Here is a 71,452-nt window from a genome sequence, read left to right on the forward strand (position 1 = left end):
TTGGAGGGACAAAAATCTGACAGTAATAAAATAAAATCTTCTACATATATTAAGAGAGAGCAAGAATGGGAACCACTAAATTATGCCGAACCTATGAGTGATCCACTTATATTGGATCTGGCACAGCCCAAAGAAATGATCGATGCTTCCRTGGGTCCTGTCTGCACTCGTAAAACAAAAAGCAAGGTGAAGAGCGAGCCAAGCCAGGAGATTTCGATGTTCTCCATTCCCTGATATGAACCTGGCTCTGAATGTAGCTTAAAGGCTGCATCTATATTCATAAATAAAACAGGTCAGGGTCTTTTGGTGGTCCTGAGGCCAAATGGCACAGCACAGCCTACATCCATAGAGCTGCTCTTTTACTCACCTAAAACAGAGTATCTTCATATACTGCATATAAGGAGCAGTACTTGGCCTGTGTGAACCTCAAAATAGGCAGCACAGTCATTTTCTGAAAGAATGCTAATTGGCCTGGGACAAGGACAAAAAAAATTAACAGTATGGATGATAGAATTCCGGCATTGCGGAAGTTCCTTGATACTCTTAACATTAGTCTAGATGTAAATAAAACCTCCATATTATTAGTTTGGAAGGAGGGATGATTTCTGGTTTTGTTTTTTTTCTAAGTTTTAAATGTTTCTATAAGGTTAAGTTTGTTTTCTTGGCCATTTGATTAGTTTTGCCAAATATATCTCTCATAACAAGTATAATGCTTCAGGACTCTATAGAAACTACTTATGGAGCTCATTTGCTGCTGATATGACCATACCAGAAGCCTGCTTTGAAACATACTATATCCTCCGATATTCTACACTGACCTGAAGGATGACACCACTCTTGAGGAGTGACCATGGCTGAGGGAGAAGAGTGAGGGACCTGCTGGGAGGCATGGAGGGAGCAGCAATTCTGAAGGAACCCACCTGGGAGCATCCAGAGGAGTGAAAACTCCTTCAGTTTTCCTAGGGGACATCCTGGGAAAAGCCAGTCAGAGTAAGGAGGACTCTTACTGTTGTTAGGGGAAGTCCAAATCAGAGAAGATGTAAAAATGTAGGTACATAGATAGAGTGTACTGGTACATACACACTCATGCTTTTGAGGATACCTCCTGGTTATAGGCCAGGCTGGTGGGGTTTGGGGTTCTGACTCATGATTTTTGAGCTCTTAGATTTGGCAACACTGGACATCCTAAACCGGCCTCTAACAGGTGGTGATGAAGGGGGCTGRGAAATGATTCAGCAAGAACATACTATTTATGACTAGAAAGGCAAACTGACTTCTGGGAAGCCAGAGAATGTGAGATATTTTTAGAAAAGGAGAGACAATGAGGTCTTGTCTACACTGTGAATTTTCCCCAGAACTCAGGCTGGCCCGGAAGCTGTCTGAAATCACTGTGCAAACAAATCCCCAGGTGCCAGAATCAATGCTACTGGCCCTTTAGTTTTAACTGGATTTCAGAGCGTTTCTTTGGTTGCCAACAGAACTTCGTGGGCAGCAGTTCTCTTGGCAACTTGTAGGTTGACCATTACTGCATCCCTGAGTGGTAATGCGTTGTTCCTCACAAACACCCTCATGAAACAAGGCAGAATTCTTCCCTCCCCTTCTGCAGAGCGGGTGGCCACAGTGCAGAGAGGATAAATGAATTATTTAAGGCCAAATATGAAGTACGTGGTAGAACATGGTCACGGTCCCAAGATTTGAACTAACCCTCTAACCATTGCACTACCTTGTTCTAGCAATAGTTCAGACCTTTTAAAACCCACTTGGAAAGACAGAAAATTTGCATAAATAAGATGTTATTTGTCTCCACACACAAGAAGACTGAATAGATTTCAAGTCAACTTTTAAATCAATTGTTCTTTTTCTATACATTAATGTTCCTTATGTTGGAAGAACAAGGCCTGGAAACATGGAGTAAGAGATTTTGAGGAGCCCTGAAAGCAGCAAGTCCCAGGAAATGAGGGTGCCACCAAATAAATAGTTTTTGAAGTTATCTAAGCCAGTCTCGTGACTTCTAGGTTGAACATGGCACATATTGTGTGTCCAAGATCACCYTTCTTCTCAGAGTTAATCTAGTTCCACCCCCCAGCCCCAATATTGAATCAGCTCCACCTAAATCACCCATGATTTCTATCTAACCTGTTCTTAAAATCCTAAAGTGAAGGAGGTTTCAATACCTCATTACCCTCACCATTACCTCACAGAGATTACTTTGCTTTATTTAGTGGTATTTTAGGGTTTTGAAAACGATTCCTACGCTTTCCCTTGGCCTTTTCTTTTCTAGTGTTTAAAAAAAAAAGTTTTATTTTCCTTGGTAGGCTATTATTTCCGTACCTCTGATACTTCTCCTCACCTCCTCACCTTTGGCTGGACTACTTAGACCTACTTAGACTCCAAATGGAGTGTATGACATATCAGGCTTCCCAGATAGTCATAGTAATGTTTTCTTTTCTGAGTTGCAGGATTCATTAAACTCTTGCCCATTATTTTCCATATTTTCCACTCTTTTACAAGAAAGGAGTTGCATTCAGCCACTCCTTTCCTATTCACAAATGTGTSAATGTTGAAATTTGTTTGTGAAACTGTGTTTAAGTAGAGCTGAAGTAGAAGAACCAAATAAAATAGGAGTTTAATTTTCTCCAGATTTTCTTTAATCCCTCTTAGCTATTAACTTCCTGCACCTCTGAAATGCTTCTCTTAAATCCTTCTCTGAAAGTCCTCAAAGATTGAACTGTTGCTTATATGCTCAGTAAATAGAATCAAATGGACTCATTTTTCTGTTTGTCTCTTTTCAGTACATAACAGAATAAAATATGCAGTTTGGTGAATTTGTCTTGAAAGATTTGGCAACATCTTGAGATTTTCTTGGCCAGTGGGGCAATCTGATTTGGCAAACTAGCTAAGAAGTTGTTGAAAGAATTAAACTTTATTACTGGATCAGATGTGATATGGCTGTTTTGCTAGAACAATGTTTTGGCGGTCTCATTTCCACTAGTGGGTATTTTTTCAAATTATACAAGCTAAGTGGCTTTCTTTTATGTGTGTAGTGTAAAAGGCCCTTAGAACCCCCACAGAATGGATTTGTTTGTCTGAAATGAACAGAAAAAGAATATTTTTCAAGCATTCATTTTTTTTCAGACTTCACATTCAATATCTAAGTCACTAGATGTATAAGTCATTAGACCTAAATCTTATCATAAAGTTACAGTTTATTTTATGCGTTAAAATCCCAAAAGACAGAAGATCAGTGCTTACATAAGTAGTATGTCCTTTGTTCTTGMCAGTTCTTGTGCTGGGTTGAATTTTTCATGTCTGCAAAGGGGAATGATTGCTGTCTGAAAGGCTCAAATCAGATACTTTACTTACCCCTTCATCTGCAGTCAGGAAATTGCTCCCCCCCTTGAAGACTTTCAAATCTGTTTAAGGCTTGCAAGAGTCTTAACTAAAACAAAACAAAACAAAAAAAACCAACAAACCTCACTCCATGGGGAATGTAGGGCATCGGTTATATGTCAAAGCTTTGTATTGGACTACAAGGTCGCACAAAGACTTTTGCTGGAAGCAGGGGGCAATGGCTTCTTGAAGAAAACCTGAAATTCATCTTTTGAAAGCCCTGTCCGGTTACTTCAGGTTAATCCTGTTGTTTTTGGTAAATGTAGGAACTCTTATGCACCAGCTAAAATGATCAGGTCAGTTTTCTCAAATAATAGTAACCTTCTGTTAAGTCAAGTATAAAAAAGCTACCTTTTATTCCAGCATGGTTCCACCACATTCAGCCTTGGCTTCTATTCAGTCCTTGAGCTAATGCTTCATCTTTAATTAACATTTAGGTTTCATACTTGCCAGAATTATGTAAGAACATATGTTCCTGGAAATCCTGTGTTACTATCTTTTGCTGGGCAACCCCATTTAATTATATTTACCCTGAAAAGTATATAAAACCCACATGAGGTAGACAGGTATTAACTCAGAAGTGTCAGCAATCCAAGGTCCTCCATTTACAGTCTCCTGGTTATACTTCCTGGCAAATTTACCTCTTTTTGTCTGAATTATGCAGCCCACATTCAGTTTCCTCGGAAACAGTTTATAACTTGACCCACTGTTTCATGCCTCTGGAAACGAGAGCAGTGAAATGTGGCCCACCCTAGAAAAGATCTGGATGGAAATTTTAAATGAAATTGAATATCCTTCCTTACGTCCAGGTTCTGTTTTATGTGGTGTTCCTATCAGAATAAATCTTATGGGCATCAGAAGTTAGCTGTTGTGTGGATCTCGCTGGGCTTTGGATGCAGGCCAGTTCTTGGACACAAAACTGAGTGAAAATTGGGAATTAGGCGTAGGATATTTCTCTGAAGGAAGGAAAAGAAGAAAGGGAAAGCAGGACAGTTGGTTTATGCTTGGCAGATTTTTGCAGCATGACCATGTCTCTGACAGGCAGTGGGGAACCTTAACAGAGCTGAGGCAGCAAGACTCATGTCGTGCTGTTCTGTGGGAAACGGTGTGACTGCACAGGGTGCTGTACAAAAGCAAAGGCTTTGTCCCAAAGACCCGGGGAACACCATACCTCATGGACCAACAAAAGAAAAGACAACASCCCCTTCTCCACCACTATTTAGAGCCTTCCATCATCTACAACTTCCATCAACAGTCACTGACACTGTTAGCATTCACTGTGTCCACACCAAGAGCTCAACCAGACCAAGACACGGGACAAGCATTGCTTTAATACCATCTATGTTGTTAAATTGTTAGCCCAGCCTCTAGCGTGGTTTTGGCCCAGGTCAAATAATATTTTCCAAAACAATTCCTGGGCATTATTCAGGAGTTATCACAAGCCAGGAGTCTTTCCAAATGGGCAATTTGGATGCAGCCAGATTGTTTCAGATTTCAGCTGTATGGATGTGAGCCCTGGTAGGACAGATGGCTGATGGGCCAGGAAACGGGTGTCATTTATTTGCCAGCACAAGGGTATCTCCTGAGTGCCACGAGAACAGGATTTGTGGCTGGAGCTGACAAGTGTCTACGCCAGATTGGACTGTGCCTTGTTATGTTATGGCCATGTAGTTGGGCTGAGAGTCAAATTGTTGGACGTGTGCATYCCTACTTCTACCATTACCACATATCTATGTTTTCCTTTTTCTGCCTGAGACGTTTTCTGCAGGTATTTCAGGCTGCTTACTATCTCCTTCCTTGAATCACTTGACTYCTTTGCCCTTTCCCAGCTGTCTGGTCTAGTGCATACTGTTGCTTTTGAAGATAAAGCTGCAGCTTGGTCTCCTCTAGTTCTGAATTTCTTTTTCTTTCCCTACTGCTGTCCAGCTCTGCATGAGATTCTGCTTTACCCAACTCCCAGAAAGCTTCTGTCTTACCTTCTCCACTATATAGACCTCATAAAGGAGCCACACTAAGACAACTGGGATGCCAAGCAAGGTTCAGAGGTGGGATCCTCAACAGCATGAACAAAGAGCAAATGTAACTGTTTAGCCGAATCCAAAAGCCTGCTTATTTCCCCCTCCTCTGTCACATCACACCTAAACCTGACCAAACCGGAACCCCTGAGCTCTGCCACCCAGTCTCRTCTCACACTCTCCCTCAGAAAACTAGGAACAGTCCCGTGCTCCTCAACCACTCACCAGCTCCCCAGTCCCATGAAACCAAAGTCCTATGCCTCCCCATGCCAAATCCACTTTGGGCAGCTCCCCTCCAGCATTTCCAGGCCTGCAGTCCAGCAGGCACAGCCACCACAAGTTGCTGTTTTACACAAAAACAACTTGTTACGGGGGGAAGCTTGGATCTTTGAGGACCCCCAGAATTAGAGGGCCCCAGACAGCAGTTTGTGCCTAAAGCAAGTTCTGCTCCAGGTCCTGTTGATTCAYGGAACCTGCTCTGGAAGTGAGCTGGTTTTCAGGTTGTACTTCAACACTACACTTCTCCCTTTGGGAATCCACATTCACAGCCCCCCCATCCAGCTCATTTCTTCACAGCCTGCTGTTAAAACAGCCCAGCACGGGCTGGTAAGGACTGTTSCAGCAAAGAGGTCAGCTCACCTCTGTCCCTGTGGTAGCCATGCTGGCTTTTGCCTGTTCATCCCTCTCCTGCCCCTTGGAGTTTGCAGGTGATGCAGCCTGAAGCCTACTTCTCTATCAGGCTACTGATCCTGCTCAGTGAAGATGGGACTTCAGAGGGACATCAGAGTGTGCACCTAGAGATGTGAGAGAACTGGGCTAGGGATCCAGGTCTGATATGGGTGACAAGGCTGCAAGGCTCTTGGTGTTTACCACAAAATCTCTGGATGCCACTTGCAGAGACAGCACCTAAAGATCATTCCTTTGGACTCTTTCCCTCAACCTTGTGTCTGCAGAGTAGCAACAAACAGCCACAGATCTGTGCTATATTTCCAAACACATCTGAGAGAGCAATCTTGGAGGGAAAAAAAAGGACTGGGGCATTCAAAGCCTTGCCCAATTTGTGCACAGGGCAAAGATGGTCCCATGAAGCACCCTCAAGGGGAGATATTGAGGGACTCAAGGGCTGGTATTCCTCAGGCTGGCTGATGGCATGTGCTCCCCAGGACAGAGCTTTCCTGATGTCACTGCTATGAATAACATCTCACTGGTACTGCTCCTCAGCCACATGCCACCTGGTGGGTCAACTTAGCTCAGCTCTCCATACTTCTGACTGAGAGAGAAAATGAAAAGGGGAAATGTGTGTTAAGCCCTTTCATTAATAACCAGAAATGCACAACACAAGTGACCCTCAGTGTATGCTCCACCCCATCCATGTATCTGCTGTCCCCAAAGACTCTCCYGGACGGCACATTCCAGCCAGGATGGGACCTGCGCCCTACACAGCAGTTCTGTGCTTCTCCCAGCTTGGTAACTCATCGGACAGAAAGCCACAGAAATTAAATGATTAGCCTCTATTTCTATACACATGGGGCATTGATCCCAGGGTCTGTTTTATGGGCTGGGGAGGGGGCAAATGGGATGGGGACAGGGTGGAGGAAGAGTGTGAGTGTGTTTCGTTTATAAAGTCAAGCCCTGTTCTAGTGAAAATCTAAGTTCCTGTTTCTTTCCCTCTGTATTAGACTCCCTGTCCACTCACAGGAAGTCTTAATAAAGTCTCCAGGGATGTTTAAAATGAATTAAAAAAAAATCATRATCCCCATTGRCATCGGTAAGATACACCACTGTGTRATAGCATGGAGCCAGGGAATATTTGAAGGTCTGTAAAATAAACTCATTAAACYGGTATTCTGAATGCACTGCCTATGGAGGAAACCCCCTCTAAGCTACTTCCTATCTCTTGAGYGGAGAAAAAGATTTGACTGGGATCCGTAGCTGAGCAGTTCTGAGGGTGGGATGGGGGGAGAGCAGTGCTTCACTGTGTAAAAGGGACAAGGAGCAGGAGACAGACCCTCGCTGCAAAATACAGGGCTGGCTTTCTGCTTTCAGAGGTTTTGTTTCAAAACCATCCCTCATAATAATGAGGAACAAGCTGTACAGATMTTTTGGGGTCAGCCACAGACAGGCTTTCCAAGTCCAAGGAGCTGGCAAGAGGTCTTTGAGTGATAGAAATAGCATCAGTTAAAGACCACCACAAAGGGCCTCCATTCTTGAGAGACTGAGCCAGGACCAGCAACCAAAGTGGTTGGAAATGATGGCCCTGAATGGCTGTGGACCCCCGCCAGCAAGCAGGACACACTACAGCGGACCATAAGAACAGGCTGTCTATCCGAAGGCCATCAAAATCCAGCATCTGTCCAGTGTGAGACTATCCAAGGGTTCCTACAGCTCAGCCTCCTCTCTGGGGTGACAGCACACCAAATGCCCAGGGAAGACAATAAGATCAGACCAGACACATAATGATGCTTTTCWATAGGGCTCTCCCCATCTCCAGGTAAAGGGAGACTTTCTCTTCCCCCAAATCAGACTCCAGAAAGCAGTAAGTACAAGCCCAAGGAAAAGCAAATTACAAAAATCTCTTTCTGTCTTCTTTCTTTTTCCCCCTCACTCTCCTTAAAGCAAAGAGTTCCTCCAGGACACTGTATCACCTCTTCAGTTTCTCAGCAGCAGATTTGAAAAGTGAACATGCATTTCTATTGTGTCTTAGAGGGGAGAATTTCTATTGTATACTATGTTTTGACAGGCAGTTTTACAGTAAGAGAAGACAGGGAAGTTCAGGGAGGCTTCATCACTATTATTATAGATCAAATCCCTGGAGCATCTTAAGAAGGAAATGTGCACAAAGCACTGTTTCACAAGATGAGTGCTCAGGTCCCATCCATTGTCCCAGATTTTGCTTGTGACATTAAGCAGATTGCTTTTTGTGTCCCATTTACCCTGGATGACACTTCTCAGTCTGTAGGAGTCCAGACTAAGGGACTCAGTGCATCAGGGACTCAGCAAAGGAAAGAGATGTATTTTATTTAGCTAGAAAAGATTAGGATCATAAGAGTTTCTCAGTTCTGTGTGCAGAAATGTGGGGAGTGCCATGTGAAATGTCATATGAAACTAGAAACAGTAGAGAGTCAGAGTTATTTCACTGTCTGATGCATCTCTGACTCACCTTAGTGCTTTTGGTGTTATAATTCAGGKGGGTGTGCTTAGCTTGTTGGTGTATTTGCATCAAAATGACCTATGATGGTGAAGAACTCCATCTCTGGTCCCTGAAAAATTTTTGGGGTTGTTCCATTTTTATTTTCGGTCACTGGAAGGGCAAACCCGTGATCTGAACATCTCTGCTTTGCTATGGTCCACCTCCRGTTTGGGACTCCACATGTTCCCTGTTTGGAAGGGGGAATCTCCTTTTCTCCCATTCCCAGGGTAGGTCTCATTTGCTCTTCAAGGGTCTAATGAGGCAACATAGATGATCCAATTGCTTTCCTTGCTACATGTCAAAAAGGAGCTGGACACAGTGAGTTTATGTTCTGAGGACAGAGACAAAACACTGTTCATATTAGATCTGTATTATGGAAGCAATAAGAAACCCYAGTTCTAGTCCAGAGTCCCACTGTGTAAGAAAGCATAAAAACAGAACAAAAAGGCCATCTTTTTGCTCAAGAGCCTCTGGTGCTGCTGTAGTTACTCCAGAGAGCTTCATCCTTCAAAGAAAGCTGGAATTTAATGGTGAAAAAATATCATAACATTTCCTAGCAACAGATGCACCTTGTGTGTAGTATCTCCTGGCAGATCAGTGCAAAACTTATCCTATTTTTTTCACTGCTTTTTATTAATATTAAAAGCAAAGCCACTGAGGAAAAGAGAGGGGGATAAATATGCCTGCAGCTTGTCCACAGGCTCCAAAAGAACCAGAAATGAAACCCAATGTCTCCAGCCCCTCCTGTCAGCCTGCTCATCCAGATTCATGATCCTCACAGCAACCCCTTGGGTACATCTAACTCGGCCAACTTAAGCTTTATCCACCAAAGCCAATGACTATTTTCCTGATGGTTCTTGCATCAGTGCTGCCCTTGGGATATTTAAGGTACTGTCAACTGCACTCTTACCTCTATTAACCAGTGGAAGCATAGTATGGGAGAAGGGTGACAGCTCAGGCGGCCAACTGATACCACCAGAGTCTTCTTTAGACTGAAGAAGAATAGATATAACCAAAGCCAAGCTTCATTTAACACCATGAATAAGACAAAACCTCCCAGCAGGGACTACCTTTAAAACCAGYTTCAGATATTACAGAGGAAGAACAGGGTCCCCTCTAGTGGAAAACTATGGAATATATCAGTCAGGAGATCCTGACAGTCCTTCCTCATCCTGATGCTGTAGTATCTGAATTTGTTTCCTGCAATCATCCTTCCCACACACGCACTGCCAAGCYGATCTAATGAAAGAGGAGATATGTCATTACTACCTGGATGCCTGAGCTTYGGGTCTTAAATCCTGCTCTTGGCATCCGAGATTTGTTGTTCCACTTAAGTTTGCTGAGAATTCAGCACATCTCCAGTTGTGTCATTAATGATTCATTTTGCAAAACCTCAGCTGTGGATGTAGTTTTTCCAATGCAATTTCTCCATCTGGTGGGTGTAAGGAGCAGCTCCTGAGCTGCTGCTGGTCAGCGTGCAACACTACAGCAGCAGTGCTTTACACCCACTGGGATCTGGCATTCGGGTTCCACCTGATCACTGTAATATGGCGGAAGCATAGGGAAAACAGCACAACAGTTTTAGAGCCATGCCTACAAATTTAGTTCTCTCCATGCCCACTTCAGTGAGAGGCATTACAACAAGTTTTGTTAGCTAGGATGTTTTCCCGAAAGTCTGCAACYGCCAGTAATGCATTCCCATCATTCYGCCCACACTCCAGTCACTCCAGYGAGTAAGAGACAAGTTCATTTATACCCTCAGGTGTCCCCGGTTTGATCCTTATCAAAGTAGAAACATTTCTTTCAAAATTAACACAATGTTTGTTTCGATGGCTAAGAATGCAAATTAATGTGACACACTGTGTAAGACTTTGAATGTATTTTGTGTCTGATCTTGGCAGAAATGGATTCAAATTTATTGCAAAGGCTTCAGCAGTCCCAGATGAAGCTTTTATTTTATTTTATTTTATTTTATTTTATTTTGGCAGAGAGTCTTTGGGGAAGAAGGTTGAGGAAAAAGCTGTCTTACTCTGTGATTAATGAATCTCTTCTTAATGAAGAAGTGAAGGGACAGATTTTCATCACTGGAGCTTTCAGATCATGTGCCTGTCTGGCCCTCTTCCATCTTACCAAATAGGTACAGATTGAGAAGAGTCAGCATCCATATTCTGTAGATCATAAGTAACATTAGCAGAAGGATAACAGCATCACACCATGCAATATCTTTCCAGTCACAGGACCTGGAAGCAGTCCTTCCTGGCCACATCACAGCTGGATCCCACCCTACAGAAGTTTCACCCATRAAGTGGACTTTACAAGACATAAGCACCCAATCAAACCCTCAAAATATGTGGTGTGCCAGACAGCGAGCTTGTGCAAGCTTGTGCACTTCCAGGGGAGCAGCATCTGTGCACACAGGCAAAGAGTATGGCCTGGTCTGAATGCAATTCTTTTTTTCATTTCTTTTCTTTCTGATGCCCTGCAAAAGAAATAAATTAAACAGGGAGCCAACAGAAGAAAGCATGTAACTGAAATATAGTGACTGACCCATTATGCTTTTTTATATTGGAATCAATGTGCTTTGATCAGCTCTGGCACTAGGAGTCTCTGCAGCTCTCTAAAGTGAAGATGTGTCCATGTGCACTGACACCTCATCAGGTTTGCTCTAAGGCTTTTGCATCACTCTTCTGTGGGTGCTCCTCCGTGCCAGACTTCCCTTTTTATCAGATGAAGCGAAAGCAACATTTGAGAGCAAGAACCTAAAGTGTACAGACTAGGGTGGTGGGACAGCAAGGACCTGAGTGCAGGTGTCAGATGAGGTACAGGGTGATGGAGACAAAGTCAGGGAGCATTGCTCAGAGAGGGATGCTCCTCAGGTCTGGAGTTCAAGAGATTTGGGCTGAAGTCCTGGTTCTGATGCTGATTTATGGTGTGACTCCAGTTAAGTTGCTTAGTCTCTCTTGTTCATGTCAGGTTAAAAGCTCTTTGTTTTCCAGGGTCTGTGTGTTGCAAAGAAGGTGAGATGGGAGTGTGCTGCTTCCGTTGCTCTGCCTTCTCCCAGTCTGAAGAACATAAGGGGCAATTGCAGGAGCTATGAGCCTCTGCACCTGAAAACAGGTCTTGCACTCCTGTCTGGAAGGTGTAATCCCCACTCATCTAATCCACTTTCATCCATTGAAAAATTAGGTGTGGGACTGTGATTCAGGCATTTAAATGTAGGTGTTTACAATGTGCATACTCACATGCATCTTGGGTATCACTGTAGCTGATGGAGATTTAAATCATTTGTCTGCACAAATCACTTGTCTGCACATAGAGTCAGAATTTCTCACCTAGCAGCATCCCTGACTTCTCCAAACTCCTCTAGCATGGCAAATCATCCTTGGAAGCAGTGAACTGCCACCATTCACTCTCTTGGTAAATATTTCTGTGGATTGTGAACATCTCTCCCATCCTTGCTCCCCAAGTCCTTTCACCAGCTCTGGTGCTTTTTGGATGGTCTCATTAACACAGCAGCAAACTCTTTTGGTTTTGCTGGGTTCATTTTCTGCCAGGATGGGATAGGTAGGAGAGGAGAGAGGAAAAAGGCAAGTTGGGCTGAATGAGACCTGTCTTTGCAGTAATCAACTCACTGCACGAGTTGAAACCACAGGGACAGAAAACAGTTGGGTTAACATAAATCTGATTCGTAGGGTAAGCCTCATAGCCTCTACTTGAGATAACTCCCTCTTGACCTCATGGTACAAAGCTGCAGCAGGGCAGGTGCTCAGAGACAGTAAATCCGATGGAGATGACAGAGCTTTAGTCATTATGATAGCTTGCCAATTATTTCCACTTAGCTTGCACGTTTTGCAATTGCCAGCCTAAATACCCGATGTCTGCTGATCTCCAGGCATAAACTGCTGAGGTATTTACAAAACACATTAGCAGAAAAGCTGCTCATGTTAAAGCTACTCTCAAGAATTCTCCAGGAGGTGAGAGAAACAGGAGCTGCACTGAAGTGCGGTAAAAGCTGTGGTTTCAAGACCGCTCGGGAAGAGCAAGTGAGCAAGCACTCGGCCCGGCTCCCCTGAGATGCGGAGTTTCTGCTGGAACAGGCTGAGCATCTTCACATCCCTTTCCTCCCCATGGACTCTCATCATCTGTGGACTTCACTGAAGTGATGATGAAGTGAAGACAGCTACTGTCTGCAGCAGCACAACTGCGATCTACTTTTTTATTCTGTGTGCCTCCTCTTACAGCCTGATTTGTATGTCTTTCATCGGAAAAGAGAAAAGGTGGATAAATCTTCTGGGAAATGCACAGTTCTTTGTCTAAGGAAGGATTTTCCTTCAGCAGTTCAGCGAAAGAGGCAGAAGAGAAAAAAGGAAAGCTTTCTCCCATGTGTCCAAGCCATCGCTCAGAAACCACATTACCTACGACTTAGAAATGCTTTGAGTTCTTCATTCATTGGGCTGTAGCATCCAGAAATTACTTAATGCCTAAAATTATCCATGTGCAAGTCCTATTTAGGAGGAGACGAGTGCTAATTAGTGTTTATCGAAAGCCATGAGGTCCTTAAGAAGAACATATTTTAAATGAACCATGTCCTCTCATTAGTTTAGGTCTTCGTCTCTGTGCGATACAATACTTATCAAAAGTCCTGGTTCTCACTCCAGGCTTCAGTTCGGTTCCAGTTGTTGTTATAACACACAGTAAATTTTATTTACAAGGTTCAGTATAGCCAGGTTTTCCTTTGGTGAAGGGAAAAAAAAACCAAAAACAGTGATACGGTCTTTAAAAGATAATAAATCTGTACATCCAGTGGCACTCAACAGCCTGAATATATGGAGGGAGCATGTCCTATCTGTTCCCTGTGCTTTACCCACAGCAATTTGACAGTGACCTCCCCCACCCCAAGTCAGGTGAAGACTGTCAGCACTGCCTTGTAGCAGGGTCACTTCTTCTTTCCCGGATTTTTGGCATTCCCACCAGCTTTGCCGTTAGTTTTGGCGCTTCCTCCTGACTTTTCTGCTTCAGCTTCTTTTTCACCTTTCTTGCCACCACCTTGTTTCTTGTCACCAGAGCCCTTTTCTCCTTCTTTCTTCTTGGCCCCATCCTTCCCTTCTTTCTTGGATTCTTCTTTCTGGTCCTTTTCACTTTCCTTCTTCTTGGAGTCTTTGGAGCCATCTTTCTTGCCCTGCGCCTTGTCTACTTTTCCAGATACAGTGGGAACTTCTTCTTTTTTTTCTTCTGCCACCTGAGCTGTATGTGAGATGGAAAAAGAAAACAGGAAGGTAATTAACTTAAGGTGATATTAGCCAAGGAGGGAACAAAACTCCTGCTCCCCCCATGCAAATCTTGGACAAAGGAAAAACACTTTTACTGGGACTTTCTCCATACAGAACTTTTGCTCACTGACCAGCAGCTTTTCATAACTTTGTTTTGAGAAGAAAGACTAATGAGATAAAACAGAAATAGTAATTTCAAGAGCTAAGTTGTGGCTCTATAGAGGAAATTGCTTCTATTGGTAGGAGCTGGTTCATGAAGATTATGAGTGTAGTCCATAAGCATTTCCCCAAAATGACATACAGTGTGGAGCTGTCTCCCAGGAGAAGGTACAGAAACATCTCTCATGTAATTCAATACAACCCTGGCCTGTTCTTTTGTTCTTTTTTTGTTCCTTTTTTTTTTTTTTTTTCTGCATGGGGGTGTGTCTCCTCCAGATAAGAGTGGACAGTTGGGATTTTCCTGGGAATCTTTGCTCACAGACAAGCAGAAGATGACTTGCCCTGCAGAGGGCTACAGTATCGGCTCTGCTCATGTCCTGCCCCAGACCTAGATCCTGCTACTGTAATTAATGGCAGCAACATACCACAGGCCTATAGCAACCCGAGTGCAGATTTGGTTCTGTTTTGTTGTGTTTTAACACACAAGCCATAATAGATACAGGACTCTTATAAYGTCTTTACTTAACCCTTCTTGGTTTTCTTGGTGAGAAGAATCACCTTAAAAGTATCACACTGGCTCGGGTGGTAACTTGATAAGGTGTGATCCCTTGGTAAGATGTCTCAACCCTCACCTGGAGCCTCTGCCATCTAATTTGCTTTAGTAGTCCTGTATCTCCCACTCCTATATATTGTTGTAGTGACACTTTCAGATTGCATCAGTGTATTACAGGGGGGGAATCAAACCTGAATTTCTTATGTTTGCCTAAAATATTCCCACAGCCTGCACACTAATATAAAATATCATCCTTTGGTCTTGGAAGCTGGAAATTCATCTGAACATACAAATGGAAGGGCGATAATGCAGACTCTTCCTAACAACTGCAGGGGAAATCCTGACATCTCATATGAGACAAGGAGAAAAAAAAAAAAAAGATTGTATGCTTCCTGGAGAAAAGCAGTAGGAACCGTGTGAACTCCCAGAAAAGTCAGCTGAGGCTGCCTGAGTCCAGAATACACAAAGATCTCCCAGGCCATAGTCCTGGTACTTCTCCACTTAGAGCAGGAGCCAAGTCCTGCTTGTATTTCTCACGCAAAATGGGAGACAGAAATGCATGAAGGAAATTGTACATAATATTTTATACACTGAACCCTAAAATCCATTTTATTTGTGTTCAGAAAAAGGGGTTGCTGTATATGACACTCAAAAAAGCACATGGAGAGCCATTTGGCAGTTGGAATATTCCGTCACAGTTAATGTGGGATAGAGTCAGAAAATGCCAAGAAATGAAAGTATTTAACCATTATAATGTGTTCATCATTAATAGCATTCGACTCAGAAATCTTTAAAGCATTTAATAGTCATTCCGTAACTGAAATTGTTTGTGTCATCTCTCTGGCCTTGACTGCGACTACCAGGGTTTGTCATGGTATAAATATATAAATAGTCAACTGATACATACATYTTATTTCATTAATATGTAAGTCAAGGTGGGTTGCTAAATGCCAGTGGAGTGACATGGCAGATCGTTACACTCTGCACATCTGCAAACAGTAGGACAGAGAAGAGACCCCAAAGTTTGTATACTTTCCGTTGTAAATGCCTGATTCACGAAGTGAAACCCTTTTGAGTACAGCATTCAGACTAATCTCAGAAGGAGGCCAAACCAGTGAGCTTGATCACACAAAGCTTTTGCATCTAACGTTTAGGGGTTAAGGGTCTTCTTTAGAGTCACTGGAGATAAACAAGCACTTTTAAGGCACAATTTACCTATTATAGTTTAGCATCCCCCCTTACCATGAAAGGAGCCACATCCTTGAGAACCTTTTTCTTTTCACTGTGGATAAAAGCAGTCTAGAGAACTAGCTCTGATGCAGATATCTCCATCTATGCATATAGTGTGCTTGTGGATAGATGAATCCTACCCCAGGTATTGGTTCCTTCAGGGTGGCTTGGGAAGACTCTTGTTCTGAGATTTACTTCTCTTTCACAAAGAACTAGGTAGCTTCAGATCACATGTATTCACGAGCCATTAGTCCACATCAGCAGCCACTCAGCAACCTGTTATCCACCAGGCTCCTTCCCTGCAGCATGCCAGACCCATAATTTAAGGTCTCTTGCAAGATCAAAGAGAGTCAGCTACTCAACCCATGCATTTCACGGGGTGGGAGCTTAGGTAGTCTTTATGGTGCAGCTGACTTCTCAAAAACTGCTGTGCTATGGTAGCTTGTTCACGAGTCCGCAATGAAATATTTTACCATTGTCCAATTAAATCCACACCAAAACAGGCAGTTTTTGGATGCAGCCTGTGGGCATATTTGTGGGATGTGAAGGCTGCTTACAGGGGTTCAAAATGTATTAGCCTTCTGGGGCAAAACTACCATCCTCCTTGCCAATTACCTTTTCTGCATCTTTGGGATATTTTCATCATTATTTTATGGTCTTTCCATATGTAATGGCTATGCATGAAGAGGACACAGCAGTAAATGGTTTAATTTGGCTTTCTGCTGTCTACAGGCATGAGCCAGACCTTCACACTCCCTGGAATCCACTGATAGCTGGTCCTTACGGAGGCTGATATTTCATCTTTTGGGCAGGAAATTGAAGGATACAGTACTAAACACTTCCATGTGTGATTGCTCGTACAAGTAAGAGTGTATTAACTAGACCTTTGGATGACTTTTGACTTTGACTTTAAAGTTTAATTTCAACTACTGACTTCCATGGAAGAATTGGAAACGGGACTTGCCCCAGTGTTTTGCACATCTTTAAGGTCTGAACTCAACAAAGCACATTAACATGAGGTTAACCTTAAACCTGTCCAGAGGATCAGCTTGGGGTAAAGTAACTTCTAACAGCTCCAATGACTGCAATAGGTATATGCAAATTATGATCACAAGCTATTCAAGCGACTTAGCAAAAGTTCATTCGAAAGGCTCAGGTTTTGTGGCCCGTCTCTTCAAAGACTCTGTCTGTGTCAGTAATTTAAATAATACCAACTACTAAATGGTACTACTCTAGTGTAAGTACTAGATTGCCTACACTACTGAACTGCGAGAAAGATCTCTGACATGGTATTGGGCTAGGCCAAGTACTACTCTCCCAGGCACAGTTTAAGAGTAGCATGAGTCAGGGATGATTTCCAGCAGGCCATTTGGATACCTACGCTCTGCTTTGTAGGTGAACACAATTTAATAGTATGGGCAAAAGCTTATTCTTGCCATTTGGGTTCAGTTCCTGAGAATGGTCTGGCCATCCTCAGTTTACAGTATAGGTATAGTTAGGTGGCTAGACACCTCTGAAATATTGAGCTATGTGTAAGTGCCTACTGTCAAGCACATATTTCTGTATTTTGCTGGTGAAGGTCTAAATTTTACCAATTATGTTATCTGCCTCTTTCCCCAGTTGCATGACTATAGCATCACTGAGTTAGTGAAAATCCAAGCTGCTATGAAGCTGTAGACCACGGGTCTTTCAGAGCCACAGGAAACAGGAAAAAAAGAGAGAGAGAGAGAGAGATCTTGGTAAAAAGGAATTGAGAAAACAGAGGTGAAGCACAGAAAGGGAACTGAGAAGCAGTGAGTCCAAGGTGTGATGGATCTTGTTGGAAGCCACAGAAAGGAGAAGCCAAAGAGACAGACAGACAGGAAGGCAGTCCCCCTAATTTCCTTGCAGGGCCATTTCATCTTCTTCTTTCACCACAGGCAGAGAGTTGAGAGGTCTGGACTGGACATGACCAGAGAGAGTTGGGAGACTTTCAGTAGAGCCTAGGGTACAGAATCAGGAAAGATGAGTGAGAGGAGAGGAGACCAGTCACAGAAATACTCTTGGTCGTCCCATTAGGCAAGCCATTTATGGGTAATGTGAAACTCTAACAAACCTTTTTCTTCCTACTGACATTCCCCCCAGGAACTGGTGCTTAACATAAATCAGATTCTCAGGAAATTTTAAACATGAGCTTCAAAGGAGTGACCCTGATTTGTGCCGGTGGAAAAACTAGCTCTTTTATTTAAATGACCATGCCTGCTGCCACAAATTTTCCAGGTTCAGAACAGTGCATGAAAATGGGAGGAGTTTACTGAATCTGTCCCATGGCAAAATCTTCATGATTGTGCCAAGGGAGCCATTGTGATTTATAACTAAGGGAAGACCTAGCTCTTTGCATTCATGCATATGTAAAGCAACCCCAAAGAGGAGATGTTTTTTATGTGTAGGTGTGAACACGGGATGTACCTCCAGGGATCTCTGTCAGCTCGTTGAGTGGTGGCACGGTTTCCAGTTTGTCTGCGTACGTCTTGGCTGCTTGCCGTTGAGCGTATCGTGCCTCTATTTCTTTCTTTGTCCGGGGAATCCGGCACTTGAAGATACAGCACAGGGTGATAACTGGGAAAGCAGAGAGAAAAACAAGGGCACTCAGTGTAGATCAGCAGAGCTCTGTTTAGCGCAGGCTGGCCCCATCAATTTCAGTGAAGTTTCCTCAAGTGGGAGCTGTTTACATTAGTGGAAGTAGCTGGCTGAGCGATATGGTCACACAGCTTGAAGCAACTGCGTTACCCAAAGATAAAGAAATATTGTTCTTCAGCTGAGCTGTGGTGATGGACTGGGCATGTGCTCCCCACCAAATACGATGTAAAATGTTCACTTAAAACCATACACACCACTACTGCACCTAAGTACAACGCAGTCATTAGTTTTATTTTCATGACCACCCTGTAGATTTGTGAAGTATCATCCTACTTTACAAGGTGGGGGAAAGGGTATAAAAGCGCTAAGAGCATAAATTCACTATCACTTTGGAAATGACAGCAGCAACTGAGATGTTACTATCATCCTTCAGCAGTGTGTTATCACTGTTACCAGCTGGAGGTTCCTGAAACCACATTTTAGCCATCCATTTTTGTGTCAGGTAGGCCGTGGGGTTGTGGACCTCCACCTGACAAAAGTGATGAGGAACTGGGGACGGTAGTGTTGTCAACCCCTCAAATTAGATCTAGAACAACAGCTCAGTCTATGCCTTAATTGACTTTCATCCAAATCCATTTTGGGCATGCCAAGAATTGAATCCAGAGCTCCTAAATCCCAACTTCATGTTCTCACTGTTCCATCATGCTTCTTTCCAAGCTCTATGCTTCTTTTCACGACTTAAGGATGCAGCTCATGCCTTTACACCTAGTAAAATATATTTTCCCTTCATGTTTAAACCCATACATTTCTTCAGAATTTCCATCTGTAAATCTAATCATGATTTAGACAATTCATCATAATGAATTAGCTATTGATTGGTTGCTTAGATTATATGAATTCACAGGCTTGATCAGATCACTGGTTCATCCACCTACCACCACCGACAACAACAAAGCTGCAGCTTCAGGGAAAAGGGCAATGAAGCTGTGAAATGGATAATCATAAAATTAGCTGGTCCATAGGTTACTAACACATGTCAGGAAGCATGAGATCTCATAATTTTTATGAACTTTTGAGTTGCTTTTTCCTCCTTCAATCCTTTTTCTCTTGCATCCTTAAAAAATTTAGGGGATTCTTCTAAATAAAAGCATAGCTTTCAAATCTAGTTAAGTTCTTAGCCTCATTTATATACCTTGTGGAAATGGGTTCTGCATGAAGATATGTCATATGACCAGTTTTCCATGTTCTGTCTTTTATTTTAACTGGCGGTCCCCCACCCTGTATCAACGCTATGAGAAAGGAGCATGTGTCCAATTTTCTCTACACCTCATCAGTTGAGTCAGCTCCCCTGGCTTTATATCACCATGAGTGACGTATCAGACCTTTGAGACTAATTCAAGGAAAAGAGAGAAATAATCTGTACATTTGTTTCCAAGAGTGAGCATTTCTCATTAACTAGGAGTAAAAGCACTTTTGCAGAGGACCTGCACAACACCGGCACCTAGATCTTTTGGTGGTGTAAATATTCTTCCCTAAACCAGTTTGTTTTTTATCCATCCAGCCTCTCCTAAGAAAAGGGGGATCGTGTTAGCCAGGAGCAAGCTCTGCATGACCCCTTCATACCCTGCCTCCCCAAAGAAAAGGAAAGTAGAACTTTTCTTAGTGTTTTAATCAAAATTGGTGTAGTGTTACCAAACAAAACGTAGCAGCTCCTCTATCCCTTTGCTGAGTTTTGCTGCCAAAATATATTTCTCTCCTTAAGCAGTTTGCTGCAGAGGTGTGGTAGTGGAATCACACACAAGGCAGCCTAAAAGTCACAACAGGACGAGACACTTGAAGCTGAAGTGAATTGCCTAAAACAGGATGAAATTGTAACAACTTGTAATTGGGGAAGCAATCAAGATGCTTTTATCCTTGCTGTTCTACGAGGATCAGCAACAAGCTGGGGGTAATGGAGCTTTTACTTGTCTCGCTAAAGGAAAGTGAAATGTCCATATGGCACTACTGGCAGCACAATATTGGCAGCTGGTAGGTGGGTAATGTGCCACATCTGGAAAGCGCATGGCTGGCTCTGCCCTGCTGTTCGGTGCAGCAGTATTTCACTGTGCACCTGCCCACAAAACCTGCTACATCGCAGACAGATAGCAGAGACCTCTTCAGCCTGGGAGGAAAAAATAATAATAAAAAAAATCCAGCAGCTGGACTTGGAATCAAGCTAAGGTCAGAATAGAAATAAGTATACATTTTTAATGGAGAAAATAAGCAGAGAAATGACTTATCTGGGGAATGAGGTACGTGTTTTATCTCTAACCACTTTTAAATCAAGTTCTATTGTTTTTTCTAAAAGCACTCTGGAACTCAGCTAAGCAGGGAAATCCTCTGCTTATATGGGAGAAAAAATCAGGAAAATTAGCACCACCTTTCCTGTGGATTGATAAATGATGAAACTGTCAGCTTTCAAGCAAAACGGGGTTAATCAATGTCCTTGAAAGTCAAGGAGAAGATGCCCTCTAATATCACAGTAGTTGGCTTAGCCCTGGGGGAGGGAGCAGGGGCTGTTGTATCTCTTGCACCTATATTTCTTTTCTACTACTAAAGACAAAAATGGTAGTTGCTACATGAACTCATAAGCTGGGCTCTCTGTTTAACTTTTGAATAGAGATGAAGTGGTGCACTGCGGTACTGGGGACTTATGTTGTCTTTGGATGTGAAATGATTCATAATCAGCCCCTGGAGCAAGAGGATTATGTGAAAATAATAGAGTACCATTCCTATTTCCAACCCTACTGCAAGCTATGTTTAGTGCATAGCTTGATCCACGAAGAGAGCTAAGTATTAGACCAAGTGCTATTACCTTGTAAAAGAATAGGCAAGTGAATGAGATTTTGGTGCAGGAGCTTTAGGCCACTGAAACCGGTGAAAGGAACGATCATATCATTGCTAGTGGGGAGCTGCTGGCTGCTGGATTCCTTTGCTTTTCAGACCATTTCATATGCAGGAGACAGTGTGGGTGGAATTCATCTGCACGGCTTTCTGTGTTGAATAGTTAGAGATTAGAGTCTCAGCCATTCTCTCCCAGCTCCCTTTACCACTGACAGAGAGAATGAGGCATCTCTACAGGGTGATTAATCTCATTTTAAGACAGACATTTAAGATAGGTCAGATAAATCATTCGCTGCAGCTGCGTTTCTTCCCATTAGCTACAAAGAGTGCCTAAAATGACCAGCCTGACACATGTGGGAGAGCCATGATCCCCTGCAGCAAGAGCCAGAGGCTGGACAATGTATTGTGGGGCTGCCCAAATGTCCCTAGATATCTATATTTAGGCATGCAGATTGTTCCCTTAGTTAGAACAGGTGAATCTCCTCTATTGGAAGTTGAGAATGAAATGTTTGTTGCCTGTTAGAAGATGTTTGGATCTGTCCTGCCAGCATTTATGTTGTGCCCTGCTTCAGAGCACTGAGATGTTATGTTTGCTCTACTGATAATTTATCCATCAAGCGAACCAGAGAGCAAAGCAAGGTAACCCATGTTGCTTCCTAGGCCTTTGTTAATGCCAGCCTTAACATTACCTTCCACTGGAAGAGTAGAGCTTTTTCCATTTTGAAGACAACCTGGGAAATTTAAAGTATTTGTTAAGGGCCCTGAGCACATCTTCACCATCACCACCCTTACAGGGGTTTGGCTACCTGGGCTCAGGGCCACATTAGAGATGACGTAGCTGGTGGCCTTCAAAGAGTTAGAAGAAGCTTCAGCGGAGGCTCCCCGCTCCATCACTTGGGAACGACTTTAAGCTGGTGCTATCGTGTTTGGTGCCCACCTGAGCCACACTGCAGTGGTGTTGCAGCTGTGCCCGTGCCTGGCCCCATATCTGGTTGTTGCACACCCTGACGCATGGACGTGACTTCACGGCTGGGCCTGCCTCGTCACTATGGACTTGCCTGGCAATCCCTGGGATGCATTTGACCCCAGTTTCTGTCTCTACACCTGAGCCTGACCCTGACTTGCCAACCTGATTACCTGGCTTTACCTCAGACCTGCCTCATCACCGTGGACTTGTCTGGTGATCTTGGCTGAACCTGGCTACAGTCACTGGAACTGTTCTGTCTGCTTTTGCCCTTGTTGAGGACACGGCCTCTGCCATCCTTGCCACCATGCTCGGGTCCCGGCTCCCCTTCCCWTAGGGAGCAGCCTGCCCTTGCTGCCCCCTGACAGGGTTAATGCAATGCATTTCCTTCCCTGGAGAAACGATGCTGCCATTTTTCAGGGATGCAGACTACGGATCCAAAGGTCCGCACTTAGCCTTCATGTGAGGATTGTTATTTAAAAATATCCATTCCCATATAAGAACAGATCTAGAATTGGACCATACTGTCTTCTCTGAGAGTTAAACATCAAATCAACCCCCTTCCACAAGTTTAGGACACTACCAGTTATCAGCTGAGCCATGTTAACTGATGGGCCCATGTTCTCAGGCTAGCAGAATTATGAAATAAAACCAGACAGTTAAAACATTCATGGGGGTTATATATACAATGAAAGTAGTTTAAACCAAAAGTTTTTGTTTGAGGTACAATCGTGTACAGGAATATTAACTACAACTCAGTCAAGTGGTGACGAACTGATCATTTTTGATTCTGGGTCCATAGGATGAAGTATTTGTGGGACCAGTTTGCTTGGATGTTACTTTAGAATTAGCTGTTATGCCTCTCTTCTGGCAGAGAGATGACCTGACTTCAAGTCTTGAATATTTATTTTATATTAAATATTCACCAGATCTCTTATTCCCTGGTGAGTGCTTTAATCTTGCTGTTATCAAACAATATTTAGTCTCATTCTCTCATGCTGTGGCTCTCCTTTTCCTTTCCAGTATTTCAACTTTCGTTTTGATCATTGAGAAGGCTTCTAAAATGCAGCCTAAACTATTACCTTAATGCTTGTCTGACACTGCAGGGAGCTTAAAGCAATCTCCCTAAGATGCATCACTGCCCCATTAGCACCATGGAAGAGCCATAAAGATAAGCAATATCGAGAACTGAAATGGTGACATTATTCTTGGTTTCTCTGCTCATCAAACTACATAAGGCAGAAGAAGAAACTTCCTGGGCTAGAAAATGTAGTGGGATTATTTGCATTTCTCTCCTTTTTTCTCACCTCCTCTGTATTAAGAATATATGGCCTTGTGATACTGTGATAACAAGCATCTTCCATTAAATGCACAACTAAAATCTAAGTCTTGTCTTTTTTATTAACATGCTGTGGATTGTTTTGCTGTTTAGCTTCTCAAAATCACTTTCTCACCTTTTTTCCTTTTCAATTCCCTGACTTACAAGGTTGAGCTCAGCCATCTATTCTGAAGGAACATTTATATTTTAAATTAAAAGTCAGGCCTGATGCTACACATGGTGTTCTCTTTCCACACTGAAGAGTCAAAGTTACAAGATGGCAAATCATTTTTCATTGCTTCTGCCAGGCCGATCATTTGAAATGTAATTTTTCAACTAGGAAACAAATAATTTGTGAACCTTTATGAAATGGGATTTTGAAAGCAGTCAACTTTTTGCCATCTATGGTGACAAAAGAAATATTATAATTGATACGTTTATCTTCCTTCAGCAAATACTAAAAAATTCTGACTTGAGAAATAATAAGGAACTTGGAGACTTGTTCCTTTCTGGATTTTTAACATGTTTTTGTTATTTTTATATCTTCCTAATATCCATATGCAATATTGCAAATGGTTGAGGACCTGAGAAATGGCACCATAAAAACTGTAATTTGAAAACATCACCTGAAGTACAGGCTTGGAACAAAAGTTAAATACATAATTGCCACCAAAACCAATTAGATGCCTATGACTAAATAAGGACTGTATGTATGTATACTCTAGCTAGCTTAAACTAAAATATTTTGTTTTTTAATTGGGGAGAGCTAAGAGCATACACATAAGACTGTGAGTAGCTATACTGGCTTAAACCAAATATACATGTGGCCAAGTTACCCTGTTCATGGTCTCTATTCTCTTCTCACTAAAGCCAATTTAGCTCATCAGCTGTAACACAGTTGCTTCTGATTTAACTGGAGAGTAAATTTAAAAAGCAGAAGGACTTGGCTCTCTTAGGAGCTGGGAAAGATATAAATGAAACATCTTCTCCAGGGTCTGTTTGGTCTAATTCAGCAGTGCTATGATTGAGAACTGAACAGTTCCATAAACTGAATGGAAATTGGTTGCAATACACAGTAGGTTTGCTTCCTTTGAAGCTGAAAAAAACCACAGTCTGGCAATGAAGCATTTAATTAACATTTAGCAAAGTAGCCTGTGCTCCTCTGAGTTAATTAGGCAGCCATTCCATTGTTAATAATGCAAGCAATTAATGCAGATGTATTCAATGGCAAGTTAACTGCAGCACTTGTGTGTAAATGCTCTTTGAGAAGCCTGGAGAGCTTCTTGCTGTATGAGTAGGAAGTTGTTTTTAAGGAATGGGTTAGCGTATTTTAGGCAGTCCAAACAACTCACAGTGGTGTTAACAATAGATTAGTCATGATAGCGCAAAGTTCAATAAGAACTATTAAAGTCTTAAATAAAACTAGTCAGTGCTTGGGTGGCTGCTTGTCGGACTGGTCCATCCTGAGCGCTCAGCTGCTGTGACCGTGCTGCTACGAGTGCCTGAACCATCCCACTTAAAGATGCCACAGCAGCTACCAAAGCTCCTGCTGAGCTCCATGTGTCTCGGAGAGGGTCCCTGAACCCATGGTCCAGTAGAGTGAGGCTTTCCCTCTAAAGGGTATGCAATGCTTCGACGTGGTGACCCAGTTTGGGGTTCAGATGACAGAAAGGGAGACTCAGGAACTGCTTTCTTCTAGAAAAGAGAGTGAGGCACAGATGGTGAAAACATCAGTTTTTTAAAATCCAGGTAGGAGATGGATTAGATGCCCTCTCAAGATCTTCTTCAGCCCTGTGTCTTTTTCCACTCTGTTACATACAGCTCTTTCAAGGAAAATCTACTGCTTTGATTAGGTACTAATTTCCCAGCAAGCAAAACTAGAAGCCAAAGAACAAGGACTTTTACATTGCAGTTACAATATGACTTCAAGCAAAACATGTTTTTAAACATGTGCACCTTTGCAAAACGCCCTGAGGATATTCTGAAAGGACTGCTGCAAGGGGCCAAGGCTGCTCTAATATTTGCTCAGCCGTCAAGCTTAACTACACCGCTACATGTGATATTTTCCTGGTGTCTGGAAATGAATGCTTGTCTGCACCATTAGATCACATCATCTGACCTCCTTGCACATCACAAGTTACTATGTTTAATTAGGGCCTCAGTGAAATAACTTGTGTTGGATTGAATCCTGCATTACTCTGGGGAAAGGTGGAGAATGTGGCAGTGCTAAATCACTCTCCCTGCCACATTTATTTCTCAAATTCTCATTTGAATTGACCTGATTTTGATTTCCAGACTCTGCTTTTATATCTACCCATTAGCCTGAAGAGACCTTTAGTATTTTTTTTTTCCTTCTAAAGTCCTTCAACGCTGCAATCAAGTGGCCTTTTGATCTTCTTTCTGACAAGCTAAACAGACTGCGTTCAGGGAGAGGCCTGCTGGAAGACCTTCAGTGCCTCCAGGCATTGAATAGAGGTGAAGGTTTTTTTGACTTTTTTTTCTACAAGCCCTGAATTTTTCAGCATTTGTTTTAATACATAGGCACAAGCATCTCACCAGGACAGCAGACAGAGGTGAAAAGACCTTCCTCTGTCTCACCTACCCTGGTAATACATCCAAATAGCTCTTTGTTGCAGCATCACCCTGAATGGGTTTGTTTAACTGTTTGTCCACTGTGCTCTGAAGATATTTTTCAGGCACTGAAAGTCCATTTATTCTGTATTCCTTGCTTCCACCTGTATTCACTGTATTCTTGTTTCAGTAGACTCAGCTAACTCTCCCCGTCTGGCTCCTTCCAACCCTCTTCCCACCCTCCTGTCTACTGGCAAGGAGGAGGACAGCTTTAACAGCAGCCTTTTTGTATTTATTTTGAGCTCACTGGTGAAAATGGGTAGAAATGGGTAGTCACTGGGGGCTCCCTGTCCCATCTGTGTAGATCCAGTCAGGGTAGTCAGTGTGCTTGAGGGCACAGTTCATCTCATCCTAAAGTAAACATCTAAAACAGATTAATTTTCCCAATTTTTCTTTCCACTGGTCGCTAGAGATGTCTAACCCGAAGGTGTCTTAGATGGTTGAGAGGAATCCTGGTGACAACGTCAACATTAGACACTGTTGCTGGTGATCTGAGCTATTAATTAACAAAAGCCCTTAATTAACAAAGCTGCTGATATCTTAAACTTTCTGTCTCTTTCTTGGGGGTCCTTTACACCCGGCAGAGTAACTTCAGAAGTTAAGTGGAGAGCTCTCTCTAACCTTCTTGCAGGGATGGCATTTACCATCCCAGGGTGTAAGAGATGTGGGACTGAATCTTCTCCATTGTGTCCATGCAAGGAGAGGATCTGTCACAAATAGGAGCCAATACTGCAACCGTGTGAGGCAGGATCTAAGAATGATTCTTTTGTCTAACAAGGAAAGATGCCTGTTGTCAGGCATTTATTCAAAACATAGTCAACAAGCCGAGCCTGTCTTTTCTGTCAAACTAGAGCTAGGAACAAAACCCAGGATCCCTACACCTGCAGCTCACCTAGTGACTTGGGTAGATTAGAACCAGACTGGGATCCAATCTCTGCAGTTCAGACCTGTCTCCTCACTCTCACACACATGCACAAACTTTGTGTAGTCCTACATTTACACGCAGATCCTAACTCATAATTAATTGCAAAGAATATATGTCTGCTACCTACATTAATTTTCATCAGCTGAGGAGCAGGTTATTGGATGTTATTTACCCCGTCTCAAGAATTAGCAAAATCCTTACGTTCTTTAGGTTTATGTTAATTGGATTTTGCATGAGATAGTGGCTTTTTACTGATTCTCCACACCAGATAGAGATAATGCCCAGGTGAGTCCAAGCATGAAATTGCACATGAAAGGCGAATGAGACTAAAATTTATGAGGGTCTATTGAAATGATAACAAGTGCAATAGTAAATCAGAACTTGAACAGTTAATCAAGTGGTGAATGGAGTTTGTCCAGGAAGGCTGCAAATCTGACTTCACTTTCAGATCCATGAAGCCATTCCCTGCAAGACATTCATTGTCCCATGCAGCTCTCAAGCCTGTACACATGCACCTCATGCACTGCAATACGGTAAGGCAACCTTTCCTCACAACCCCCATCTGTGACTCCACAGTCTGCATGTGCACAAATCTGGATCCCTATTGCCTTGGGCACATATGGTCACTGAGCAAGAGGGAGGATGAGGCAACAGGCCAGGCTTCCAGCTGGTGGGGAAACCCACACGAAGGAGCTGTGCTGAAGACATCTGCCCCTGCTATAGTCCAATATACCTGTCCTTCCCCTTGCAGGCTCCAGACACAGCCCTCTCCATGTAACTGGAAAGCTGCCACATTCAAGAGAAGACACTGCTGGCCAGCGGCGTCTCCAATTCTTTTTAGCTGTTGGAGGTCACAGCAGCAAATTTTGTAGTTGACCTGAGTGTGTTTACATGTGGGTGGGTGTGTTGATGTGCATAACAGTGGAAGCTACAGATAACATTATTGTATAAAACGAGAACAGCATAGGCTATTTATTATCAAGATAATAAGACAAGACTATTTAGTTGTTACTCATCAGAATACAAAAAAATGGCCATTGCTTTGTAAAGGACCTTGTCACTTTCTCCTAAACATCCCTTTTTGTTCTCAGCTTGAGGTGCATATGCTGGTGGCTACAAGTTTGGGAACTTGGGCTATTATCCAGGCATGCAAATGCACAACAACTCTGAAAGACATTCAAACATTAATAGAAAAGGCCCTAAGAAAACTTATTGCATTTGGTAACAAGATTTTGTGTGGCACCTTGGTCTCAGGACAAAATGGGGCTTAAGCTGTTTTCCCCATGATAAGAACCACCCCTTGTCTCATGACTTATCCATTTGGACAAGGGACAGTACCTCCTCCCCTTGTGTTCATATCTGCATGTACTATTCTGTGCACCCTGATGAGTGTTTCTCATATGCTAGGCAAGATGTCATCTTCTTTGCTGCTGGTGATGCAGCATTTGAAGATATATAACCAAAGCCTCTGTCAGAATCAGCATGTGAAGCACCCCTGAGCCAGTCTCCATCACCTGCATTTCACTGGAAATTCTGCACATTAGTGGAAACATCTGTCTAGTTTTGCCATCCAAAAAGTAATGGTTATTTAATGATGTAAGTCTTCTGCTTGGTATTTGCACTTCAACACCAGCATCAAGAAGGTAAACAAAACCTCTAACACTTCAGATTAAACAAGTTGAATGCAATTAACAGAATGCAGTTCAACAGCTTTGCTGATGCCTGTTAAATAATACTTGTTTCCTAGGAACCTGTTTGTTCAATGTGAGCCTCACCTGTGCCCTCACACTATTTTATACTCCTCTTGAACCAGGTTCATGGGAAGGACTCAGTTTACACGGGGAAACATGCAAAAGTCTTGCTTCTGTCAGTCCTAAGCATTGCTCCTCAGGGCAGACCTGGTTCTTCAAGCTTTCGTGCCTCAGGCTATGTATCAGAAAAGAATCACTGCTGCTCTTGGTTGGGGCTCCGTGTTACCATTTGACTGGCATGGGTGAGAATGGGAAAGTGTCTCTAGTAAGTCTTGCAGAAGGACACAAATGCAGTAAAAAAGAGATCGGAACTGGGCCTCCTACTTTTGCAATAAGCTTCTGCTTTAGCTCACTGTCCTGTCACTGCTCGTCCAGGTAAGCCCTAGTCCCCGGTAGCACTAAGCCTGCTGAAGACTACATGCCCTTGTGAGCAAACCTATTTCCATGGTCCCAGAGCTGTTCTGATGACAGTGATGCCACTAAAACACCAACCCTGAATAATACTGATGAATTAAAGGTCCCTCACCCATGGAGATAAGGTGATCTAGTGCACACCCTAAACTTAGAAAGCTCAGCGGTTCTTTGGCATGATAATCAGGTACCTTTCACAGCCAGCTCAGACTTCAGCTTGAGCAGAGCACAAAGCATGAATCCACACTTGGAGAGCTGCAATGGTATGTGATAACAGCTCTGCTGCCACCCCACCCCTCAGAGAAGGTTCCTGCCAGAAGTCCCTTAGACCATCCTAACTTCTCCCTCACACTGTCTCTTCAACTGTGTAAGGATTCAAAGCCAGATGATAAGAGGTCTCTCCCTGCCCATGGTACCTGAAATACAGCTGGTTGAAGGTCTACATCTGGCTGGCACAATACAGGTGAAGGTGGACTTTGGGAAGGAGCTGAAGGGCACTACTTCCTATTCGTAGCACTGTCCCTGCTTCCAGGTTCCTCTTCATGCCCTCTCCCTTCTACTTATGCCTTTCACTCCAAAGGGATGTACCAGCATGGAAATTGAGGCCTTTTGCCCTGTGTCCTGACCTATTTGTTGGACCATTCCTGCAGAAACCAGTGCTCAAAGAGGTGCTCCCAGATTTGGGAGGCATGTGCAGCGCTGCCTACTTCTCTCCCTGGTGTGCTGCTGCCAACCCCAGACCTGGGAGTGATGGGAACATGGAAACCAGCAGGCTTCGGACCTTGAAACCAAAGTAAAACCCAGTAAGGAAAATAAACAGCCCACAGGCCTGCTTAAAAATGTTGATGGTGGTTGTGATAGCTCTGGGGAAGGAAAGAGGGAGTCAGTAGAGAGCACACTAGTCAAGTCTTGGTCCCAGGTGCTGGCTCTCCCAAAGACTGATCTGGGCCACCCTCTCCTCCATCACAGCACTGTAGTTTTCAAAGGATAATTGCTTTTGTGCAAAACTCTTGAGCTCTGTGGATGAAAGAGGCTATGCAAGATTCAGGGACTCTGTCCCATCCCCTCAGAGCGACACTGTTGGGCCTCAGTCTCTCATTCAGAGGTTCTACAAAAAAAAAAAAAAAAAAAAGCAGGCGCAGCAAGAAGATAGCAGTTCTCCTGAGCAAATCAAATCCTCCTGACAGCTAATCTCATCTCGGGTGTCCCGCTGTTGTCTTATCGCAACCTTTCCTAGGAAGAGAGCCAGATGCCACAGCTGTCACTGCTAGATGCTCCTGCATCCTGGGGGTCTCTTGTCTTATCAGCCGGTACTCAAATAAGCAATCCAGTGTGGCTGAATTACGCTAGATGCTGAGAGGCAGCCTGACAAGGATTTAAAGGCACACTGTCATGACGCTTGCCAGGCATTAGGCCTGTCTTGCTCTACCTGATTAAAATGTCTAAAAGGAAAAGTTTCCTTTAACCAAGGGCAAATGACTGTGTAAAAATCTTGTGGGCAGAAGAGCAGCAGTGACTTGACTTGCTCTGTGCAGCACCTGAAAAAAATTGCTTTTCTTCCTTCCTTTCATTCCAAGTTTTCCATTTAGAGGGTCTTCTTGCTTTGAAAATGAGCTCTAATGTGGCCTTCTCTGACTGGAGCAAAAAACTTAGCATTCCTGATTTTTTCAGTAGATGAATAAGAATCATGTCATGATCGAGCAGCATGTCCATGACAGTTATACCTCCAGCACCACCTGAATGCTCTGTGTGTGTTCTGTGAAACCACATTTCCTCCAATGGGCTGCCACATGCCTGAAGTTTTATTTGTGGCATGACTTTTATCCTGTCACAGATCAGAAGCAAAGGAAAAAGATGGAGAGGGATGGGTTGTTGGACAGAAGGAGGCTGGAAGATGCCTTCGTATGGCATCTGAGAAAGCTGGCCATCAGCTGCTCCAGGAGGAGCAGCAAAACTTTCTACTAACAGGTGTGCAAACATTTCAGCTCTTCTTCTGGTCTCTGGTGGTGAAGAGTCATGAAGCATCCTGTTTGGCTTGTAAACTGCCCAAAAACCTTGTTGTGGATCAGAAGACCTCCACAGAGACTTGTCATTCATTTCAGTGACATGTATTAACAACATAAGTCTTTATGTGTTCTTTTTCTTTTTTCCCCCCTCTTCATTAAATAAGGAAATGTAACAGGGTTTGGAATTTGACCATTTCCCCACCATTTGTTATGTGATGATGCCATCTTGTGGAAGTTGCTAAGAGCAGTTTGAAACTACACCTAAATCACGTCTACGTTTGCAAGTCCTGCGGTGCAGCAGGAGTGGGTTTGTGAGGTGAAAGCACAGGGGACCTGCCATCCTTGCTTGGTGCACTTCACTGGAGTAACTCTAACCCGGTCCTGCTGGTGTGGGTGCTGTTAGCAATTATAACAATGCCAACTGGTGCATAGTGGGACCACGTCTTTCTGGAGCATATCTTCTACTTCCATTTCATCCAAAAGGAATACAGTTTGAGTGTCCCACGTCCACTCTGATGAGAATCAGTGTGAGGTAGGAAGGGACATTCGCTTCAAATCCATACTCCTCATCTGAATTCAAATGACAAAGCAGACACACCTTGAAGGCCTTAAAGCCCTGATAAGGAGCTGAGCTTGTAAGCCAATGGGATCAGGCCTAGGCCCTGGGAAGGATGCCTCTGGTTGTGCCAGCTCCTGCTTTGGCTGGGAGGGTGATGGTGCTCCTGGAACCAGAGAGAGGAACCACACAAAAGCTCTTCTCCAGCTGCGGTCACCTTGGAAAAGCTAAGTGTTATCCTGTGTTCTAGGCTGATATCAAGACAACTTCCAAGACCCTGCTCACACGGAAAACCTGTGTCTGCTGCTGGGAGGTGAAACTTTGCTGGGAAAACCTGGGGAACCACCAGTGCTTTGGGGAATGCAAAGGAGAGGAGGAGGGAGATGTGGCTGGAGCAAAAGGCGAGAAATGGGTGAGAACTGACTGCAAAATCCAGTTAAACACATGTTGTTAGGTTCAAGCCTATCACATTTTGACTTGGATGGCTGATGTGGTTATTTTGGGGTAATAATTGTTTCCTTGTATAATATGTTGTTTTCATAAAGCTGGTTGACTATATAGCTCAAGCTGGTACAGGTGCTTTCAAATTCACTCTGTCCTTTGAAGGAAACAGTTTCTTCAAACAAAAAGACTGTATCAGAGAAGCAGAGCCTTAAACTGGCTCTTTTCCCTGTTGTGACATACTGAATCTATCTATCTCTCTGATGAGAGCTGAGACTTAGCAAGCTGAAAACCTGCAGTTTCCTAGAAAATACCACTCCTGGTAATATATAACCTAAACCATCCAAGTGTGTCAGTGGGAATTTGAACCTTAAAGCAGATGGTACTTTATAGTTGAATGGCACATATCCCATTTGTTAGTCTGGCTAAATTCAGATCCTCAAAATAATATAGCTTCTCACTATTTGCCATTTTCATTGTTTCAAGTACCTGGGCTGTAACTTTCTTTTTATGCTTTCTGTAGTAAGTTTTGTTACTGGGATGTCATCAGAATGATGAACAGTCATGAATGTTTGCTTCTTGCTATTGAGATTTTTTTAGGTAACTGAAGAAAATTTAGCTTCTTTCCTTCAAATGGAACATCTTGGTGTGAAATCTGATGTGTTAGTTTGCCAGCACGGGAGATTTTTCTTGCTTGCATTAATCCTAAACAAGTTGGTAATGCCAAAGCCATTTTCTAACCAAAAAACAAGATAATCAGACTTACTGGGGGTGGGGGAGGGGAACTGTTTACAGTATGATGCCTCCAAACCAAAGACAACCAACCAAATAAACCCCTTCACAAGACTACTTGTATTTTAAATGTGCCAGTGTTAATTTTGATCTCTGCTCCCTGCATTCTAGGGAGTCCATAGGGTTAAATATTTGGCTGTGTTTACTTTACAGAGTTTTTTGCAATTGTTTGCAAAGGGTGTTGTGGCATGTGACGAATTAACATATGCCTCACTGATTGAGAACAGTTAAAAACCCCTAAGAGCACTTATTCTGGAGGCTTTGTTGGATGTAGGGTGTGTTATCTGCCCAGAAAGGGCAATGAGGAGGGAAAAAAAAAAAAACAGAGGAAAAGGCTTGTATTTGCTTTGAAAAGGTGAATGTTTCTGATTTAAAAAGAGCATGGGAACATAACAGGAAAGATATTGGGGACGGACTGATAGAGATTATTTACAGCAGCCAAAGTGGAGACTCTGGTAACAACAGGTGGCTTTTTTCACCCATATCAGCAGAGAAAACAACACAGCCTGTTAAGTTCTTTGAGTAAACTAGGGCTACATCTAGATACTGCATCAGCTGCAGTTTTAGCAGTAAATTTAAAAAGCAGCAAGGAACCTTAGAAATCAGTTGTCGACACTAGGGTGTTGTGGAGTGTGTCCAGCAAACTCATGCTCTCCCAAACAACAACTGCCCGTAGGTCAGCATTGGCATGGCCCGGGATCATTTTCCACCAGCGGTTTGCATGTAACCACCCTGTTTTGGAGAGTAAGAGGGTTTAAAGATTATGGACGTGGCTATTTCATGCCTGCCGGACTCCACACCAGGAAATGTCCTGCACAACTTTAACTTTCTAGTATGGAAGGAGCCATTTTTCTCAGGGGGAAGCCTATCCTATTTTTTTCTCCTGACTTTCAGCAGGAAACATGCTTAAAAATGAACAGGGGGAACGACTATTAATAGACAAAGTTCACTGCTCAAAGCAAAGAAAGAAGAGCAAGTGAGAATGCACGCAAAAGAGAAGGACAGAGTGAAGGAGAAGACATGGGAAAAAGAGCTGTTCATGAGGGTGTCTCTAAGAAAGGTGGAAAAATATAAGAGAGCAGGAAAGCTGGCAGGGGATGATATTACTCTGTACTTGTTGAAAGGAAGTCTGGGGACCAGAATGAGAGACCATTAGAGCCTCAGCAGGAGTCTTTCCTGAGCAGAGAAGTCAAGAAGTAATCATGGGAAAATGAGAATAAGGATGTGTAACAAAGGATGAGGGAAAAAGGAATAGCCGGAGCAGAGCAGTAAAAACTGGGAGGGCTCAGGTATGAGTGGAATTACAGTTAGCCAAACTGGCCAAGGCAACAGGAAAGAAGAGACCCGTTACTTAATGATGAACAAGAGCAGAAAAAGTGATGCAGAAAACTAAGGCACTCAAGGCCTTCTTTCCTTTAGTCATCTTAAAATGGTTTGTTGTTCTGTGTATGAAATTAATTTTAACAAGCAATTAGGACTACAAGCCAGAATCAGAAGAAGGTTAAAAAATGTCTAGGAGATTCAGGTGTGTCTAAAGCCATAAGGCAGGATGAAAGCCTTCCTAGAATGGGTAAGGATTTGTGGCAATCTCTGAGCTGATAGTAATTGCCTTCAAGGTCTGGAGACAAGCTCTGTGTCTGTGCAACAGGAAAAAGAGAACAATCAAGGGAGTTACTGGCAAGTCAGTGTAACATCATTTCCTGGAAAGATGCTGGAAGCAATGTATTTATTAAACACTTTGCAGATGCCTAGAGAGTAACACGAAGATGGGAAGCGGGAAACAGCTTATCAAGTGCAGCTTGTATCAAATGGATCTAGTTTCTTAGTATGACAGTATAACTGGCTCAAGGAGAAAGCAGGAAATCTCATCTTCCTTGTAAGGTCTCTTCTCATAAGGTCTTGACAGTGTCCTGTGTGACATTCCCAAAAGCAAGCCAGTGAAAGTAGTGTGCATTGAGTAGTGCAGCTGGATTAAATACTGTTCCCAGAGTGACCTGCAAGGGGGTGAAGCTGGATGAAGACTTTGTGGTGGGGAATCAGTCATACCCAGACAGATCCTCAAAGCCTGCTGGGGGAGTGCCTGATCCTATCCCACTGTAGTCACCAGGTCTGAGCCAGTGGTTTCCTAATGCCTGGATCCAAAAAAGAGATTTAGGTCATGAAACACCTAGAACAGAGGCGAGGTGCCTAAATGCCAGATCTGGTCCAGGCTGCAGACCTCTTGAGGTTTCTTTGCTTTGGCATGTGGGACAACCCCACAAGAGATCACACATAACCTACAGGGCTGTGTGAGAGGGTGGGACTCCTGCCAAATTGTGTGACAGGGCAGGACCATGGCTGTCATGTGCATCTTGGGCTGCATGTGGTACTGCATCTGGCAAAGCAATCCCAGGTGCAGCACAGCCATACAGCCTCTCCTCTGCTCTGAGATGCCACCAGCTGGGACCCACTGATTCATGCATTACCAGACGAAGCCATGGTGGCCAACTTACAGGTCCTTCAAAGATCCCATCCTGCCTGCAGCAACCCCTCATGTGTAGCCCTGTGACTCCAGAGACCAAAGAGCCCCAGCCATGGCCATGTGGTCTGTAGTCCTCCTTGGGTCAGGAACAGGTCCTACTTGGGGAGGTGCTTAGTTGGTGCAAGGCAGAGAATTGTGACTTACTGACTGCCAGGACAAAGATGGCAAAGATTCCAATCACCTGCCAGAGACGCAGCCCCCAGATCACCACTGTCTCTGAAGTCACGGGGTCCGGCTTCTTTTTTGGGGGTTCTGTGGTGGCCTGGAAAAGAGGGGGAAAAAGAGAAATGTGGTTTAAGAACTGGGTCACTGTAAAGCGGCACAGTAGTACAGAAACTAGCAGCCTCAGTTCTCTGGGCCTCCAACAATTTGGAGCCTTCAGGGAACAGGGCTTTCAACAAAGAGCTTGTATTTACAGTTTTTGCTGATTTAAAGAGTGTCTGAAGTGTTGCCAGTTTTCATGATTATAAAGCAATTCTTTTTGCCTTTATTTCTTAAAATCCCAGCTTTTTCTAAAGACTCAGGCTCCTGAAGTCTTTCATATTTTGTATACATACTTCATATTTTGCAGACATATATCTAGAACTTGATTTTTAAGACTTGGCTTTGGTGTGGGGAGGGGGGTGGAGTGGGGTAATGACAGCCAGAGTAAACAGAGAGCCCAGATGGCTGGACAAGTTTGTGGTGATGAGGCAGGTCTGTGGGTCAGGGCCCACAGCCAGGCACAGGCAGAGCTGCGCTCTCTCCAAGCTAACACGGAGCCCTGGCGGCCAGACCTCTGGGAAGGAGGCAGGATGCTCCTGGGACCCTGGAAGTAACTTGCTGCATGACTGAGCCTTGGAGAAACACAGCAGAAGGACTGCTAGATCAAATAGGACAGAAGGAATTGTGTATGAGATAGCAATTGATGCTGACCCCCAAGTTGGACCATTCTTTCTTGTTCTCATCATGCGCTTATTGTAAGAGCTGCTAGCAGAAGAGGGAAGCCTGCTTTCCTGACTCTGGCCTTGGTTTTGGTGTTGAAATCTATTGGGTCTGGTTCACTTCTTGCTATGCATTCCTGTCTTGACCATAAGCCAATTTCTTTTCCTATGTCCAGACTTCAGGGGGAACCTGAGAGAGGGCTAGGACATGGCATACCCTTAGTTCTTCCTTTGCTCACCTTCTTCATCCTCACGGCGGCGCCAGTAGGCTGCAGCTACCCTGCTGCCTGCATCTCAGAAGCAGTATAGGAAGGAGCTGGGTGGTTTGCCTGCCCCACACTGGCCCCGCTGCCACTGCTATGGGAGTTGCAGTGGCAGAGAACTTGTCCTAGCAGGTGTAGTCCTGGCCAAGCCCATCTCATCAGCCCTGCAGGCAGGGCTGGCTCTGGGCCTGTGATAAGGAAAGATGTGAACCTCCAGTTGTTCTGCCCTGGAGCTTCTGCAGGCATGTGCCTTGGTGTGGGCTCATGTCCAAGCTCTCTGAATGTCTGTACTCTGAAGATGCAACAGATGTTGCCTGAACTTCCCTTTTCTAGCGAGGGAATGCTTCACAGGAGGCCAGGAGGACTTTGTAACTTGAGTAGCAAGCATTTCTGTAGTGCTGTTTCAGAGCTCCTTGGCATTAAAGATGTGAGTGGGGGTAAGATTCGATCTCTTAAATGTAGGCATCTAGTGTCATCTGAGGTGCTGTGGGGTATCCTCCAGCTGCCAGTCCAGCAGCACGTGGGTCTTGCAATGGTCCTGCCACATGTGCCAGCTGCTGTATGGATGTCAGACACTCGAAGACATCTCAAATGGCACTAGGCAGCTGACTTCACAGCAGTGGCCTCATCCCCAGGAGATATGAGACAAAGTCAGGACATCTCATATCTATACCTTGTTCTGTCTGCCTCCTGTTGGATGAGCATCCAGCACCTCAGCTTCCCCACAGATAAGAGAGGAACATTGCCGCTTCCCTACTTCTGCCTTGAGGTATTTTGAAGGAAAATGCTGTGTGGATTTGATACAGGAACAGATACTGTGGCCCAATTATAAGTTGGGGAAGGGCACTTGATTTAAATGCCTGCTATGGGGCCCTGATCCCATAACCCTTGGATAGTGAAGGGTTGATGAGTTCTTGAAGGGCAGCAGTACATACTGGCAGCAATTCCCACACACAGTATTCTGTAGCTATCAAAATGGCAAAGGAGAATTGGATAGTTACTTAAGTTACGTTTAAGCACTGGGGATCCAAGCACGTTGTCAGCGGACTCTCCCTATAAGGGAGTCTGCACGCGGAATGCAGATGTCAGATTTCATGAAATACAAGAGAAAAGGGTTCAAAAGGTGGTCGCTCTGGAATAGAGGCTCCAGTTCTGCAGCCCAGGCTCCGAGTCCTACAGCTCCAGCAGTATGAGAGATTCATGTGATTCAGGAAGGAGTATGTATCATAGGGAGATTAAACAACACAGACAGCGTTGAGGAGTCAAGATTAAAGCTTAGACCAAGGGATTCCAGCACTTCTTTTGTGTATAAATAACAGCTGTGAACAAACAGCTGTGTTTTTAGACATACAGCCCTCAGGCAACCTGCTCTCCAATGCTCTTTGCAAAGAAGTAGTTAGCTAACCCGTATGTGCTGAGAGTCCTGAGGTTACCTGAGAGCACATGAAGTGTGTAGAGACCAAGCTGTGCTGTGGTCCAAGAGAAAGGTCCTGGCTTCTCTCTTAGCTTTTTCCCTTGCAATAATAAACCACGAGCCTGCCCAATGGCAAGGTTGTGCCGTTTCATTTCTTTTTATGATGTAGCCCACAGGATCCTTTTGTAGTTTCAGCATATTCATATCATGATCTGGCAAAGAATTTAAGTAAGGGATATGACCCCAACTGCTTTTGTTTACTTAAAAATATTTTCGTTTTAACAATTAAGTGGAAATTCTTCCTGCCAGCTGAAAGCGTACATTTTCTTTCAATTTAAATTTGGCTTGGGGGCAGTCAACTTCTTTGTGTGTTCTTCTCCATTAAAAAAAAAAAAAAATCTTAAAATGAATTAATAATTAAAAGGGAATTTGAAAAAACTATGAATTCTCCAGAGTTTCCTCTCCATTCATAAACAGTAACTTTAATCTGACTTGCTTCTATGTTTTGGGTCACTAATGACAAGTCTGACAAAAGAAATGTACTCTTAAATCCTCTTCTAGAGGTCACATCAAGCCTGGTTGTCTTTCTGGATAGCATATCTTAAAGAGTTATCCGGGCTAACAAGGGGGTCTTTGAATTTAAGTTCTCTGGCTTGTATTGTATCAATGGTCAGAAGAGATGTGAGAATGTCCTGTTTGGTGCATGTCTACAAAAAGAAGGGATTTAGCTAAAGGAGTGTATTTGATGCAACATGAAAAGTGTTCTGGTTTCCAGCCCCTCAAAAAGCTCTAGAAGGGAAGCACAAGGGGTCAGTGAGAAAATGTGTGAAAAACAGGAAAGTAACCATGATAGCCTTATCTTGTGGTGTTGTCAGCTTTCTTTATGTGGCTTACTGATGATCTGGCTAGTACAGAGGAAGAGCCCTGCAACCCATAGCTGCATCTGTCTCTTCAGCCTTCAGGATTGTTTCAGTCTTAGATTGCCACCTAGCTGCCTTACAGATCACACAGTCACCTTGCAGGACATTTTGGAGGAGGCAGAAACTCATCGATAATGTAGGTGGCAGTGACCATTCTTTACACCATGGAGGTTTTAGCTCTGCCTTCATTTTATCCTGGAAGTCAGGTGTCAATGGACCATCCCTTTAAAGAAACACCTGGCCTTTGATATATAAGATAGAATCCAAAAAAATAGAGCTAGAAATGCCTCAGAGTGTCCAGCCCATCATCCTGCTCTCTGTAGGCTTTTGATATCTATAGCATTGACTTCTCTGTCCAAACTTGTCACCCCAGGTTCACTTTAGAGTCACTGAAAGGAAATAGGAACATTTATGATGCAATCTGTCTGACCTATATTAGATACTTGAGAAAAGGGGAATTGCATCCTCAGCTCTTGACTGTATTGAGTAGTTCTTCAACATCTATAGGGAGATGCTGGGGTAAATAGCTGTAGAGGTGCATACTTTCTGTTGAAGAAACCTCTCCAGAGTGACCATTTAGGTGGAAACTGGACAGGGATATGATGGCTTCCATGACAGTTAAGTGTTGGACAGTGAGGTATCGAAGTCTCATTGCGGATCCAGTTCTTAATTTTTTTTCTGTGCCTCAGTTTCCCACCTCCGAAATGGGGATAGCCACATTTTATAGCCATGTTGAGAGGATAAATGTTACAGGTAATGAAGTTTTCAGATGTTGCAACGATTGGGGGGCTACCTGAGAAATATATTGGGTCGATGCATAGTAGGAGAGATATCTCACTGTAAAATCCAGGAGGTGAGTTATGGTTCTGCAGGAAATTCATGCTTAAAGCTATTTGACCCGATACCCACAAACTAAACCTGTGGTACGGTGAGAGCAAAGGTGATCATCTGTCATGATCAGAATTCAGAGAGCTTCAACCATACTAGTCAGACAGGTTGCCTAGGCCAATGTTGTGGTGCTAGAGCAGCAGAGATATGGTGGGGACACGCACACCAACAAGAAACACTTGTTCTCTCAGACAATGGCTTAGAAGATCAGAGGTTAACAATCCCTCACTTTGGGATGTGTTGTGTTACAGTAAATCATAGACTTAAAAACCTGCTAACGACCTTTTAGAACAGTTGTTAGCAAAACACATTCACTGGTTCATATTTGAACTTAAGGCCTGATTTGAATCGACAACAGCCTTTTGATAGAAGCTAAAAACACTTCCCTTCTAAAAAGTCTCCTAAGCACACTCATCTGATTCCCTGCAGTGCCCTTTCCTTCTAAGCCCATGAAAGTGCAGTTAAAACACAGCTGTAATGGATACCAGAGAGAGTGAATTGGAGCTGTTCTCCAATTACTTGCCTATTTGTGCAATACAAACCATATTTTAGTCCCTTCTTAATGAAGGATGTTTCCTACTGAGTCTGGAGTGCTTTGTTTCCCAGTGGGATCCCAATTACACTCCATTTGTGGTGGATAGGATTGCTGTCTGAGCTTGTCTCTTCTAAACTGTCTTAGGTACTCAGTATCACTTGGTGCAACTTTATTTCCGTTTGCTCCAGCTACCCTTGTTTGATAGTGCAGGTACTGGACCTAGGGCATCTCATGCTCAAAAAAAAAAACAGCTGAACGAAGGAGAAAGTCTATTCAGAGTGGTGTGATCTTGTAGATGAGTCTGGGAGAATCGAAGTGGTAGGAATCTGCAATACTCATCACTAAAGGACCTCCTTTTTAAACTATAGGATTTCTTTATACTGGTTACAAAGCAGCCGGCAATAAAGAACAGAAATGGAAGAAGCCCTGGGGAGCAATTAGGGCACCATTTTAGGCTCTGAAAACTTTGTCTAATTAGAAGATCCCGGAGATCTAAGTTCACTTCCTGTCTTGGCTCTGGCTTTCCTGTGTTACCATGAGCTGCTCGCTTACTACTGATCCTGCAGTCAACCTTTAGCATAGCCTCAGTTTGAATCACAGGAGACATTTACTTTTGAAGTTCTCAGTATGGCTTTCCTCTTTTTCAAAACTGAGCTCCCCAAAGGGTCTCTCCTACCAGTCTTGTCTCTGGGCATCTTGGAAAGGGAGTCAGGTATAAAGAAAATATCCCTCAGCAAGGGAAACTGCGGGATTTCTGCTGAAATCCTGCACATCTGGATAAATTTTAAGTATACATCAAGAAAGGAGAGAAGATATGGAAAGGGGCATGGCTGGTGGGGCATGGGCCCATTCAGGAGAGTTCCCCAGGGTTGTGCCAGACAGGATTAGAGAGGAAGGGTTAGCTCTCTAGATGTCTGGAGGGGATGGGTTTCAGGTTGATTGTAGCTATTGCTCTAGACAGTTTTCGGAGAAAGCCCTCAAAGGATCTACTGTCAGTGCAGGGAAGGGGGCCTGCAGCTCTGGAGGTCCAAAGATTTTTCACATGGGTACTTCCTGCTCAGTCAAGCCTCGCTCATTGGTAATGGTCCTTCCCTTTGCTTTGCTGAGGCACTTGCAGGGGTGCGTTGCACACAGCAGCATGACGCTCCACACTTTCTTGACTGTGGCTGGGCATCTATGAGGAGTCCTGAGGCAAGAGAGAGGCTTTACTCTGCAGCCAAGGACTGTGTTTTCTCATGAGGCTCAGCTCTGAAGACAGCCATGCTTGCAGGCGTATTCCCCATCTACAGCCATGGAGAGCAACCCCTCATATAGCCTGACTCCCTGTCTCATGACCAGCCACAGGGCATCTTGTGCACCAGAGCCTCAGGACATTCAGCAGGCTGGTGAAGTTTAGCGTATGGTATTAGTCAGCACTAATCATAAGCACAGGGTCCTCTGAGAATACAGTATATAAAAATACAGATCTGAAGGTGAGGCAGTAAGAATCCACCTTCTCCTTTACAACTGGTGAAGGCACCAGTTTTTCCACATCGTACACAGGTTTTGAGTCCCATGTGTTGTCCCCAGTGCCAGTCTCCAGCAAGAATGTCAAGCGGTATATAGTCATCTCTTCATGTGACACCCTTGCATAGGACTGGCTCTACTGCAACAACAGCAGAATAATTGTAATTGGAAGCAACGAACCAAAGTCAGAGTTTAACAGTACTGAGCATGGAGCCGTGGGACTGGAGATCCTGGCTGCTTTCCCTTCCAGTTAGTCTCTTTCCTCTGGGGATCTCAAAGCACTTAAGGCATCGCCCTTCTTAAATAGAAGTAATATTTCCAGTTCAGAGTAGAGTAGCTGAGACAGGGCAATTAAGAGATTTTTTCTCAAGATCACAGCACGGATTAACATCTTTGGGAAACGGAATGGATTCCAGGGTCCTCCTCTAACTGCAGTACCACTTATGTAGAAAACATCATAGAGATGCAACATGCAGTAGACATTTAGATGTTTAAATGTCCAAGTAATCGCAAATTAAAACATAGCAAGGATGAAGAAACTGGTTGATTGGTAAAAAAAACTGCGTGACAATTGTGGGAGGGGGGAAAAAAGATCTAAATATACATGAAGGTAAGGGATGAGCTGACATACCAGGTGCCCAGCTAGAGGCAATTGTGTGCCTCAAAAGGAGAGCCTAGGTCTCTGGATTGATGTAGGAGCATGTGCTTGCTGTCAGTCAGTATCAGGAAGGTTAGTAATGGGAGCACTTGCTGTCAGTTTAAGGCTACTTATACACAGATTTGCATCAAACCAGGCTGAACTTGCTTTGGAAGAAAGAAACAAAAACAGGGTTGAATTTCTGTCACTTTCACTGGTTTCATAAAAGGTCTCTGTTTGCCACTTTCTGTAATGCTTTGGTTCAAATTGTTGCATATTTAAGACAAAAGTGCAAGGGGAAAGAGTCACAAGCTGTGAATGAAGACTGCTGCAGAGTCCTGAGCATTCATGTAGATACTTGGGTTTAACCACTGTAACTTTTCATCATATGCTCTTAACCGGGCATTGAGGACGCTAGGGTTGAAGCATGCAATGAAATTACCGTATTACCATGGTCAAGCTACCACGGGTCAGTAAATCATCATGCAAGCTGACCTGTGGCAAGTGTCCATGAGCATGCACTGTGACTAAGTAGCAGAGGGCTAAGTCTGCATTACTACACATGCTGACTGGACAAGATGTCTGAGCTCCTAAATGAGTTGAAAAATGCAGCACTGAATGTCCCACACTTAATCTCATTAGCTTTTGGAGATGATATGTATGATGGCAAAAAATCTTAATGGAAGCAACTCTTAGTAGCTTTAGGAGATCGGAGCTGTTCATTTGTGCACGGGGATAAATGTCAAGATTTGGAGTTGCTGATTTGTGCTTGGCAATAAATGTCAATATAACGGAGTGATTGGACCAGGGACAAAGGAAAAGATGTAAAAGGGTGAAACCCAGCGGAGATGGAACTGTGGGATAAGGCAATTCTTACATGGTCATAAATAAATAAATGAAGCTGGTACTCACGGTTCAATCGAGGATGGATTTGAAAGGTGAGGTGCCCTTGGCCACGAGTGTGGTCCAAATTGAAGATGGATAGATGGATGAAGAGGTTGCATTTAGTATTAAGACAAAGCTGCCAAGCCAAAATACTGACAGTGTTGCTTTATAGGCTGAAAGCAGCTGCATTAAAGAAAAGACTCCAGAAGACTGGAGGCAATAAAGACGACTGCTGCAAAAGATGTCAGGTTTAAGGGGAGTCATCTTTAGATACGGGAGGGTGTAAGGAATGCAGAAAATGCAGGCAAGAAGCAGCATCAACAACACACAAAAATAATAGTTCAATGCGGAGACATTTCTGGAGGAAAGCAGATGAGAAGATATCAAAGAAAATTATGCAAACATACCCAAGGCTAGCCTCATCTACAGTATTGTTACCAAAAAGTGGCTGGCATTGTCTACAGAAATATGGAAAAGTTGGGCCTTCAGGAGGGAAGGAAAAAAAAAAAAAAAAGGCAAAGGGAATAAATGAAAGGTTACAATGTTCACTGTCCCTCCAAGGAGCCTCTGGGCTGAGAGAAAGTATAATCATGTTATATCAAAAAGACTTAGAGCTCAGTTTAGGAGCCTAAACTTAATGGAGATGTTGATGTAGACCTTAGCAAATACTTCACATAACACTTGTGGAAGATCTGCATTCTCTAGAGTGGCAGCTGGAAAATGGGAGGAATACAATGCAGTGCCTAAAACAAGATTAGACTTCTAATTTTAGACAACTGAATCCTATTTGTAGTTAATACAAATGACCAATACCAAAGATGGACCATGGATGTAGGTGTCTTGCAGGGTGGTTGAGTAGCCCCCTAGGCTCTGCTGACTGTAGTGACTATAATAGAGGCCAGGTCACCTGGGTCACTTACCAGCACTTACTGCAGACATGCATATTTAAGTGTCTTCACCTGCAGGCTACCTTGCTCCCTTAAGTTAGAGCAGATGGATTTCCTTTTAGATTATTAAAAATATGCTAGTTAAGCCTGAGCTAGTTACTGTAAGGTTATGTGATGGCTAAGATAAAGCAGGTGCTTCCAGAGGGCCGTTCATCCCAGTCTGAGGCAAGTGACTTATCTAGATCTGATGAATAAATGATTGTCTCCCCACTATTATAAATGGAGCCTGTGGTGACTCACTCGTATTGAGGTGTTTAATTTTTAGATGCCCAGCTTAGAGAAGGTAAATCCTGCCCTTGACACCCAATTCTTTGCTTGACTTCTGGGAGTAGGGACGAGAAGTGATGGGATTTTGAGCTGTCCCATAGACCATACTGGCCTCTGGCTGGAGCTGGAACAAGAGTTGGTGCCTGGTTACTGCCCCATGCTTCAGGCTTGCTGTGACTTGAGCCCTGTAGGGCTGGTTTGGGGGATGTTTTTGGGGGGGGATCTAAAGAGAGCTAAGGCTGGACCTGACCTCTCCTCTGCTTCACCACCCCACAGGGCAGGCTTCCCTGGCTGGGAAGACCCAAGATCTGCTTGTGCTCCAGACCGGACTATGCCAAAAGCCTGGCCCCCAAACCCTGCTAGGTGGCATGTCCCCAGGCGCAGCGGAGGCTCAGGCATGTCCCCCCATCCCAGCATGTCTCAGAGCTGCCTCAGGCATCCAAAGAATAATCTCTGCATTACCTACAGGTGTTTCCTTTACAGCTCCTCCAAGTGCCCAGCAAGGGCAGGGAGGAGGCAAAACCTGCTCCTTAAGGAGCAGAACCTAAACTGGCATTGGACGCTCAGCACTGTAAAACATTAACTAAACCCCCAAACACTAAATCACTTCCAGGCAAGTTGCGTTTTTAGGTCAGAACAGCTTGACACTGGATCTTTTAACAACAACAACAACAAAAATGCTCTTTGTTTCTGATTCATTCCCGTCAGACAAACTGTTAACAGTGATGGGGTGTGTGTGAAGGAGGAGTATCAGCCCCAGTGGAAAAGGAGATAGCTGCTGGAGACAGAAGCTTTATTCGCTTCATCAAGCAACAGCGAAGAAAAATTGTGAAAGGCACCACTTTTCAAGGTCTCTTTAAAATGCTCCCTCTAATTAGTCTTGACTGGTGTTGCTGCTTTGCCTGCAACATGGCTGAGCTTTGGGAAAAAAAACCCAACTAACAATGTTTATTCCTAATTGCATTTGATTGCACATATCTAAAGGCCACAGATGGTTCTGGGGGACTGAGTTTTAAATAGGCAAACATGCATGCTCCCTCCCTTCCTCTCCTTCCAAGTAGCAGGAAGGAGACGGGCAGTCTGACGATGACCTCAACGCCAACGAGGTTCTCTGTGGCGGTGGGGAAGCCATGGCAAGGTCCAGCTACAAGGTCCAAAATACAGCAGTGCTAATAACTGAGACTTGGGTTCATAGGCAAAGGCCCCTCTATAACGCAATGATGTGCTTAAAGAAAAGAGACGGATCATAACTTAACTGTTCTAAATTATGATTAAGGAGACAACATGTTTACGTATAGATGTGCTTACTCCGCAAATAACTGAAATGTGCAGAGAGCATGTCCTTTTTTTTTCCCTAAGATTTTTTGTTTCTTTGGGTCCAGTGACTTTGCATACTCTACAGTCTCTCTCCCTCTCTCTGAGCCTGTCTCCTTAGCTGTGATATGGAATTTTCCAGAAAAAGGCTTTGCAATTTTCTCTCACTTTTTGAATCCAGCCTGGCCCACAATACCTATACCTTCCTTAAAGATACCCTTTTTAAAACCAATACTTACCTCTCAAAACATCATGTGTTGCTTGTGTATGTCCGTCTCTTGAGATATTATTTTCCTATTCGATCTCTTTATTGTCAGCTATTGAGTTAAATCTATGCATTCACATAGGGAAGTCAACCTTAGGAGTCCCCTAGAACTACTCGGTAATTTTGCCTGCCTTCATTTGAACTGTAATCACACCTCAATAATTTTAGATTACTGCATACAACATTACATCTGTCACATTCGCTTGGAGGCTACAAATGAGGGTTGCTGTTTCCTGAGCCAAACAATACACAGCTAAGCGTAATATAAACTGAACTCCACTTATGTTTGATCTGGAGGACATTGTCATGCATCTATATGGCAATTTGAAAGTGGAAGGACTTGGAAAACATCTGAGAACATTTTTTTTTTTTTTTAATGGCCTTCAATTTATCTTGCAGTGAGGGAAATTATCTTCTTACCTAACTCTATTGGGACCAGCCTTGCTTTATTTCACTGAAGCTTTTCCTAATGAGCAGAAAAGGTTAGGGTTTTCTTCCCCTATTCTCAAGCCTATGCTGCAGCTTTTGCATGGAGTCCAAGCTAGAATAAGGGGAGACCGGAGACCTCTTTATTTTTCTCACTGTGTTGATAATGAGAAGAATGCAACCTTTTCTGGTCTAGTAAAGCTTCTGAAATGTTTCTTTTGAGTTGCTTCCTAGAACAGAGTTTTACCTCCTGACTAAGGAGCTCCAAACTCCAGTCCAGAGAGAAAGAGCTTGATAAAGGAGTGGCAGCAGGAGAATTCAAATCAATAAGGGGTTAATTGATTAAACCCAATGCTACATCCCAAACACCTGATATATCTTCTCATCCCACCCTCCAACTTCCCACTCAATCCAAGTCTCTTAAGAGCTGATGGAGGTGCACCCTGATTCCTTTCTCCGTGAGGATTGCATTAAAAGTGATGCCAGTCCCCCCATGATAACCCTGATGGGCCTAAACTCCACCCAGAGGAGGTGGAACCCTGCTATAAAATGCTGGAGAGTGCTGAGGTCCAGTTTTCAGACTTTTTTTTTATATTCTCTATTTGTTTCCTGTTTATTTGTAGCCTGATTCTCTCTTTCTAGAGTCTGCAAGGAGATAGAAAGGTTTTTAACAGAGGAGAAAATTCAGGTAAAAGAAATGAGGACTAAGAATAGCCTTGGGATAGGAATGAGAAAATAATTGGGTCAATGAGGACATAGGGATGACTGGGAAAACATGGTCCATTCTAGCTGGTTTATCAGGCCTTAGTATCAATAAAGTGGCTCAATTTAGCACAGACTTCTCTGTGCTTTCCCAAAACACAGCCTTAATGGTTTTCCTCTTATGCTGCTGAGTAGAGTATGCCTTAAACTAGGTACAAAGTAGTCATAAAAAAGTTACGGTGCTAGTTTTCAGGCCTGGCCTAAACAACAGCTAAATCTAAGAAGTGATGGTGTTTATATTAGCCTCTATGAGAAGAAATTTCTGTTCCGGGGCACCGGAAATGTTGATGCTCCTTGCTACCTAACTTGTCCTAATTCTGTTTCCAGAGCATCCCCGGGGCATGTCGAAGGTCTGATGGGTAAAAGCAGTAGCAGCATGAAACGTGCTATTGCCTCGTCCCTCCTTCCCCGTGTAAACCGCCTTGTTCTTGAAATACAGAGCTTGTCCTAGCTGGGACTCTTGGAGGGATGGTGAGGAAATGGTGGGAAGCTAAGGAATGAGCCAGTGCTATGTGCGTTTTATTAAAAGGACGTAATTTTATGGGAGCTGCGTGCATCGTCTGAGCAGTTCTGTGCAAGAAACAGAATAGCCAAAGATGTGTTCTATGTTATTTAGCCTTGTCCTCAGTGCTAGAGCCTTGGTGTAACGCTGCAAAAGAGCTTTTCTCCTCACTTCTAGGTGCTCATCTGGCGCCAGGTAACGTCTGAGTGCTTCACAATCATGAATGTATTTTAAAGGTGGAGTGTGGAGGCACTGAGAGGTACCTAGACAGAGCTACTAGGGCATTTATCTTCACAAACCTGTACGTCCTAAAACTGAACGAGGACATGCGGCTCCTGGAGCAGAGTCCCCAGCTCCGGGTGAAATGCTGAAAGTCTCTCTGCAATGCACCTTACCACAGGGCTCCTAGCAGTTGGTGCACTGAATGGGGAAGTGCCTAGGGTGGCCCGTGGATCTAATCCCAAATTTATCCAGTAAGAGGGTAGCTTTCTAATCCTTGGACAATTAACTTCCCCCCTGGGGGGGGGGGGTCCACATATTCTTCTAAAGACCCTATAAAAGAGAAAAGCTTTTTGTCAGTGCAATTAGACTCACGATTCAGAGGCTTTTATTGCCCTTCTCTCCCAGGTAGAAAATGCACTGGAATCTCCACATTTGGAAATCCTTGAACACTGTTAAAAAAGAGTATCTTATTTCTTCACTCTTCCTTACTGTGATCTCTTTTTTTTTTCTTTTTTCATAAGCTCACTGAAATGTTCTGATGTACAGTCCATTTGATTTTCTCTGTGTTTGTTTTGATAGGCTGGCTTAGCATAAATTTAATTATTCAGGATAACTACATTGTGTGATTGTTTAAAGCAAAAAGTCCTTGCAGAGCTTCAGAACAGCCTGTAATTCATCTGCCTTTAGAAATACAGAAACTGACTGTTCATCTAATCTAATTTTTGGATACCTGCTAGTTAACCTGCTGTGCAGCATGCATTTTCAGATGATATTTTCTCCTTCCTAAGTGCTATGAGAAGTAGACAGCTTTTCAGGAAACTCTGGTGTAAGTAAAGCCGACCAAAAAATTACACCTGTTCTATAATGATTTTTCCTAGTTTTGACATTTAACGTTGTTCTGCTTTGGCATGAAGACAAAACCCGCAAAGTGAGTGTCTGTGAAACATAATGATAGGGAACATCTATCTTCAAATTGAAAATGTCAGGCTGCTTATTCAGGTGGCTGTCTCAGTGTTTAGAAACGGCAAGAAAGTAAAAGTCTTCCTGTCGGGGCTGGTGCTGCGTCTGCAAACCATTCTGGCTTCAGTGAAGCGTATTTTGTCAAATGTGCTCTGTAAGAAAAAGTTCTGCCTCACTTGTAACCTTGAGAGCCCTTGTAGACTGAAGGGCTTGGAAAAATCTCTATGAATTCATAGACTGCTATAAAGGAGCTCATAGATTTGCTTTGCTGGTGGGTGTTATACCAGGAGAACCTGGTTCTGTGTAGGTCAGATGGGATGTCTTGGTAGACCCATTTGAAAATATTGAATTAAGTGACTTAAACAATGGGTCGGTGGCAGAACTTGGTTCACAGGATGGGTGTATGATCCCAAAATGCCTGTTGTTGCCTCTCGTGTTGTTGGTGGTGAACTGCTAAAACCTGCAGACCAAAAGCTGCAGAGATCAGACCTGGCCTGATGAGAACCTCTATCGGGTAATTGCTAATGTGGATGTTATAACCTGGCTTCATTTCCCCACAGTGTGCTTCTGTGGCTGATCCGTTGCCGTAGACAGGTCAGACAGGTGGTTTGTAGCCCTGGTCCTGCCCAGGGAACCATTTTCGGCCATTGGTTTCTTTAGCCACAGAGGCAATGCAGAAGTCCCGCTGCCACCTTCTGCACGTCACCATGTGCTTGGACCCAAGAGCTGCCACAGCACCAGTGTGGCTTGCGAGGGAGGTCCCCAGCCTGGCACAAGGACCAACAAAGCCAGACTCACCTCATCCTTGCTCTGTAGCACATGTACCAATTACAGGTCAATTTGGGTGGATTCATCTAAGATGAGTGCATTATAGATGTCCATGCTGTCTTGGGGCTGGTCCCTTGAAACTTCCTTTAGAAGCAGACACAGGATAACTGAATTTTTGAGCTGCGCTGACATGAGGAGAAATGTGCTGCTAAGGTGGTAATGGGCTTTTGCTATGCTCAAGGCTGTGGCCCGTTAGACTCTTAAGTCTAAGAGGACTGAGCAAAACAAGTTCTGCTGTAAGAATATGCTGCTCCTCAGCACCACGGTACCTGTGCACTGGGGTTCAGACCCTGAGCTGTGAAACTGGTTTAAGTACGCTCTTCCCTCCCAGTCCAGCCTGGCCTTACCGAAGAGAGCTGGGGCCAGGGGAATATGTAGACCTTTTCAGGGGGTGAGCTCTGAAATTGAGCCATGAGCGAGGAACATCACCTCAAAAGTCAAAGCTTTGGCTGAACAAGATGAAATGAGGGAAGGCAGAGGAAGAAAAATGCAGCCTGGATGTTTAATCTGGGATGGTACATCCAGGTGCAGGACCACCTGCGCATGCCTGTTCCCGCTCTTCTTTCCTGAGCCTCCGATGTCGGACACTTGTTGGATATGCAGTACTAGGCTAGAAGATGCTGTGACTTTAGCCTCTTTGGGAATTAAGCCCTCTTTGGGGATTAAAGCAGCCCTTAACTGCTTACCATTTTCAGCAGCAGCTATTGGCATTTTAAAAGTGGCTTCCTCCTTACACTAGGCCTGGTAGAAAGCAACAAGTGTCGCCCAAAGAAGCCTCTAACTCCTTGGAGCCACCTTAAATTCTCTGTCTGCCATACCTGTCCTCCCTGGGTATCCTGCATGGAAAAAACATGATTCCCAAGCACCCTCAACCCCAGATCTGCAAAGCAGGATGCTCCTTACCTCGATTAACTGTCCCATGGCAGCTCTGGAGCAAGACAAGAAGAGGGAGGAACACCTCATCCAGGAGAGAGGATGCTGCAAGGGTGGATCCCACGCCATCTTCCTTCCCTGGCGTATCTCCGGCTTGCTCCGCACTGTAGCCCAAGCTGGAGAGGTAATGAATAACGGAGCTCACCGTCGGCAGCGTTCAGCATTTAGCAGAAGCAGTCGCCTGCTGTCCCGTCCCTTCTTTACTGCCTTCCTTTCTAGCCCGGCAGTCGCGGAGCTGACGCCGGGGAGTCATTAATTAATTAGACTGGTGTCGCTTACAGAGTGCTCTGCTGCTCCTCAGGCCGGGCTTCATGGAGGGGGAGCGCAGGGAGCAAAGTCGTGTTCAGAGCTCTCGCCGCTCCCCGGAGAGGAAAGCTTATTATGACCCTGTTTTTTTTAACAGCTGCCTGACTGATTCCAGCTCTCTTGCTCTTGTTTTTCTCCTGGCCTGTTGAGAGAAGTCTCTCCCCTAATGAAAAAGGGCTGTAAGCCAAGCAGATGCATCATCAGCATCGTAGCTACCCTATGCTCGCAGAGGCCAGTGTTACTGGAGATGAGTATTTGATGCCTGGGGAATTTATAAGCATCTTTCATCCCTGAAGGATCTTGTGGATGTGTTGCTGCAGTCTGCAACTTCATCTAGTCTTGAGCTCTGGATAGGGCTGAAGGCAATGGGGAAGAGCATCTGCAAGGGAGGCCGTAGCAGCTAAAACTGCAGGGCAGCCTTTGGGCTGCTCCGAGCTGCTTGTGGCCCACGAAGCAACCTGCAGGTGGTGAAGAAAATTGTCAGGATGAGATGGTTAAAGAGAGCAAGTCTCAAGTGGGTGTGAGGGACTGTGGGACTGGCAGCTGGACTGTTCTCCAGCCAAAAAACAAATGAAAACTTCCACTACAGGGTCAGGAGGTGGCCTGCTCTGCTAGATTTAGAAAAATATTAATAATTTTAGGATACAAAAGACCAAGCCCAGATGAACGCCCTGAGCACATCGCTATGAACTTCTCAGCTGTGGCTTTCTGTTTCCAGTAAAAAAAATCATGCTGCGGCTGAGAAGTTTTTCCTAGTACAGGACATCGTGTTACAAAGATTTCTCCAGAAGCATTCAGTTTTGATGCACTTTACTGTCACAGTTTTGCTGGAAAAAAAATAAAAACAAAGTGGGGCAGCAGGGAAGGAGTTGGCTCAATTCAAGCAGCAGGCACTAACTGTCTAGTGTTCTGGTCAGACTCCAGCATGGATAAGTCAGAGCTGCTAACTTAAGTGGTCTTGTTCTTTTTCTCTTCCTTTTACAGTTTTGGGATATTTGTTGTCGAAGATCCAGTTCTGAATCCAGTCACCAGTAAGCCAACAGGAATCATGAAACTGTTTTAAAATAACTCTCCAGTCTTCCTGGCTAAGGAAAGCATAAAGCTTTAACATCTTCTCCACCTCTTTACCAAGAACTCAAAAGAAAGAAATCAAAGATCCTAAGCTTATTTGCTTTTAAAATGTCACGATTCAGCCATAAGAAGGCCTTGTAGAAGGCATGGCTTATCGTGTTTTGTAATAATTGAGATAACTACATCTTCTCCTACTAAAAATAGCTTTTTGTAGCATTCTTTACTGGGAAAAGCCTGGGATTTTAGGTAAGAGAACAAAGAATGAGATCAGGGAGGAAACTCAGCTTTTCTAGTCGCTTCTGCTAATGTGTTCCAGTACTTCAAAATAACTAGGTATAATTTAAGGAAAAATAGCTCCATAGCAAATTAATGTTTTATGAGCTCAAATAGGCAGGCCAGCTTTAAGGGCTGTGTTACTGATTAGATTCTGAAGATTAGAGGAAGGTGGCACTGTGCCAACGTGTGGCTTGCACTGGAGGAAAAGAAGCCGTGCAATTCTGTGTTGCGTTTGCGCTCTCTGCAGATTTATCCGATGACTGCTAGCGGCTGCGCTTCCCTACGTTAGACAGAGGGCAAGCGTGCGCTCGGAAAATCGGTGTCAGAACGGGGCACGGCGGGAAGGGGGAACGGTGGGTGCTGTGTTGCAAGGCCTCCGCGCGAGGCGACAGACGGTGGCAGTGTGGCTGCAGGGAAATTGCGCGTCTGCTGCAGAAGTTGTGCGCTTTGGTCGCCTCGTGCCCTGCCACGGTTCACTTTGGGTGTTGGGAGATCCCAAGATGTGGTACATCGAGCTGGTCTTAATGTTCTTCAGCATGACCTCTTAAGGAAACACGGCTTCTGGGCTTGATAGTTTCTTCTCTCCCCCTTCCCCTGGACTTGTAAATTGTTAGCTTAATTTAGCTGAAATTGGCCAAGAGATAAAGGTTTCAAAGATACTGAATTTATGTGCTTTTCATTTAAAAAGTATGCTGTTGGGTAGAAGGTTAAATCAGTTGTTGTCCCTGCTGAAGGAAGAAGCATGAGAAAGCAATGAGTAAGAAGTATGAGAGCAATTCGTGTTAGACAGTCTACGTAGGGTAGAGCTGAGATGCGGGAAATGCTGGTTTGCGTCTGCACCTTGCTAGACACCAGGAAATCCAACCACAGGGCATAAATCCATGTGAAAATGGGCTCTCTTAATTCTGCTGCTTGTGGGACTGCTTTTTTCTAGAGTAATTTGTCTAAGCATTGGCCTGCTAAGAAGGAATCTATGGAAATGCACCTCCTGTGCCCTGGGTCAAATGCAGTATGTTCTACCTAAACCTCTGAGGTGGTATTTCCAGAGTGGAGCTTGTTCTTAGTGTCTCGCCTATGGGCTGGGAATTCAGCGCTGCTCTCTTCCTTTTTCTCTTTTTTTCTTTTTTTTTTTTGTTTTGTTTTTGTTTTGCTACATTCAAGGAAGTTAAACTGCAACTTCCCAGCAGCCTGCAGGGAGATGTCTCCCTGCTGGGTACTGATGAACCAGGCTTGCCATGGCATTGAAACACTGCTGGAAAACATCTGTGCCAAGAGCTATGCAAAAATAGCACAAATAAACCTGCAGTGATCATTTTTTTCCAACTTCCAGACTACTAATTCTAAATATGAGTCACCAAAACTGAGTACCTCCTTTAGCTTTTAGGAGGGAAAAAATATATAGATTTTTTGCAGTCTCCGGACCTTGTCACACCACTTAGTAACTTTTTTTAGGCTTCTTGCCTTGAAAACACCTGGAGTAGGACTGAGCGGAATCTTTTTTTTTTTTTTTGTGATTTTAAATGATGAGATTTCATATTGACCTTCTGTTTCTTTGAGCTTTTAGAGTTAATTTCTGAAGTTTTCCTTCATGACAAGGAGGACAGGCAAACTCCCTATATGACACTGTCTACTTCTAATTTGGTAATCTGGCCCCTGGAGCTGGGTATTTTGTAGAGGGGAGGGGAAAAAGAAAAAAAAGAAGTGTTGCAAAACTTGTGAATTTAGCAACAGCGAGGAACTGGGCTTTGCAGAGAGAAGGGAAATAAGTGACTTTTTCCCACATACAGTCCCACCAGCAGTGACCCCTTGCTGGATGAGGTTTATCATAGCCCAGACTGCAAATGCTCTTATGTATTCACAGACCACTGGATGACCACCAATCTCTCGGTAAAGCCACAGATGCTGCTGAACTTGTTGTCAGCTTCCTATTTTTAGCTTGTATCTTTCGGAGCCTCTTGGGAAATAAATGAAATGTTGATCTTGCTAAATATGTCATCTCGCCAATCACTGGTGTGCTGGCGTTGTTGCTACGCAGAGGGCGATAATGTTGTTTTGGAGAATGTTGAGTTTCTGAAGTGCTTGAGTTTGTTCAGCATTGCAGGAAGAAAAAAAAGCATCAAACCACTGAAAGAGGATGGAGATGTGGCTCCTGCCTGCTCTGTCTTGTCCTCTGCCCCAGGGCATCCTTGCTCTCTGCCACTGGCAGGCAAATGGCTGAAGAGTCACGTGGACCGCAAGGTGTGGAAATGCACAGAGAGCACAAGATCAGGGAAGTGAGCCTGCTTGCTTCATTTGGACTTTACCGATACCCATCTCTGCTAAAATACCTGGGATTTCTTAACAGAGATTTCCAGTGCAAGCGTGTTTTGCGAGAATGTCTCATGGAGAGAAGTTGTGCATCTGGTACATGTTCATGCACACTTATGCGTCATAAAATTGTTCTTGGGCAGTGTTGGCAGAAATCTGAGAGACTAGCGCAGTGGGTAAGTTTTTTGTGCAAGCCGCAGCCCTGTTGCGTCACCAGCTCTGCAGGGTGACCACCACTTCCCTTCCTCCAAGCGATCTTGAAGCACCTTGAAACCACAGCGATGGGCACTGTGCAGGGTTACGGTGTTTGGAGGAAAATGACCGTTCCCCAAGTAGAATGCATGTTTCTGAATAAGTGAGGGAAAAGGGGTTTTAGGGAAGATGAAAGGTCTGCTTTCCTGCCCGAGTCTGGGATCCTCATCTCTATTTATCAGCCCCAGTAACCTCCATGCCCTCGAGCATTGAATTCCAGATTTTCACTGCTCTCCTCGCTTGTTCCCTAGAGGAGTAAGGTCTGTACGCCGTAGATCCGTGACATGTTTCTCCACAGAGCTGAAGAGAAACAATAACGTGTCCACCACAGCCGTGTCCTTTTAGAAACACCCCTAAAGCTCTGTGTACGGAGAGCTGGAGTTGCATCGCCCATCTGTGGCTGCTGTTTCCCTTTAAATTCCCTAAAAGCCGCTCAAGCATCCAGTTGCTTGCTGAAACATTGATGTGGAGACCTGCCAGCGCTGGCAGCCTGCCAGGGGTTTCCATGTCTACCAAGAATGTTTTGCAGTGCACCTTGGGAGAGGAACATTACTTCCTTGATTCTTTTATTTTCCCCCCCCGACAAAGTGAGTAAAGAAAGCAGCTGAAAAGTTAGAGCAGGCGGTTTTTGTCACCAGCTCATCTTTCCACTCGCATGGCTGCATATCCAGGCTGACGGCTCGATCTGTGGTAAGGTAGGCTTTTGCTCCCCGCGGAGGCAGCGTTTGTCTTTGTGAGATGTTGCCGAACTGCTACTGGAGTGGTCTTGTGGGAGATGGAGTTGATCGTGGTCCTACTGCAAAAGATCTCGCTCTGTGCAGTAATGAAGATCTCCGAGTTATTTCTTTGGGACTGAGGTGATGTTCAGCATGAGCCGCTCTCCCCACCCAAAAAGGGTATTTCATAGGGCCAGGAGAGGATACAGTCACATCTAAGGCAAGACAACAAGGGGAAGAAAACCTAGGTGGGTCAGGCAGGCTTTGAATTCAGCAAACTCCAGCCACCTCTGCCTCTGTAAAATGGGAACACAGCTCGTTTCCTAGCTACATGGAGCCAAAATGCTGGAGAAGTCCTTCCCTGTGCTGATAGGGCACGTGCTGTGGGAAGGGGGGTATGATGGTGTGATTCACCACAGCACCGTTGGACAAGGTGCCTGTGTTTCTTCGTCACCGTGTCTCCGGTTGGTTTGACTCGTTGCGCAGTGAAGCACCTCGTGGTTGCGGGTGGTTTCCAGCCCGGCGGGGTGGGAAGTCACCGTTCCCATTCAGCTGCCGATGGGAGAGATCAGACCCAGCTGGCGTGGTGCCTCGGGAAGGTCACCCAAGGAGAGGGCCACCGGTCTTGGGTGGCAACAGAAGGAAAGGCCCCTTGTCTTGGGTTGCTCTCACTCTTGGCTGCCATTTTAACAACAGGTTACGTAGCAGGTGGAGGTACCTCCAGGGACAGTATCGTACTGACTAATCATTGCTTTTGCTGCAAAGGTGGGTTACGGATGGTCCATCTGGTCTATCCTGCTGTCTCAAGGGGGGATTTGGGACCTGGGAGGGGTGGGGGTGGGGGGGAGATTGGACCAAGACTTGCTCCATCCACTCTTCTGAGTTGCTCATGTGGTGGCTAGCCCCTCATAATCTTCTCCTACACTGCTGGGGTTTGCAGGTGAGGAGGGCCTTTTCCCACCCCTCCCAAATCAAAAGGCAGCTTTCTTGTGAGACAGCTATAAAACCCAGCTGGGTGACAGGTGGGGACCTGGTCTGCATTGGGAGAGAAAATCTAATTGTTTTCTTTGCTGTACACCCTCCTGCAGCAAGGATTTCACGTACCTGTAGCTCTGCACCCTTGCTCCTCTTTCATGTCCCCACGCGCCAGATGCCTCTGGCTATTGGATTCCTCCGATGCACCAACTGGAGGCATCTGACATCGGTTGCCAGGGAGTGGGAGGAAGGCCCCAGTGTTGCACCTGGGCTTGTGCCACCCTGTTCAGAGTGTTTCAAAGAGACCTAGGAAAAGTCACCGTCTTCCCTCCGCAGCTAAGCACTGGGGACCCCCATGCTGTTTCCCAGCTGGGACACTCTGCAGCCCCAAAAGACTCATCCAATTGAGTACTTGCTCATCTCGCTGGTGCCACTTCTCTGCTCCTACTCAGACAAATTGCACGTCATTTTCAGAGCCTGAAGGTTTGTAATTTTTCTGCTACAATGAAAGAGCAATACAATGCTTTTTTAGTGTTATACAGCATCCTGGAAACTTATCCATGCAGCTAACTGACTACTGCAAAGCTCACACAGTTTAAAATACCTTTCCATGAAGGAAGAAGCTGTTCTGAGCTGAAAAATGAGGGTTTGGTGCTGCCATAGGAAAGTGGGTTTTTTGTCTGTTTTTTTTTTTCTTTTTCTTTTTTTCCTTTGTTCTTGTTTGTTTTCCGTCTTTCTGCACGTATAACATCTCCTATGGAACTGGGGCTAACTGCCAGAGGCTGGTGTTTGTTTTCCTCTTCAGCAAGGCCTGTGGTTAGAGAAGCTACCGCAGAGTGGTAAATAGTTTTGAATAGTGAGTCATGTTTCATTCTTACAACTAAGTGGACATGATAGGTTTATTTAAAGAAGCCTTCATTGTTTCTGTTCTTACAGAAAGAGTAACCCTCAAATAGAGTCTCTCTGCCTCTCTTGGCCTGGTCAGCTGGCACTGTAGAAGGTAGCTGCTCTAAGGACTGGTATTTCTGATCCTTTTTGTTCTGTGGAGTATGAGTTAGAATCGCTTTATTGGGCAGTCAGCATATTAGTCATGTTGCCCCACGTGATACAGTTCCCCAAGTGCACTTGAACTGGTGTCTTTGGGTATGACGTAGGGCTTGGTGCAATTGCAGAGGAGCCCGGTGTCTTCCCAAAATGTCTGTAAACCATCTGGGCCTTCCAAGGTCCTAAGAGTAAGGCAGCACCTTGACCTCTGGAGGGCAGCTATGGCCAGATGGCTGGGCATCCTCATCAGCCTCTCTGCTTTCAGGGTATAGAAGTGAGTATTGTAGGTCACACAGAAGGGGCATACCTTGAACTGAAGACCATCCCCTCCATCATGGCCATCTAGTTCTCTTGCCTTGACAACTTCATCTTCTGGGCTGTGTGGGACAGGATGAGTGTGGGACCAGTTGGTGCAGCTCACGATGCAGTTTCAGCACCACCTGGTTACAGCTGGAGTTTGTCTGACAGGCTAGGAACTGGTACAGCTTGACTAACAGGCACAGGGAGATGTGCTGCTCTTGGGCATCTTTTGGTTCTTGGATCAGATGTTTAGTCCATTATGATAATGGCTTGGCCTGATGATGGCCCTACCCTAAAGAGAACCAGGTGCTAACTGGTGCAGGCAGTCTGCCAACAAGTTTCAAATACCAAAGCTACCATCTGTCCAGAGTCTGTCCATGCCTTTTGGATGACCTTGCACATCTACTAGTTAAAGAAGTGGTCATGAGTCCCTGCTGGTGGTGTACCTTAGGCAATGGTTGGTGCTGAGAACTGGGTCTGTCATACAATAGACACTGCGTGGACGTGTCATCAGAGACAGTACCAGGGCCAACTGCTCCCTAATAGAGAAGAGCACAGGTGGGGTGGGCTTGCCAAAGGCCACATAACCTAAATTCCACTTCCCCAGATGTTTATCTGGCTGCTAGACCAAGGCTGAAATTTCGAGACCGTGCCAACTTCCAGCTATTCTTTCTCTCAACTTTTCAGGCTGAGAGCCTGTTTGGGATAAGTACTGTGACATCTAGTTGCATCTGATCTCTCGGTCTAGCAAACACTGAGACTGGAGCTTGTGGGAAGAGTCAGCCTCTTAATGCCACCTGGGGCTTGTCTGCACAACATAACTAGAGTGTGGTAAGGAAAGGTGTTGATGTGCAGTACGCTGTGCTAATTTTTCCCTGCCTTCTGTCCTTATGATAACAACTTTTTCTGTGTTGGTCCTGCTCCTGGCCAGTCTTGTGTTACAATCCTGGTCTTCTCTGATCTTCAGCCCCATCTCTCATGGAGAGGAATACAGATGACTCTTTGCAGTGTATGTTATCTGAAGCTTTTTGTGCACCCTGACCTAATTCTGGAGAATTTCTGCAAGTGCTTGCTTTCAATAGTGGTTTCCTATTGAATGGTTGCTCAAATGTAGGAAAACATTGCGTGTTCCCACTGTTTTCTTGTACTTTCTTTTCTAATTACTGCTGCTGTGCAAGTGTCTTTAGTGGAAAAGCTTGTGTTGCCTCAGTAAAAAGAACCTGGAGGAGTTTGATTATCCAGAAGGTTGTGAAACTTCTTTTGCATGAGATATAAACAATTAGCACCTGTTTCCATGCACAGTTTCCCAATAGTATGCACAAATGCATGCTTCTGGTCTTGCTAGGCACGTGAGTTAGAGTAAAAACTTTGATCAGTTGCTTGATGTTGATGTGTATCTGAGACTCTCAGGATCTCTGGAGATGTGAATAGAGCTACTGATTTTTTTATTTTTTTTTTTAAGGCTTTTTGGAGGGAATGGAAAGTCATGCAATATTGGGATTTATGCTGGGAGGAACTATCTTTTGTTGTAAAAATTGTATTTTACACCTGCAAACAGCCTCTGCCTGGGGTGGGCAGGAGCTGAGGTTTCACCGAGTGAAAGCCCGTGGGAATGGGAGGCTACAGACTGTTTGCCGCTATGCTGGGGCATGCTTCAGTAACCCTGTATTGGAGCTGATGGAGCAAAAGATAGTCTTCGCACTGAGTCATACAACGGCAGTTCCTAGAATAGGCGGTTCTTGTAAAACGGGGTGGTATTGCCTTGGTGATACCCGGGACCTGGTTTCAGTAGAGGAACTTGATCTATAAATCAGCTCTGGTTTCCTTGATGGAAACGGCCACTTCTTTCAGGGAAGCTGTATTTGGAGGAATGGAGCCATTTCCTCAACAGGTGTAAACTGGGGCAAGATTTGGTGGCGGATCCTGTTTCCATAGCTAAGAACCCTCAGCGGGAAGAGCAAGGTGAGCTCTTTTTCTTTAGAGGTTTCTTTTTCAAGCCTGTTTTATATTTCTAAAGGTGTGAATGCTTTTAACTGCCTCGGGTGGTTGCATGCCAACTTGCTGTGCCATCTATTTAAGGGCAAATCTCTTAGTACCAAAACTTTTTTTTGCCTGATCTCTGGAGCACGTATTCCTAGTGACTGTGTTAAGTCTGGCTTTAAACCATGTTCCCCAGAGCGCCACTTGCAAACATTAGGAAATAGAGACTTAAAACTGCGGTTGAACATGGAGAGAAACATAAAACCCCACAGGACCATGCCTCGACCGGTGTTGCTGGCTGCAGGCGGGTGAATGCCGGTGGTAGTGCCTAAGCTCCAGGCTAGAACTGGTATCAGGTCTTCTGTATTTAAGATCTGTGGCTGCCAATAGCTAGAGACCATTTCAGTAATAAAGATCTGGTTAGATAATGAAAGGGAGACCTGGAGCTGATAGGGAAGATTTCTAAAGGCTTCTGTGGGAAACCACTGACTTCATTGAATAAAAAACTGTTAGAACAGGCTTAGTTCTGACAAAACTCAGGACTTACCCTCCTTTTTCAAAAAAGAGAAAAGTGCCAGTTGTTAATGTGTGGCTGATTTGTTTTGGTTTGCTTTTTACAATTGAAAGTCTCCTAGGCCAAAATACATGTATAATGTGTGTGTGTGTATAAATATATATATTTCAGGCTGACCAGGACTAAAACTCTTTTGAGGATGTAGCTATTTGCAAAATATGTCTTTGTTCCCTCTGACCCTGATTCCCAGGAGGATGGGGAAGCATTAGCAGTATTGCATTCACAGGTGGGAAACGTTTCGTACACAGCTTCAGGTGCTCTTGAAACATCTGTGCTCTCATCAGTGTCCTGTCTACTGTAGAAATGTACTGGCCAGCAGAGCGTTTGTCTACACTTAGCCTATATTGGTCTATATCTTTATTGAACGCTAATGTATATACTAGCTAGGTGATGGACCACACTGTTTCACTCTCCATACCCAGCCCAAGCTTCATCTGGTCCTAAAGGCTGGATGTGGAGATGACCACAGAGTGCTTCGACTCCCCCCACAGCCACAGTGGGAGCCTTGAGTTTTCTGAGCTCTAGGATGACTCGGCTGTTGTTCAAGCAGCAGCAAATTGCTTTAAGGTAAACCAGGGCTGATTTCCGTTCATCCTGCAGTCTGTAACTTGTGATGATCCAGTAGTGGCTATGCAATGAGTGGAGGTGTCCATGAAGGGGGGGGGGCAGATCAGCTGAGCGTGCAAAACACCCTGGTCTAGAAGCTGGAGGTCTCATCTCCACCGAGAGCTATGTGTAGGGAGAAAGGTATGGGAAGAGGGATGTGAAACTCTTCAGAGGAAGATATAGAAAGATCCTGGCTGTCCAGGCTGTTGGAACTCCTAGGAGTGAGAGTGACCAGGGCTGGGGAGAAGAGTAAGAGCCACAAGTGAGTAGGAGAGTACTGAGAACTGCACTGCACAGATGACGACTTGCCTTGTCCACATCCAGGAAGGATGCCTCAGTGGTGAAGTGCAAGGAGGCAGGTGTCAGGGCTTGGGGCTTCTGCTGTTGCCCACCAGGGTTAAGGCTGAAAGCCAGCCTGGAACTCTCGGGCCGAAAATGACGTTGGTGCAAACGCTGAGCGTTTTGGGAAAAACACCTGAATTCTGATGAGAATCAGAATTCTAATGAGGACATACAATCAAACCAGAAAGAGTTGTTCAAAACCACATTGTTGAAAAAGTCTGTCAGCACAGTTTCACCACTGTTTTAAAAAATGCAGTTAGAGTGACGTGGGAAAAAAAAGATGAACCTGAGATACAAGTGTTAAGCTGCTTGTCTAGAACTGTGCAGAAACAAGTCACAAAGCTGAGCATAAGGCCCAAGCCCAAATGCGCTCAATGAGGCTGACTTGTCAGGTGGGCTCTCCAGTGGCCATCTCCCCTAGCGTGGAGCAAAGTGCCTGGGCCTTTCGCGCAATGCCTCAGGGGAGCTGGAGATCCCCAAACCTGCAGGCATAATCACTGGTACTGTCATAAACTCTGCCGGGGAGAAATCACCCTGCAGACCCTGTATGGAAGGAGGAAAGCCCTCCTGGGGTCAGGCCAGGCTTAGAAAGGACTGAAGGCTCATTCTGTCTAAAATGGTGAGATGCCTGCCTGCCGTCTGGTCCCTGGTGGCTGGAGCACTTGCTCAGGATGTGGGAAACCGTGTTTCATGCCAGATTTCAGCTGGAAGGAGAAGGTCTCTAAGGGTGCCTAAGCCCTGATCGCTAGCGCTCTGCCTTCTCACGGGTTTGGGGAGCAGATAGGCCAGCCGTGAGCTCACGGGGACCTTGCTCAGCCTTTCCCTTCTCTTGGTTGTATCTTCCCTTGGGTTGTCCCCTGCTGCATGCATGGATTGCCGTTCTGCCTGCCCACATAGCGAAAGCTCTTGCATTGAGGTAGAGAGCGAGTTATGGGCACATTCCACTCTGAAAAGACCCCGGGAGCCCAGCAAAGTGGGAAGGAAGTCGACACAATAGAAAAACCTCTTCGAACAAAAGGCGACTGCTGCACCCTGGGCATCTTCTCTTTGTTGAACCAACTTGTCCTGATCCTTTCAGGCCACGGTGAGTTTTAGTAGCTTGTAAAATTCCTTGAAAATCGTAGAGCTGGGGAGGAGGAGAGCCGCTGAGTCGTAACATGTCAGAGCATCTGGGAAAGAATGGGGCTTTGTTAACGCTCTCCAGCGTGCTCTGAAGCAGAAGAGGATGGCGTGGGGCTTTTGTTGACGAGCGTATTTACTTTTTTTTGATGTGGAGAGTGTCTGTGTGTGTGGCGGCTGCTCCCGCTTTGACCAAACCCTTGTGATTTGTGAACTGTGGATTGATTAGAAAAATCCAGGGCTTTTGTGCTCCAGCTTTAAGAGGTTGGATGATGGCTGAACTCCAACAGATGAGCTGGAAAGGACTCTAGGTTTTGGGTGGGTTTTTGTTTGTTTTTTTTTGTTGTGTGTTTTTTTTTGTTGTTGTTGTTTAAAGCAGGGTGAGGATCGTGACTGTGGGCTGAGGTGTGGCAGCTTTTGTATTGGAGCGGGGAACAAGCTTTGCACACATCGCACGCAGTCTGTCACACGCTGTCTGCAGCAGGCTCTGAATAGCAGGAAATGTCCCATTTCCCAGGGTTTCAGTCCGGCTCCTGTGAATTTTAGCAAGCGCAGAAGTCGCGCAAGGGGGGCAACTGGCAGAGCAAAGGAGAAGTCCAGGAGCTGCATCTGGCAAGCTGCCGTGGAAATGCTCTGTAGGTGAAAAGGGACCTTGCCCGGATTACGGCTGAGAACTGGCACTCCACAAAGCAAATGCATTCTGTCATCTTCCTTCTCAATTTATATTTTCCATGTTTCCTTACTACACGTGCTGCAATAGCCCATGGCTTGCATCAATCAAGAAACGTCTGCTTAGAAAAGCAAACAATAAGCAACTGCTTTAGAAACCCTATTTACGAGAGTTTCGTAACCGTCTCCCTGGGCACTGTGGGTGTCTCATCTAATGAACAGGCCCAGATCTGTGTTTCAGCAAAGGAGGCGACGGGATGTGGGAGGGAGAGGTGGGTGGGGTGAGCGGCGGCTCTGGAAGCACGGAGCATTTCAGGACTCGGAAGCTCGGAGGAACTGCTGCTCTGGCGGTTACCGCGGAGGAATTTTAATTGGCCCCCTTATGTAAGGTACGTTGCTCTACACGCTGGTTGTTTCTGGGTTTTGCTACCGGTGGTGTTTAGCTGGATGTTTTCCCCCAAAAAACTTTTAAGGCAGGCTCGGTTTTATAGTGACACACGTACTGGAGGAAGGGCGTAAGATCACCCTCAGCAGGCTGACGGGACTGCTGAAGGTAATGTGCTATGAGTAAAACTCCTGAGGCAGAGTGAAGTTTGGGAGCGTTTTCTACAGGAAGAAATTGTAGCTGTGCAGGTGACCAGAGGTGTGGCGTGCGTTTCCCTGGAGTGGAAAATGCAGTGGCGTTTCTCACCTCCACGTTTCATCTAGACAGCACGTTGGCTCCATGTAAAGAAGGTACGTTGTCCTTGAGGTGTCTAATTCCCAGCGTGGTTCAGGCTTATCTCAGCCATGAAACCCTCTGCTGCTCTCACCTCGTGTTTCCCGTGAAAGGATGCTGGTGCACGTAGCCCCTCGGCAGCTGGCAGAGCCCGCGTGTGCTGGGACGTGCTCCTGGGTGGAAGGAGGGGATATTGTCCCGCATGGGGCAAGCGGGCACCTCACCTGGCAATATGAGCCTGACAAAAGCAGGTTGGAAACCGTGCATTTGTGCTGGGGTTGCATAGCTTCCCTGGCAGAACAAAGAAACCAATACCGGCTAATTAGTCAGGATGAGAGAGGCTGATAAGCTCTCCTGGGTTTCTGCGAGAGAGGTATGTGGTCAAGAGCTGGCAAGTGGCTGCGGTGTTTAGTGAAAAGTCTGGGTCAAAGGCACAATTATAGGCTTAAGACCTTTAAAAATTAACAAACAACTATGTGATTAGAGCCTGACAGAAGAGGAGGAGCTGTAGTTCACGCGAAAGATAGTTGTTTTTAAACTTTAGATTAGTTTAATTTGGACCGGAACCAAAGCTGCCTCTCTTTTGTCTGTGGAAATTTCCTATGACCTGGAAGCTTCCTGGACCTTGCAGCTGCTTCCTGAACGTGGTAATTTCCTTACTGCTATTGCAGTGACTGAATTCACAGCGAGCTGCAATATAAGATTTTTGAGGATTTGTTTTGGCGTATAAGATGAAAGGAAACCAGGCAGAATTGTCCATCAAAACCCTGTGTTCAATTTAGTGATGCATTTTGGAAGCAAACAGTATAAGCAAGCTCAAAAGGGATAAAATAAATTCAAGAACAATAAACCCATACACAGATACTAGAAGTATCTAGGGTTGTATAGCCTTTGACATCCTTTATGCAACAGTGGAATGGACCTCAAAGTGGCCAACCTGATGTTCTTTTTCTGAATGACATACCTTATTGCTGCTGTCAGACGAGCTGGATCACTGGCCTGATCTAGTAGGGTATTGTTTACATTCTTGTTGAGTTGAGGAAGACTCATGCAAAGTACTTTGGGCTCAACAAAGAGGAATTTTCTTGTAAAACAGTTTTGTCAGAGCTTCTGACCAGCTCTTCAGGTCATCAAAAGACCTGGGTTTTGGCACTCAAAGCACCTCAGCGAACTGTGGCGTCTTGGAATGATGATCAAGGTTAGAAAGGCCTGATGACTCTTCGCAGGTCTGCTCTGCCTTCTCTGGCTTGTAATTTGTCCTCCAAGAGCACTTGAAGGCTTTGATTAAACACTGGAAGCTTCCTACTGGAATGAGTCTTTTGTAAAACCTGGTGCGCTAGAGAAGTTCTGCAGTTCTTCAGTCGGCAGATGGGAATGGGTTGGTGTTAATGTTTCTGGTGTCAATATTGAAGGGCACTGGTGAATTCAGAGGACCCAAACAGAAAACAGAGGGAGTCTGGGTGGAGTGATGACACTCCCAGGTAAGTCTTTTGTCTCCATTCCTGTTCTTAAGAGTGGACTTTAGCCCTGCCCTATTTCTGACAGGTATTGGGGATGCCGTGCTAAAGACCAAAGTGCTTAGGTACTGCAAGGTTCACTTGGGAGGACAGATCTGGGAGGTTTTGTAAGTGGCATTTGACAGTGACATCTCATTAGCTTTGGGGCACTATCTCTAGCCTAAGTTAATGCCTGTGAGATGGGAGGAGAGGCAGAAAGTGGTGCCAAAAGGCAGGACAGCCAGAGGATGGATCTGGAGACTCACATGTGAACATTGGGTGGAGACAGTTATCTGAAAAGTAACTGCTGCTCTGGTTGTTTTATGGCAGTCCTCTGTCTCTCAGCGCAAAGGAAGTGAAAGGACCTCTCTGGTCCTACCCAAATTATGGAGGTCCGAAGTGGAGAGGATGGAGCAGGGGGTGGCGTTACTGTACATTGAACTCCATCTCATCTAGGAAGCAATCGCACTGTCAGCTCTTCCACTGTCCTCCAATATTGTTTGTGTCTTTGGATCAGCTTCCAGGCTGTAATTCAGACTGACACTTAGGGTCTGACTCAAAGCTGCTTTGAAGTAGATGGTAACACATATTCTAGAATGGTGATGTATAGCACTTCCTTCGTTATTCTTTACTTTTTGAGGCCATGCTGAAGTCCCATTTGCTCTGGAAGAGCAGAGTACACGTATTGTAAGTGAAGATCAAGGAAGAGGAGAGGTCTCTTGAAGACAGACACTTAGCTTCCCTCCAGCTCCCAAACCTGCTACCAGAGCCATGACACAGGAATAACAGGAAACCTAGCCATGGTCCTCTGAGCTTCCCATAACTTCTCCACTCCAGTGGAAAATGGATGAGTTCTCTCTTCTCATGACCTCCTTCCCTTTGCTACCTCCAGGCAATCTGTAGTTGTTTCACATTAGGCTTGGAGTTATCTGGGAGGGTTTCATCCTCTAACTCCAGGTCATTTTGTGGTGCATATAAGTTTCTGGATCAGAGCAGTTCTGTTTCTGCAAGCATATGCTGCTTGCAGGTATTTTTGATAAAGGGAGGTGCAGGGCCGTGAGGGATTGAACCACCATCTCGCCTTATCTTCCTTGCCATGTTATTTGCAAAGGTTGAATGATAGTCTTAATTGCAATGAGAGTGATCTTCTCTAGCCTTAGCTGTTGATAAGTAAAATATCTTATTTGATCTAACTGTTTAACTCTTGTAGTTAGTGGACAGAGACCAAGTGAACACAGAGGCCCACTCATCTCACTTGGGCTGAGTTGAACTGAATTTCTYGTGTGTCTCCTTCTCTCTGTTGATTACAAAGGGAGTCTAGGGTGGATAGTTCAGCTTTGGATACTCGGCAAGGGCAGATRGATTCTGTCCTTTTCAAGTCAACTGGAGGTTCACCATTGTCTTTGGGCTTGGGAGTGAACTTCCTAAGGAAGGCACGTGAGCTCCTGGTTTGGATTTGGGGGGAGAGGGGAAAAAAAAAGTTGGATTAGATAAGGTTTCTATAAAGCTCTTGTGTTTCCTGATTTTGCATAAAAGGGGAAAAAAGCATTCCCCTCCSCCACCCACAGCTTCCTGTTTTTTTTCCTGTTTTTCTGTGTTGAAGATGGATGAGGACAAAAAAAAAGATTTCCTCCCCCTCCCCCCCCCCAAATTATCTTTGGGCTGAAAAATCAATTACAAAACCTTGATGCTTTCTGCAGAAAGTACTGAATGCTTGTTTGACCCTTCTTACGCTCCTGGCTACATGCAGCTCTCGTAAATCTGTTGAGCTTCAAATGTGGTCAATATTCTGAAAAACTGGCATTGTCTCTTCTTTCAGTGCTTAGGGTCCTGTGATGGAGGTGAYCAACAAATGATTTTTAAGCCTGATGCATAAAATCAGTGGTATTAAGCCAGGCTATCTCACCTCTGATAATGCAGAAGAACAGATACCCAGAGAAGAAGAATATAAAAACTGGGAAGTGTTGTTGTAGTACTTCCTTCATATACACTTCTTGCCTCCTCAGGGATTTCTGAGCTGGAGTTGATGTCTGTCTTTTTATTAGCTTTTAATTGTTTTTTTTCCTCCATGGACTTGTCCAGCTGCTTTTGAGCGTGGGTGTAATATACTYGTAGCAAGTACAGACTCTTGTGGCAGCGAGTTCCACAGTTTAATTAGACATAGAGTACAAGGTAGGGCTTCCTGTTGTTCGTCCCAAGCCTCCCCCATCGTTTGAGGGCAGAGGCGGTTGTGCCGTGTTCCCAGTGTCTGCTGCGTGGCGTTAGGTATGTGGGAACCTACACCAAAARTCTGCGGGTCTTATGTTTAATGTGAGAGGCTTGATGGGTCTAGTAACYCTGTTTTTAAACTGCCATGGACTGTGCCTGCCTGCTTTTAATGCTTCCTGCTCAGCARTTTCCCCTGATGGCAGACCATCTGGTTCCTTCACAAAGTTTTGCTGGTGTCTGCAGGCTCCYTCTATCCCTTACTAAAGCCTTATCAAAATAACTTTGCTACCTCAGTTTTTCTCTTCCTCCTTTTTGCTGGTAAGAGCTGTCTTGGGATTTTGGGTTTTACTGTCTTTCTGCTTTCTTTATTCTCAGTTACCTCTTAACTCACACACTGGGTGTTTCTGGCTGCTTGTGAGGTGGCTCCAGTAAGCCGAACACTAATTCACCCTGAGTCATGACGGATCTGAGGTTTGACAAGAGCGGAGTCTGAATGGGAGCGCTCGCTTCRCTGTGTTGGTGTTGGTTAAACAAAGCTTGGAATTGTTTTTCCGCACAACAAAACGGTCTTTGTGCTGGACATAATGCAGACTCAGCTGGAGCGTGACACGTGAGGGGGAACATAGTTTGGAATTGCAATTAGCTGGGCTAGAAACTTGGCCCYGGCAGAAAAGGAACAAAGGTTTGGATTGAGGGAGAAACGACGTCTCGGCGTGGGCCACTCGAGTTTGCCCCYGTGACCGAGGGAGCTCCTGAGTTTATGGACCTTGAGCTGTCACTGCAGATGAAAGAGGAGGTCCCATCCTGCTAGYGGGCATGTTTGTGCGATTGTATGTTAAATAGAGCTGGGGAACCGATCCATGTTAAAAACTAATCTGGTAAAGATTAKTTTTTAGGCTAGGCTAGGGTCCAAGTTCAGACAAACCTTTCCTCCTCCCCCAAAATCAGCCCTTAAATTTAATCCATTCCTCCTCCCTACCCCCGCCACAAATTGTTATTTTTTTTTTTCAGGCAGCTCTTTGGTCAGGTTAATCATGATGGCACAAATGTTGAGCTGACAGAGGGGAGGAAACACATAGGTAAGCCTATGTTCAATTCARTTTAAGGTCCCTAGATTCAGCTCGGAAACATCACTGTGATGTTGCGTAAAGCGTTGATCTGGATTAGCTAGGTTTGATTAAGTTTTGAGGGTGAAACTCTACTGGCAGGCTTTGCACAGAGCTGTATGTTATTCTGCCCTGTAACGTGCATCCTTTGGAGCTATGCACTGCTTGGGGAAAGGCATAAAGCTCATGCAAAGGGTAAGTGCACTGGTAATCGTGTTTTCCCTGCAGAGTTAACCCAGGTGTTGCTCACCTGGGTTAGTGTAACAGGGGCTGTAACACCTCCGCGATAAGGTCCTACCCAAACAATTGCATTTTTGCAGTGTCTCTGGACATATACATGGTTCATAGCAGTGTGGTCAACAGCTCAGCTGCTTTCTGGCTTGTTCCAGTGAACAGGGGAGAACTTCTCTGTCCTTCTGGATATCGAGACAACAGTCTGGTAAGAAAGCACCTTTAGAAAGAAAGCACTTTTTAGCTTTCAAATGCTTTAGGCTGCATCCCGCTGCAAAGCAGAGGGGCATTTACCAGTTCAGGTGTAAGTGCTCGTGCTCTACAGTGCATCCTCAGAAGGGTTCAGTCATTTTCGGTAGAAGCAACACCATTGCCACTATGAGACAAAGCAGGCCGGAGAGTGAAAGGCAATACTGGAGAAAGAGAGTTTGGGGATTACTCTAATGGAGAAATGGCTTTAGTACCCTATAGGCTTCAATTTAAAACTCTTATATTGTTCCTGAGCTTGAATTAAAGCAGCTTTATCCCTGCGTCTGTAAAGATAATGTATTTGCTTGAGGCATGGGCTAGTGGAAAGGTACGTCTTCAGCTGAGTGGCAGCAACCACTTGATGGTGTCTCAAAGGGCAGGGGAGCAAACACTTGGCCTGTTTGAGGCCTGGAGGTGATGGAGTGATAGGCTTGYCTCATTGCTGAGGCAACAGGAATGGGAGAAAAAGATCATGAGCTGCAAAGACAGATGAGATTGGCAGGGCTGAACGGTACGGAGCAATGAAGGAGCAATGCTCTTTAGGAAGGCTGATGTAGGGAAGAGAAATGTTTAAGAACAGGATGGGGCATAAACATGGTCATGGCATTTACCTTTCACAGGGTTTAGTGTTAAAATGCCCTGAGCACACCCTAAATCTGGCACTGAACTTGAATTCCTAGCTGAGAAGTTTTTGTTTTCATTGATTGCTAAATGCAAGTTCAACACAGGGGAATTCACGAGAGGAAGACGGAAAATGAATAATCCCTGTTTGAAGATCCACTTTGTTCCTTACTGTAGAGAAGGTGACAGGATTGTCTGACTGGACATGTGTTTCTGTGAGAAACTCTGAGTCGCATCTAATGTCTAGGGGTTTTCCAGCCATTTTCCTGGCGGAATAGCTGTCTCAGAGCTACAGACTCCGAGTAGATTGCTGTTCTCCACAACTCTGACAGAGAGGCTCAACAAAACACCAAAACGTCTTTTTGCTTGGTTTCCTATCTGTTCCAACCACCCTTGTCTCAATTTTCTCAAAATGGGTATAATACCCTGTTGTAGCTCCTCAAGAGCTATATTTTCTTGCTAAAATGTGCATGTAGCAGCTTTGGATAGTCCCTGTTGAGGTCTCCATTCAGATGTCCTGGGCTGCTCCCATCTATCCTAGGCATCTCCTGTCTATCTTTCAGCAACTGCTTGTCTTGGTGTTAGCTGCTGCATCACCCTTGYTTCTGCCCTCATTGGCATGCTTAGAAGAAAAGCCAAGAACGTGATGAGCTGCAGAGATCTAGCAGCTATTACAGACATTGTTTCTCAAACTCATTTGTCCTGTTTCTACATGAATGCTGCTATTTGCATCCTCTCCCTAATTACAGACCTGTGCTGATACGGATTTCCATGCTGTTCATTGGCTTATGCCCTCCTGTACCTTCATTTAGGGAGAGGGAACAGATAGGTCTCCCAGTTCGGAAAACATTCTTCTGGAGAGAGCTCATCAGTCCTCATTAGAACCTGAAGCAGGCTGACGGCTGTCTTGCTTTACCAATGGAAGACTCCATCCTCAAAAGCCATAGGAGACTTTCAGATTTTGCACRTATGACCAGAATTGAGACAGCTACACCTACCAGCAAGAGAAGCTGTTATGYTTTGTGCAGCTAGTGAACGCTTCCTTGGAGGTGCATGTCTTTCAGTTCTGGCTGTCAGGAGTGCAACATCTGAGAAGGGTTTTGGTTCCCAAGCAGCAGCAGAGCCATGCATGAAGTGCAGACCAAAACACTGTAAACAGACATGAGAGTGGCTCTAAACAAACTTCCCTTGCCTTCCAGTGAACAAACACAGAAGTACAAAACCACTGAGTCGTGTGAAAGCTGGCTCCAAGCGGGAGGGAGGC

General features: G+C 44.6%; 2 protein-coding genes across 2 annotated transcripts in view; one reads left to right on the plus strand and one right to left on the minus strand.

Annotated features, from left to right (window-relative positions):
• Positions 1-13,531: 13,531 nt before the first annotated feature.
• TMIE (transmembrane inner ear) lies at positions 13,532-51,091 on the minus strand. The gene is made up of 4 exons (XM_026089678.1): positions 50,993-51,091; positions 35,770-35,887; positions 18,256-18,405; positions 13,532-13,839 (listed from the first exon to the last, which is right to left on the minus strand). Exons 1-4 carry the CDS (start codon positions 51,089-51,091, stop codon positions 13,532-13,534), a joined length of 675 nt encoding a protein of 224 aa, XP_025945463.1.
• Positions 51,092-63,864: 12,773 nt separating this feature from the next.
• ALS2CL (ALS2 C-terminal like) overlaps positions 63,865-71,452 on the plus strand; it is a 40,081-nt gene continuing 32,493 nt past the window's right edge. Inside the window, exon 1 of the mRNA XM_026089786.1 lies at positions 63,865-63,948. The gene's annotated coding sequence lies outside the window, so the exon portion shown is untranslated. The remainder of the gene's footprint in view (positions 63,949-71,452) is intronic.

This window comes from Apteryx rowi, unplaced genomic scaffold, assembly GCF_003343035.1.
Source record: "Apteryx rowi isolate R43461 unplaced genomic scaffold, aptRow1 scaffold_83, whole genome shotgun sequence".
NCBI lineage: Eukaryota > Metazoa > Chordata > Aves > Apterygiformes > Apterygidae > Apteryx > Apteryx rowi.

Coding starts and splice junctions, on each gene's coding strand:
- TMIE (XM_026089678.1), bottom strand. CDS start 51,091: ATGGCGTGGGATCCACCCTTGCAGCATCCTCTCTCCTGGATGAGGTGT. Junction 35,888..50,992: donor CCATGGGACAGTTAATCGAG/GTAAGGAGCATC, acceptor CCTCTTTTCCAG/GCCACCACAGAACCCCCAAA. Junction 13,840..18,255: donor GCTGACAGAGATCCCTGGAG/GTACATCCCGTG, acceptor TCTCACATACAG/CTCAGGTGGCAGAAGAAAAA.